This window comes from Hippopotamus amphibius, chromosome 5 (genome assembly GCF_030028045.1).
Source record: "Hippopotamus amphibius kiboko isolate mHipAmp2 chromosome 5, mHipAmp2.hap2, whole genome shotgun sequence".
Classification (NCBI taxonomy): Eukaryota; Metazoa; Chordata; class Mammalia; order Artiodactyla; family Hippopotamidae; genus Hippopotamus; species Hippopotamus amphibius.
In genome coordinates, this window is record NC_080190.1 from 2,747,501 (window position 1) to 2,801,840 (window position 54,340).

General features: G+C 50.8%; 1 protein-coding gene across 1 annotated transcript; it reads left to right on the plus strand.

The window, feature by feature from the left end:
* Positions 1–9,373: 9,373 nt before the first annotated feature.
* LOC130853392 (sal-like protein 4) lies at positions 9,374–26,683 on the plus strand. The gene is made up of 3 exons (XM_057735153.1): positions 9,374–9,767; positions 11,577–11,819; positions 25,923–26,683. The coding sequence occupies exons 1-3, from the start codon at positions 9,374–9,376 to the stop codon at positions 26,681–26,683; spliced, it is 1,398 nt and encodes a 465-aa protein (XP_057591136.1).
* Positions 26,684–54,340: the final 27,657 nt, after the last annotated feature.

Below are 54,340 nucleotides of genomic sequence, written 5' to 3' on the forward strand. Positions count from 1 at the left end.
ACACACACAGACACACACACAGACACACATAGAGACACACACACACAGACACACACTCACACACACAGACACACACACTCACTCTCACATATAGACACACACACACACACAGACACCCATACACAGGCACACAGTCAAAGGCCACCAGGATTTCATCTAAATGTTAGGGGCTGGCTAGATAGGGGAAAGAAGAATAAAAAAGTGAGCACAGCACAGACTCATGTGAACTGCAACATGGAATCTTAGATTGGCTCCTACAGAAAAAGGGTGATGGTGGGAAAACTGGAGGAATCCAGTTTAGTGATTATGATCATGTACGAAAGTTGTTTTCTTAAGTTTGACAAATGGCCACGTAATATCAGCATGTTTGCACTAGGGAAACGGTGTGAAGAGTGTATAGGGATTCTTGGCACGATCTTGGCAACTTTTTTGTAAACCTAAAATGACTCCAAAACAACAAGTATATTTTTTTAAATATAAGTGACGATGACGGGTTAAATCACAATAGATATGAAGTCCTGGTTCCTAATAATACTGAAAGGGATGAGGTTCACAATGATTGCTGGGAAACCAGCGCAGCCGCAGGCACTGTGACTTATAAAAGCAAACAGTAAAGCATCTGTCTTGCCTTTTCGGTAGGGACTGTACTTCAGGTAAATGAGATAATTAATGAGGGCAAATAGTCTTTATTGGCAGTCCAGTTAGTAAGTGCAGAAGAAATGACAGAATTTTAAAATTACCGTGCTGATACTATAACCATTATAGAGGGCATGGGAGGATCGTGATATTTAGATAAATTACACATGCAATTATTCTTCGATACAAAAATTGCATCTGTAGAGCTATACCCTGGCGCATGTTAGACATCTGCCCCAAGCTATTTAGTGAAGTACAATTAGTAATAGAAAAGACTAGAATTCACTCAAATGTTCATTAATGGGGACTGTTTGATTAAATGCTGGTACATTCACAAAACGGGATATCACACAGCTGTAAAATGGAAAGGAATTTCTCTATATACTTATGTGAAATGACCTCCAGGATATGAAGCAGAAAAAAGCAGGGAGGACAAAAATACATAAGGTATGTTCTTTTTTAAAAGGTGGAGACATTTTTTAAAATACGTCTATATATATTTGAACATATGAAGATAAAGCAAGAAATAAATACATTTCTAAATGTATTTCATTAATCAATTAAAAGATTTTTTTAAGGGTTACTTTTTCGGAGGGAGACAGAACAGAGAGGAAGCAACAAGGAGAGAAGCCCAATTTTTGGGCATATACCTTGGTTTGTAGATTTGACTTTGGAAACAGGTAAATATTTTATATATCTATAAACCGAAATGAAATTTAAAATCAGTCCCTAAAATTCAAAGTTGAGCCGTGGAACATAACTGTGTTTTGAGTTAACGGCATAACTTCTTAGAGGGGAATTATTTTAAATAACTTTAAATCATAGCAAGATAACTGCGCATCCTACTGGCATGTAGTCTAAGTTTGAAAGAGCTGCCAGAACTTTTTAAACCAATTTCACGAATCATATTGTTAGCGGTGGCGGCAGTGTAGGTAAGAGTGGTGACAGTGTTCATGGTAGTACTGTTTTGAGACTGTTGTGTGTGTGCGTGTGTTGCCAATGAGCAATCACGCTGGTGTAACAGGGAGACGGAATTTTCAGCATGGGAGGAAGGGAGATAGAGACATAAGACAAATGCAGGTAAGTAAAAATCTATAGCCTTTAATTTTCATTGAAATGACCAGTAGGAATCTTACTTCTTTATCTCTAAAAACGTCTGTGTGTTTCCTAGCCTGACCACTGAAAAAGCCTAAAAACAATGACCACCCCAGTAGCAATAAGCATTCCTACCACCCTATTTCCTAGGTCACACTAAAACGAAACAAGTCTTCTTTTAAAATGTCTGATTCAGTAAGATGGAAAATGTACAAGAGGTGCCTGGAACATTTTGCCTGAGCAGAAAGCAAAGATGCCATCAAAGACGGGGATCAGGTCAAAAGGACTCAGAATCCAGTGTGAAGATGCTCCCCCAGCCCCAAGATGGAACAATTTCAAAATCAAGAAAGATAGCGACTGAGACAGGTTAAATGCACCACATTGTTCAAAGCCACGCGTTCATAATGATCCTTTTTGAAGCCTCGCTGGCCACCTTTGGAGCACACGGGAGAAGCAAGTCATTATTTTGAAAGATAGTAAACAGAGGGAACAGACCAACCATTTACCCTGCCTTTCCCATACGAACTTTCTCCTATCACTAAAAAATTAATGAGAAACTTCTCTCTGTAGAAATAGTACATTTAATAGAGGTAGAATTATAAATAACACCATTTGAAATTCAATCCCTAGTAAATTAATGGATTTGGGCTGATCATCGATGGCTTATCACATCATAAAAAGAGAGAGAATCAGACACGCTTGCCTCTTAATGGACGTGCGTACATCTCCCTCCTGCCAAGAAAAACCCCCAGAACCTTGAATCTGATTGAACGTTGGGATCTAATTACCAGCTTATAGGAAATACAGGGGAACATGTAATGAACACACACACACACACACACACACACACACACACAGCATGCAGACAACAAAACCCAAGCTGTGGGAAACCCCACAGGACCAATAAAATGGTTGTTTTTTCCAACAAATAAATTGCAAGGGGCGTGAGAGAGTGACGGGTGATGGAGAGGAACAGGAAGGAGAAATGTGCAGATTCCACCTGGTTTACACACCACCCCTGGGAAACCTCCTTTCACCAAAGGACAGAAATGAAGCTGGAGCCACGCCGGACGCTGAGTCTAACTTCCAACACACAGCACGGAGGCGTGATACGAGAACTCATTAAACAAAACCACACACTCCCATCGCCGGACCCAGAGCCTGGGAGGGGCTCCAGGACAAGCGTCCCAGCCCCACCACAACTCACCGGCATGAAGGGAGGGGCAGGAAGGAGAGCAGCCGAAGGTTATTAAAAGTCACGGAGCAGACGTTCAAACAACACAACCGTGTGGACCATGTTTGGCTCCTGATTAAAAACAAACCAACTGTAAAAACACATTTTTTAGGAAGTTGGGGAAACTGAACGTGGGTGGGTATAGATTACAGTAAGAAATCGTCGTTAATTCCGCTGAATGTGATAATGGAATTTGGGGTATGTTTTTCTTAAGTCCTTGTCTGCTAGAAATAGATATTAAAGCGTTTACGGGAGAAACCACGTGATGTTTGGAATTTGCTCTAAAATACTCCAAGAGAAAAAGATTTTGAGGGTTTGCGAGGGAGACGAAGGGGACGTCCTGACAGGCTTGATGCCGGTGGCCAGAACTGGGAGGCCCCCCTGCCTTTCTCTCCGTCAGACATACGTGGGTTTCAGAGATTCAGTAAAGTTACCCGCTCTTTTGATTTCTTCACCTGAATCTACCGGTTGCTCGGTTCCAAAGTGACCACCAGAAGAGGCGGAAAACAAAGCTAGGAAGCACCTTGAAAAATGAAAGAATATAACTTAGTTTCATCATAGCATGCTTAATCTATATCCAACAGCTAGAGACAGAAATTCTGCGGATTCCAGGCTTTGGACTAATATGATCCTGGTATTTAGTATTATTTTTATTGTTTGTTTTGTGTTCAGAATTTCATTTGTTTTTAAATACTTACTGACCAAATAAGAAAAACTCATTTTGTGCAAATTGATGGTTCCAAACCTGGTCATAGATCAGAGTCGCCCATGGAGCAGGTAAACATACGTGCCCCAAATCTTCCGATCCAGCTGGGCTGACGTGGGGCCGGGTACTTGTATTTTAACAAGCTCCCCCGGTGTTCTGGGAGCAGGCAGTCCTGCGAGGCATTTGGGAACTGCCTGGCTGAGCAGGCCCCTGTGTTCTGTGGTCCTTGCGGCAGTCACCCTATTGATTAAGTAATCCTGCAACTCTACCTGACGCAAGAGAACATCCGTGGCCATTTACGACAGTATCTACAGTCATCTCAGCTAACGTTCACCGGACACTTACTACACGCCCAGCACTTGGCACGTACCAGCTCACTCAGTCTTCATAACAACCCCCTGGAGGTGTCATTAGTAACCCCTCCTGCTGATGTGCCCACAGAAGCCAGAAAAGATGAGAAGCAATGTGCCCAAGTTCAAACAGCCAGTAAAGGGGGAGGCAGGATACAATCTCAGACCCAGGGAATTCTGGGTTCATGGTCTTATCCAGCTCACAAACTTGACTCTGAGGGTTTCATAAGAGCAATGAAAGCTAACTGTATTTAAGAATCATTTGCTTTTGTACTTAAATTTAGTTCTCAGTTCTGCGCAATTAGCAGACCTTCAAACTACACTGCTGCTGCCACCAGGGCCACCAAACACATTTTCAGGGGAAAACATATTGTTCTCTTCTTCTAAAAACGTAAAACAGGAAAGAGAAAGTAATGTATCCGGAAGCTCCTGTATCTAATACGGCTCTGAATTTGCTACCGCTAGGGCATGTGTGCAGATTCCTGGATACTCACTGAGCATCAAGTAACAGCCTGCGGAACTCAAGGAGGAGCAACACACGGGTCCAAATGCATTGCAACGACAAACGACCACAGCTGTCCAGGGTTTCCAGTTTCCTGCCTCGCTGGGCCCTGAGCCTTCCCCACACCCACATGGATGGGGTCACTTCCAGCTCTGGCAGCTGCCACCTCCCAAGATGACAAGAGAGCACTTCAATAATAAAGGACTCAGAACAGTCTTTCAAAAGTAACCATCAGGGGCTTCCCTGGTGGCGCAGTGGTTAAGAATCCGCCTGCCAATGCAGGGGACATGGGTTCGAGCCCTGGTCCGGGGAGATTTCACATGCCACAGAGCAACTAAGCCCGTGCACCACAAGTGCCAAGCCTGTGCTCTAGAGCCCACGAGCCACAACTACTGAGCCCATGTGCTGCAACTACTGAAGACCATGAGCCTAGAGCCCGTGCTCTGCAACAAGAGAAGCCACCGCACTGAGAAGCCTGAGCACTGCAACAAAGAGTAGCCCCTGCTCGCCGCAACTAGAGGAAGCCTACATGTATCAGTAAAGACACAATACAGCCAATAAATAAAATAAATTTTTTTAAAAAAGTAACCATTAGGAACTTCTGTTACTGGTGATGAAGGATTAACTGCTACCAGAATTGTCCTCCCACCATAAACAACTAGAAAATCTGACAAAATATATAAAACAACTGTTTTCAGAAAAAAAGTTGACAAAAGACAATGCAAGACTGTATCCCTGAGGGAAGAGAAACAAATGGATTGAGCCTTACATTCGCCCCAGCTCTCAGAACATTTGGGGGGAACCCAAACAGGGCTCAGTGATCTCTCTGAGTTGAGGAGATAAGAGTTCATGGAGGTCAAGGCAGCTAGAATTTAGGAGCAGAATTCTAGAGAGAAGAGAGCTTTGCAGAGAGCAATCTCTCTTGAGTCTTTCACTAAGTACCAAGCTACATATGGAGCCAAATGGAGCCCACAGCTGGACAAGACCAACGTTCCAGGGAGAATAATATTGGGGTCCTTTCCAACAAACAATTCCCATCACTCACCCAGGGCTGGAAATTGTCCAACTTTCTCCCATCAGATTGGAGAGACCTAACTAAAGACATGGCAGTCAGCAGAGACCCCAGGAGGACCATTCTTTAAAATGGAGCTAAAATAGCTCTGGAATACACATAGATCTACTCTAAAAGGACTTAAAAATGAACCTCAAAAAGATCACACTAATCCATAAGTAATTTAAATCCCAGCCAGAAAAAGTCCAACACTCTCTAAAGGAATGAAATGAAACTCTGCCCTCAGTGGAAAATGTCCAGCATTCAAGCAAAAATTAATATACACACAAAAAAGCAGGACAGTGTGACTCATAACAAGGAGAGAACTCCATCATAAACACAGAAAAGATGGAATTAGCAGACAAGGACTTTAAAGTGCTTATTATCAATATGCTTTACATGCTCAAGGGAGTAAAGGAAAACAGGAACATGATAAGAGATGTGGAAGGTATTCTTTAAAGACCCAAATAAAACTTCCAGAACTGAAAAATACAACATCTGGAATTTTATAAGTGCACTAGATGAAATGAACAGCAGATGAGACACCAGAGAAGAGATCAATGAACTTGACTACAAAGCAATTAAAACTATACACAAGGAAGCACCCAAAGAAAAAATATGAACAGAGGCTCAGTGACCTTCGGAACAATATCAAGTGGTTTAAAATATGTGTGATTGGAGTCCAATGAGGAGAGAGAAGAGAGACAGAAAATATATTTGAAGAAATCACAATTGAAAGTGATGCAAATTAGGTGACATGCATAAATTCACAGATCCAAGAAGCTGGACAAGCATCGAACAGAGTAAACATAAATCGATAAATAAACTAAGTAATTAATTAATTAAAATAATACAGTACAACATAATCAAATTGCTGTAAACGAGTACTAAAGAGAAAATCTTAAAAGGAGCCGGCAGGGGGCGGTGGGGGGAAGACACACCATGTGCAAAGGAATAAAGATAAGAATGATGGCAGCACTCTTATCAGAAACTATAAAGTCCAGAGCACAATGGATTTTTCTTTCACTAAATTGCTGAAAGAAAAACGTTAGCTTGGAATTCTACACTCAGCAGCAGAAATACATCCAAAAAAGAAAGGCAAAATACAGACTTTTTAAAACAGACAAAAGCTGATGGAATTCATCTCTAGCAGATGTATACTACAAAAAAAGAAAAAAGAAATGTTCTTACACTATATGTAAATCTTAGAGCAATGACTAAAAATAAGAAGAATAAGAAAGAAAGAAAAACTAGTAAGCAAATAGTGGAGATAAAATTAAATATATACAAATATTGAGTCATTATGCTGTGCACCTGAAACAAATGCAATGTTATATGTCAACTATATCTCAATAAAAGGAGAGAAAAACTAAATATTAAAGCTACTCAAATAATCCCAAAGAAATCAGAAAAAGCAGCAGAAAGGGACAAAGAACACAAAGAGATGGTAAATAGAAAACGAGAGTAGATTTAACCCCAAATATATCGATAATTGCATTAAATGTAAATGGCCTAAACACTCTAATAATTAAAGATAAAATGATTTAGTCTTCATTAAACAGAAAGACCCATTCCTTACATATTGTCTACCAGAAGTTCCCATGAAATATAAAGTCCCCAATAAGTTCAAGTGTGTGGCCTCACCTTGACTGCCCTCTGCAGTGGGAGGCAGTGTCGGTTCACAAAGCCTGTTGGAAAGTGTTTCCTTATTTTGTGCTAAAATCACCTCCTGGTTTCTGCCCCAGCTTCCAGCCTTGGTCTTGACTGGTCAATGTGCAGGGAGAGGAAAGTGGGGCAGGAGAGAGGACAGGGACCAAGGGGTGGATGTGGCCAGAAATCAGGTCCCCAAGAGGAGGTCATTCATACAAATCACAGTGTCCAAGAGGACAGGGGCCTGGCTGGCGTCAACCTGGGCACACGCCATGCAAGGGGGAGGGCAGGGGTGATGGAGGGGCCTGTGGCCTCTGTGGGCTCCAGAGTGGCACTGTGCAAGCCCTGTCACCTGTGCCCTCTGGTGTCACTCCCATGGAAAACGGGACTATGCCAATGGAATCAAGGTTACTAATCTGCTGACCTTAAAACTGTAAGAGTGTCCTGGATTATCCAGTCACGTGAGCGCTCCCTTAAAAGCAGAAGAAGAGAAATCCAGAAAGAGCCGAAGGAGGAGAAGCATGTGGCCCATACCCGGGCTTGGAAGAATGGGGGGCAGTGAGTCCTGCCAACAAGCAGCCAGCTCGCAAGGCCTGCAGAGGTCATCACTGACCAGCCCTCAGCCCTCCCACCCTGTCGGCGGACACGGGGAGGAGAAAGGGACTGAGTCCACCCAGGGAGCTCTGTAAACACATCTGCTCACAGACCTCACTGCAGGCTTCTCTGGCCACTCTGGCCAAGAGCAGTTTCCAACTCCTTTCGTCTGTGACCACATCCTGAGTGGCCTTGCTCTGCTCGTGTCTGGGGACCATCAGAGCACATGCGTATCAAGTACGTAGGCTCCTAGCTGCATGCCATACAAGGTCCAGACAGCAGGGACAGTGAGGGCATGGGTGGCCCCTGGGTGGCCTGGGTCAGTGAGGGCAGGGGTGGCCCCTGGGTGGCCTGGGTAATGGTGGGCAGAGGTGGCCCCTGGGTGGCCTGGCCACCGAGTGGCCTGCCTGGACGACTGGACTTTGGGAAAGCAGGATGCTGAGGGGGAAGTAGAGCGATTGTAGCCAGTACAGCTCGCCAGCTGCCCTCCTCCTGGCTTGGTCACAAGAGGAGACTCCGGGCTCTCCCCCAGGCTCTCCTTGTCCTCATGGGGCCCCCTTTTCCCTAAGTGTGTGCTGATTTTAGAAATCCTTAAGAACACAGAAAAACGGCAGCAACCGGTCATTTGCCAGTCTACCATCCAGAGAGAGAGCCACGTTCCTCTTTGGTGGAGAGCCTTCCAGAACTTCATCCCACACATTATTTATATTGCACAACTCGTCTCATACTAATTGAATGTTCTCTTTTTCTACTTAACAGTGCCCTCCACTAACTCTTGTTCTCATCTAGATTCGTCTGGAGCTCCAGCTCGCAAGGTCCTTGTTAAGATTCTAAACCTCAGTCCCACAGGTTTAATTTATGGGGAAGATTCTAGATCTTTCTTCTATAAACCCTCTGTCCTGAAGAAAGTCTGACCCCGCAGAGGAGCACAAAATCTCCTTTACCAGAAGTCCTACCCAACACCCGGCCTGTCCAGAAACCTCTGGGAACGTGCCGGGTCCCACCTGGGGACGCGTGAGCCTCACCTGCAGGCGGAGAGGTGCGCCAGCGGCCAGCACGTCATCCCAAGAAGGAGGCGACCACGGGCCCGGGCGCCGAGGTCCCCAAACGAGCCTCACCACGTGCGCAGTCAAGTCTCCTGGAAACTGCAGTGGAGGAGCTGCCACCCTCTCTGAGTGGCATCACTCTGTGCCCTGGCCCTTTCCAGGCCGACTTGCTGAACATGCGTATTTTACTGTGACCACTACAGTGCACGAGCCGGAATCACTAGAAACGTGGAAAGCGCACGTGTATACACGGTGCCTTCTTCACCTTTGACTTCCATTTGTCTGGAAAGACCTATAACATGAACAGTGCATGTGAAGTCCCAAAACAGCTCACCCTGATGTTCCTGGCGGCGACAAACCCCTGAGAACCTCGTGCCCTGGCACCTGGAGCCGGTGCCCTGTGCACACGCCCACCAAACAGAAGCGATGCACAAACACCTGCACAGACCAAAGGGAAAGAACAGAGCATCGTACATTTTCCCTGAATTTGCATTTTAGACACACACCTCATGGGCTCTGATGACCGGCAGACGGTGGGGCCTGCAAAACCCAGCCAGGCGTCTTCCCGCCGGTCACATCTGTCGGCTGACTCGGCCGCCGGTCACATCTGTCGGCTGACTCGGCCACAACCCCAGCGTGCGCGCGCCTCTGCGCTAACGGCTTCCTTCCGGGGCCCCAGCGTAGGCGGCGACTTTGAGCATCCTCCTTCCTGGACGCGGCCTGACCTGCCGGCCCCACCCACGACCCGCCCTGAGGACCAGCTCCGGCCAGGCGCAGCGGGGATCAGACCTGCCCCACGGGAGATGACGGAGGAAACGCACTTGGAAGAGAGGCGCGTGTGTAACAGGGTCTCAGGAAGTCCTTGCTGCCACCACCACGGCTGCCAGCCCCGCCGTCACCTCCGTGAGGCCCACAGGGGTGCTCGGCCCCTCGGCTCCAAGCCTGCCTCTGCCTCTCCCAGCAAGGCCAGTGCCCCGTCCCCCTGGAAAACAGAACCCCTGTGCCCACCGCCCTGAACTCACGCTGGGGCGAGGGGAGAGGGTCCAAAGTGCCTGGGCTGGGCCTGCACAGCGAAGGTGCTCAAAGGATGCTCAGCAAATCCGGAGCCCGGGCGCTGGTAGGCAGACGGCGCTCCTGAAGAAATTTTACAACACACCGAAGCCTCTGATGTCCTGTTAATCGTAAAAGCTCCTCTGTTTGTATTATGAAGACCCGCCAGCTCAGGGAGAGGGGCCTGCTCCGACACGAGACGCGTGCTGGGAACGACAGGGACACGTGGTTTCCAGCCACTAGGAAAACAAACTACACTCTCCAAACAGGTCGAGGTGCGCTGGCGTTCTGAACGCAGAGCCGAAACAGTTAAACGCAGTGGAAACAGTTAAAAGGGAGCTTATGTGGAAAAGCTGATTATCCCTATTGTGTACTGATAAGACCCCAAAACATGCTGGATCTCGTGCAGGATGAAGACAGCCCCCCACGCCCACCCCTGGCCCGGCAGCACCCCCCACACGGGTGCCAGGAGAAGACACGGACACCGCCCACGACAGTGAAGCTGGCAGCCATACAGGTTTCAGCCCTCACTGTATTTCATTTGTTTCCACCTTAAGTTGCATACGCTCTGGACGTGGGGCCTCGGTGCCCACCTGCAAAACAGGGCATGAGACTTACCCGCTACCTCTTATCTCAATAGCTTAGTAGCTGATAACAGGCTCTGTGCCACCTGGTGGACAGAGAAACCTCATTTAACCCTAAACGACCTTGCACAGTAGGACCACCCATCCCTTTAACAATCAGAAAGCTGAGACATAGATGCTAAGGGGATTGATCTACGTCAGGAAGTCACTGCTTTGCAGAGCAAATCCCAGGGGCCACCGTGATCCATCCCCCGGTGCACAGACCCCTCTCCCCTCCTCCCCCAGGTGAGGGCTGGGCTGGGGGATCCAGAAGGGGAAGCGTGCTCTGCCCAACAACATCTGGACGCAGCATCCGCGCCTGTGGCGGGGCCGGACTCAGGCTGCGGGCCCCCACACAGCGCACCCCCAGACTTCCCGGCTGCTCCACTCGTATGGAAGGTGCCACCCGGCTGTGGCTCAAGGAAGAGGCAGCAACTCACTGCAGATCCGCTGAAGACGCAGCTGGAGATTCTGCTCTAACAACTGCTGCACCCAACTCTTCCGTTTTTGCTTCTGACCACAACCACTTCCCAAATCAGAGCAGCCATGTCTTTCTTCACCCAGCGTTACTTGTTCCAGGTGCTTTCACCAGGAGCACTTCCTTCCATCCCTGGACAGTCCCCGGAGGCTTAGAGACAGAGCCACCAAGCCCAGGCTGGGGGACTTCGGCCTCAGGACTGTCGAGGGGGCAGTTCTGGGCCCCTCCCACCTGCCCACACCCCTTGACAAGGCATTGTCCGGGGTAGAAGGACCAGGGTCTCTCTCTGTGTCTTCCCAAACTGGTGCTGTCATCTCCACAGTCAAAACCAGCTCTGCATCCAACCCTGGGAGGAGCGCCAAGGGGCTCCCATAATAGTCACCCTGTCTTCCACCCCTAAGAGCACCGGGGGGCCTTGGCTCTGCCCTTAAACAACTGACATAATGTGGGGAAGACCCAACGGCAGAAGCTCATCCCCCCAGTGGGGGTGGGGAGCGGGGGTCCCAGCTCCACGTGGCCAATTTCCCCTCTCCAGGCAGCACAGCCCTCGCCTCTGCACAGTCTCCTTCGCCCCAGCGCCCCGAAGCCCCTCAGACTTTGTCCCCCCGGGGTCTCCCACCTTCTCGGCTGCCTCCAGGGAGTGGGGTGGCCATGGCAACAATGGGGGTGGTGCTGCCAGGGTGGGTGGTGGGGACAACTCTGTAGGGAGTCCCCCTAGTGCTGATGTCTGGAGGCTTGCTCTCCCACGGGCTGCGTCCACCAACGCCTCCCAGGACGGCCACACGGTGGCCAGAGCCACCATCCGTGAGACGATGTCATGGAGACGCTGACTTAGGTATCTGCAAGTAAGAGCGGCATCCTTCGGCATTTCGGGCCTGTTAGAAACGCTCAGGGCTCCGGTATCAGAAGGGCCGTCATAGACACCACGCACGGGGCTTACCCTAACCGAGCCCGCGGCTGGAGGCAGACGGCGTCGGCTCCGCGGCTGCGCGCGGTGAGGGTCCGCCTCCCTGTGGGGCCCTCCAGCTGCCTCCTCACCCTGAAGGCAGAGGGAAGCAGGAAGAGAAGACGAGGAAAGTCCCAGTGTCCCCCGGACTCAGGCGGGGAACATCAGGGGCCATCCCAGAAGCCCCGAAATGCCCAACATCTCACTGGCAGCCGGTCCCTGCAGGGGTGTCTGGAGGCCGTAAGGACGGGATGTGGACCCCAGGGGAGCTGTCCACACCCCTGATTTCCCAAACCCCTTTGCACCCGAAGGGGCTGCATTTTCTTCCTTGTGGGCGTAGCTACTTCCTCTGGAAACTGATGATTGCTGGGGGGCTGGGGGGTGGAGACCCACCTGGACCTGCTGACAAGGTGCCTGCGAGGAGGGAGGGGCCTCGGTCTAGGTGGAGCAGCCTCCAATAGGAGTCACGTGCGTGCGCTTTGACTGAGGAGCTGTGGGCCCCAGGTGCAAACCAACTTCAGATAAGTTGAAAGGAAGAACTTAATGAACGCTCATACTTCTCAATCACTAAATAATTGGACCTGACAGTGTCCAGGCCGCAGCCTTAACCTATAAAAACTAGATGGTCAGAAGGACGCAAAGGCACGGGAACAGGAACAAATCAGGAAGGCCTTGGCACGTTCTCTGCATGGGGGAGGGGCGCTGCCCTGACCCGACCCCACCCCCAACCCCAAATCAGCCCAAACTCTGCCTTAAGGGTCAGCTCATCCACGCTCCCGGTGTCTGGATTAAGATGACAAATGTATTTAATTTGAAAACCAGAATCAATGACTCCTGGGAAAAAATTTCAGATTAATTTCTTTCAAGATTAAGAATCGGAGAAGAATCAAGATGGCGGAGTAGGAGGACGTGCGCTCACTCCCTCTTGCAAGAGCACTGGAATTACAACTGCTGAACAACCATCAACAGAAAGACACTGGAACTCACCAAAAAAAACCCACCCCACATCCAGAGACAAAGGAGAAGCCCCAATGAGACGGTAGGAGGGGCACAATCGCGTTAAAATCAAATCCCATAAATGCTGGGTGGGTGACTCACAAGCTGGAGAACAGTTATACCGCAGAAGTCCTGAGGGTTCTGAGCCCCACATCAGGCTTCCTAACCTGGCGGTCCAGCAACAGGAGGAGGAATCCCCATAGAATCAGACTTTGAAAGTCAGCGGGATTTGATTGCAGGACCTCCACAGGACTGGGGGAAATGGAGACTCCACTCTTGGAGGGCACACAAAAAGTGTGCTCACCAAAACCCAGGGGGAAGGAGCAGTGACCCCATAGGAGACTGAGCCAGACCTACCTGCTGGTGTTGGAGGGTTGCCTGCAGAGGTGGGGGGCAGCTGTGGCTCACCGAGGAGACAGAGGCACTGGCAGCAGGGGTTCTGAGAAGTGCTCATTGGCATGAACCCTTCCAGAGTCCACCATTAGCTCCACCAAAGAGACTGTAAGCTCCAGGGCTGGGTCGCCTCAGGCCAAATGACCACCAGGGTGGGAACACAGCCCCACCCATCGGCAGACAAGCAGATTAAAGTGTCACTGAGCTCCACCCACCAAATCAGATTAAAGTTTTACTGAGCTCCACCCACCCAGCCCAACCCACCATCAGTCCCTCCCATCAGGAAGCACCCAAGCCTCCTAGACAGCTTCCTCCACAAGAAGGCAGAGAGCAGTATCAAGCAGTATCAGCACTACTTCATCTTGTGGAACTGAAAAATCACAGCCACAGAAAGACAGAGAAAATGAAAAGGCAACAGACTTTGTACCAGATGAAGGGACAAGATAAAACACCAGAAAAACAACTAAATGAAGAGGAGATATGCACTCTTCCAGAAAAAGAATTCAGAATAATGATGGTGAAGATGATCCAGGACTTTGAAAAAAGATTGGATGCAAAGATCGAAAAGTTGCAAGAAAAGTTTACCAAAGACCTAGAAGAATTAAAGAGCAAACAAACAGCGATATGCAACACAATAACTGAAATGAACAATACACTGGAAGGAACCAATAGCAGATTAACTGAGGCAGAAGGACAAATAAGTGACCTGGAAGACAGAATGGTGATAATCACTGATGTGGAAAAGAATAAAGAAAAAAGAATGAAAAGAACTGAAGACAGCCTAAGAGACCTCTGCGACAATGTTAAATGCACCAACATTCGCATTATAGGGGTCCCAGAAGGAGAAGAGAGAGAGAAAGGACCTGAGAAAATATTGGAAGAGATTCTAGTTGAAAACTTCCCTAACATGGGAAAGGAAATAGCTACCCAAGTCCAGGAAGCACAGAGAGTCCCGGGCAGGATAAACCCAAGGAGAAACACGCCAAGACATATAGTTGTCAAACTGACAAAAATTAAAGACAGAGAAATGTTATTAAAAGCAACAAGGGAAAAACGACAAATAACACACATGGGAACTCCCATAAGGTTAACAGCTGATTTCTCAGCAGAAACTCTACAAGCCAGAAGGGAGTGGCACGATATATTTAAAGTGATGAAAGGGAAGAACCTACAACCAAGAATACTCTACCCAGCAAGGATCTCATTCAGATTCGAGGGAGAAATCAAAAGCTTTACAGACAAGCAACAGCTAAGAGAATTCAGCACCACCAAACCAGCCTTACAACAAATGCTAAAGGAACTTCTCTAAGTGGGAAACAGAAGAGAAGAAAAGGACCTACAAAAACAAACCCAAAACAATTAAGAAAATGGTAATAGGTACATACATATCGATAATCACCTTGAATGTAAATGGACTAAATGCACCAACCAGAAGACACAGACTGGCTGAATGGATACAAAAACAAGACCCATATATATGCTGTCTCCAAGAGACCCACTTCAGACCTACGGACACATACAGACAGAAAGTGAGGGGATGGAAAAAGATATTCCATGCAAATGGAAATCAAAAGAAAGCTGGTATAGCGATACTCATATCAGATAAAATAGACTTTAAAATAAAAAATGTTACAAGAGACAAGAAAGAACACTACATAAAGATTGAGGGATCAATCCAAGAAGAAGAGATAAAAATTATAAATATATATGCACCCAATATAGGAGCACCTTAATACATAAGGCAAATGCTAACAACTATGAAAGAGGAGATCAACAGGAACACAATCATAGTGGGGGACTTTAACACCCCACTTACACCAATGGACAGATCATCCACACAGAAAATTAATAAGGAAACACATGCTTTAAATGACACAATAAATCAGCTGGATTTAATAGGTATCTATAAGACATTACATCCAAAAACAGAAGATTACACATTCTTCTCAAGTGCACATGGGACATTCTCCAGGACAGATCACATTTTGGGTCATAAATCAAGCCTTGGTAAATTTAAGAAAATTGAAATTGTATTAAGCATCTTTTCTGACCACAATGCTATGAGATTAGAAATCAATTACAGGAAAAAAACTGTAAAAAACACAAACACATGGAGGCTAAACAATACGCTACTAAATAACCAACAGATCACTGAAGAAATCAAAGAGGAAATCAAAAAATACCTAGAGACAAATGACAATGAAAACACAATGATCCAAAACCTATGGGATGCAGCAAAGGCAGTTCTAAGAGGGAAGTTTATAGCGATACAATCCTACCTCAAGAAACAAGAAACATCCCAAATAAACAATCTAACCTTACACCTAAAGAAACTAGAGAAAGAAGAGCAAACAAAACCCCAAGTTAGCAGACGGAGAGAAATCATAAAGATCAGAGCAGAAATAAATGAAATAGAGACAAAAAAAACAATAGCAAAAATCAATAAAACTAAAAGCTGCTTCTTTGAGAAAATAAATAAAATCGATAAACCTCTAGCAAGACTCATCAAGAAAAAGAGGGAGAGGACTCAAATCAATAAAATTAGAAATGAAACAGGAGAAGTTACAACAGACACCACAGAAATAAAAGGCACCATAAGAGACTACTACAAGCAACTATATGCCAATAAAGTGGACAACCTGGATGAAATGGACAGATTCTTAGAAAGGTATAACCTTCCAAGACTGAATCAGGAAGAAATAGAAAATATGAACAGACACATCACAAGTAATGAAATTGAAACTGGGATTAAAAATCTCCCAACAAACAAAAGTCCAGGACCAGATGGATTCACAGGCGAACTTTATCAAACATTTAGAGAAGAGCTAACACCCATCCTTCTCAAACTCTTCCAAAACATTGCAGAGGAAGGAACACTCCCAAACTCATTTTATGAAGCCACCATCACCCTGATACCAAAACCAGACAAAGATACTACAAAAAAAGAAAACTACAGACCAATATCACTGATGAATTTAGATGCAAAAATCCTCAACAAAATACTAGCCAACAGAATGCAACAACACATTAAAAGGATCATCCACCGTGATCGAGTGGGGTTTATCCTTGGAATGCAAGGATTCTTCGATATATGCAAATCAATCAATGTGATACACCATATTAACAAACTGAAGGATAAAAACTGTATGATCATCTCAATAGATGCAGAAAAAGCTTTTGACAAAATTCAACACCCATTTATGATAAAAACTCTCCAGAAGGTGGGCACAGAGGGAACCTACCTCAATATAATAAAGGCCATATATGACAAACCCACAGCAAACATCATTCTCAATGGTGAAAAACTGAAAGCATTCCCTCAAAGATCAGGAACAAGACAAGGATGTCCACTCTCACCACTACTATTCCACATAGTTTTGGAAGTCCTTGCCACAGCAATCAGAGAAGAAAAAGAAATCAAAGGAATCCAAATTGGAAAAGAAGAAGTAAAACTGTCACTGTTTGCAGATGACATGATATTATACATAGAAAATCCTAAAGATGCCACTAGAAAACTACTTGAGCTAATCAATGAATTTGGTAAAGTTGCAGGATACAAAATTAACACACAGAAATCTCTTGCATTTCTATACACCAACAATGAAAGATCAGAAAGAGACATTAAGGAAACAATCCCATTCACCATTGCAACAAAAAGAATAAAATACCTAGGAATAAACCTAACCAAGGAGGTAAAAGACCTGTACTCAGAAAACTATAAGACACTAATGAAAGAAATCAAAGAAGACACAAACAATGGAGGGAGGTACCATGTTCTTGGATTGGAAGAATTAATATTGTGAAAATGACTATCCTACCCAAAGCAATTTACAGATTCAATGCAATCCCGATCAAATTACCAATGGCATTTTTCACTGAACTAGAACAAGAAATTTTACGATTTGTATGGAAATGCAAAAAACCCCGAATAGCCAAAGCAATCTTGAGAAGGAAAGATGGAGTTGGGGGAATCAGGCTTCCTGACTTCAGGCTATACTATAAGGCTACAGTGATCAAGACAGTATGGTACTGGCACAAAAACAGAAATATAGATCAATGGAACAGGATAGAAAGCCCAGAGATAAACTATGGTCAACTAATCTATGACAAAGGAGGCAAGGATATACAATGGAGAAAAGGCAGCCTCTTCAATAAGTGGTGCTGGGAAAACTGGACAGCTACATGTAAAAGAATGAAATTAGAACACTTCCTAACACCATACACAAAAATAAACTCCAAATGGATTAAAGACCTAAATGTAAGGCCAGACACTATAAAACTCCTGGAGGAAAACATAGGAAGAACACTCTTCGACGTAAATAACAGCAAGATCTTTTTTAATCCACTCCTAGAATAATGGAAATAAAAACAAAAATAAATAAGTGGGACCTAATGAAACTCCAAAGCTTCTGCACAGCAAAGGAAACTATAAGCAAGACGAAAAGACAGCCCTCAGAATGGGAAAAAATATTTGCAAATGAATCAACAGACAAAGGATTAATCTCCAAAATATATAAACAGTTCATCCAGCTCAATATCAAAAAAATAAACAACCCAATAAAAAAATGGGCAGAAGACCTAAATAAGCATTTCTCCAAAGAAGACATACGGATGGCCAACAGGCACATGAAAAGCTGCTCAACATCACTAATTAGTAGAGAAATGCAAATCAAAACTACAATGAGGTATCACCTCACACCGGTCAGAATGGGCATCCTCAGAAAATCTACAAACAGTAAATGCTGGAGAGGGTGTGGAGAAAAAGGAACGCTCTTGCACTGTTGGTGGGAATGTAAATTGATACAGCCACTATGAAAAACAGTATGGAGGTTCCTTGCAAAACTAAAAATAGAACTACCATATGACCCAGCAATCCCACTACTGGGCATATACCCAGAGAACACCATCATTCAAAAAGACACATGCACTCCAATGTTCACTGCAGCACCATTTACAATAGCCAGGACATGGAAGCCACCTAAATGTCCATCAACAGATGAATGGATAAAGAAGATGTGGTACATACACACAATGGAATATTACTCAGCTGTAAAAAGCAATGAAACTGGGACATTTGTAGAGATATGGCTGGACCTAGAGACTGTCATACAGAGTGAAGTGAGTCAGACAGAGAAAAACAAATATTATATATTAACACATATATGTGGACTACAGAACAATGGTACAAATCAACCGGTTTGCAAGGCAGAAATAGAGACACAGATGTAGAGAACAAACATATGGACACCAAAGGGGAAAGCGGGGAGGGTTGGGGGGGGGATGAATTGGGAGACTAGGATACCAAATTGTACACTCTAAATATATGCAGTTTATTGTAAAAAATAAACAAAAAGTTAAAAAAAAAAGATTAAGAATCAAAAGCTAATGGGTAAATAATGCAAGTGTTTCACTGACACAAAACCAACACGAGAACATCAGAGAAGTATGTTACAGGAGATAGAAAACAGTTCTTCAAGGCGTCCTGTCATATCTAATCAAGCCCTGATGCCTGCCGAAGCTTGTGCAGCCGGGGCTGCGGCTGCCACCGGGGGGCACCCGGGCAGGGCAGGGACACCTGGCCCCACTGGCCCCACGTCCCGACAACCAAACAGCCTCCCAGGGCCTGGACTGTCCTCTCCCCAAAAGGCAGGTGAAAGAGCTGGTGGCATCCGTGTCAAGACATTGAACGATTTCAGCTTCTCCAGCCACAATTCTGCCTCAACCCGCTCCCTGACATCAAGTTAGGGGAGGCTGCCCGTCGGGGGCGGCTCGCAGGCCAGGGATTAGTAGTCTCAGACTGGACCAGGCCGCGACCCTGTGGTGCTGGCACCGCCGGAAGGCACAGGGGCCAGGTCAGGGCTCGGCCACGCGAGGCCCAGCCTGCAAAAGGGCAGGGCAGGGATCCTCACAGGGAGGCGGCCGGCAGCACCCTGGCGTCGGGGCTCACGCGGCACCAGGGGAGGCCGAAAGTGTAGAGAAGGCCTGGGGTGAACCGGGCAGAGAGGCGGACGTGTCACAGGGTGAGGTGCACGTGAGTTACGTGCTCGGCAGAATCACGGCCCTGGGGGAGGCCCACGCCCTGATCCCGGGAACTTGTGTCTGTGTGGCCTCACCTGGCAGGAGGGACGTCACAGAGGGGATGAACACAATGTCCTTGAGATGGGGAGATGACCTTGGATCACCCAGGTGGCCCTGTTTTCATCCAGGGTCCTTGTAAGGGGGAGGCAGGGGTGAGATCTGAGAATGAGATGTGATGGAGACAGACAGAGGTTGGAATATTATGGGGTGTTGGCCGAGGAACGCCAGCACCTCCAGAAGCTGGAAAAGGCAGGGAGCAGGTAGTCTCCAGCAGGCACAGCCCTGCTCACCCTCTTCCCACTTCGGCCCCATCTGGGACTGGAGAGTAGCAATCTGTGCTGTGTGGCTCCTCTCAGCTAGTGGTAATTTGTTCCTGCAGCCACCAGAGACGAGTGTAAGTAACACAATAACCTCTCGTGCTGCTCGCTCAGTCCAGGGATGGACGGCCGAGCCTCTCCTCACCCTCTGAGGGTCTCCCAATGTTGGCATTCCCAGCCCATCGCGGGGGACAGAACCCGAGCTTCCCTGGGATGGAGCAGTAGAGGCTCCTGGTTCCCGACCTAGAGGGGCTGTGGCCCTCCCTGCAGAGACTCCCTGGCTGGGAAGATGGGGCCCCTGGTGGACCTCCGGGCAGGGCAGGGATGCAGGACCAAGGATAGGTCCACACACGTCAGCACGGGGTCACGGAGGAGGGAGCAGGGGTACCTCCAAAGGGGCCTCGCTCGGACCTGCGAGCCTGGACGCGGAGCAGGCCTGGATCTCGGAGGGGAATGAGGAAGAGAGGGGCTTGCCGGAGCCCAGGTCATGGTAAGATCCCAGGGGTGGGGGGAGGAGTCTCCAGAATTCCACTCCACCCCCACCTACCAGCCAGGTCATTAGGAGCTAAACCAGATTTAATTTAATTTAGAGAAACAACAAAATACGACGTCACGTCTGCAAGGGTCCTGGGAAACTGTCACACACGTGCAGAGCACACAGAAAATTATAGCTCATCCACAGACTTTTTCAAACTGAGCTGACAGTTTCTGGAAACTTCTTTAGGGTCCACTGTGGAGGGAGAGGGGGCCAGGAAGGCACGAACCCGGCACCCCCAGGTCGCCCAACACCAGAAGGGACGCAGTTTTAATTGCCTCATTGGTTTATGCTTCCAAGCAAAGTTTCCTTGAAGTGGTTTCCCCGGGAAGATCAGCTTTGAGCACAGCTGGAAGGCAGACTTGTCTGAGCACGTGAGCAGGTGGCCCGGACCAGCGGGCAGCGAGTCCAGAGGAGGGAGGTCTGCGGGCTGGAGGACACGGGCATGGGGAGGACCGAGGACCGTCTGCCCAGCCACCCAGCCGGCCCCAACTCAGACCCGAAAGTACCTGACGTGGGGTTTTAGGGAGGCTGGGGTGGGGAGGATCTGGGGGGTTGGGTCAGAACAGAGCACCATGGGCCCCTCCCTAGCCAGATGCCCCCACCCCACCTGGGGACAGATGAGGCAGGTGCAGGCGTGGGCCTCTGACCCCGGGCGAGCCTGCCGTGCTCTGTCCCAGCACAAGCACGGCTGCCCCCTCCTCCGCACGCTCCCTCCAGGACCCCAGACTCCTAGGCCACCCTCTTCTCTCCCCACTCCAGGTCCAGGGAATTTAATGACACCAGCACACACGCTTCTGAGGATAATCTGCATTTTTTAAAAGCTGGGGGAAGGTGTTGGCCAAACCCCAAGAATGAATCTCCTGTGGGGTCAGGTCAAGTGCTGGTGCCTGACCCAGAGGAGCTGTGGCCGGGGAGGGGGGGGGCCTCCTTTACACCTGGATCTGCCCTCCCCCTCCCCCAGAGCTGATCCCCCTGGAGGACCCAAAGTGCCCTTGACGGAGTGCCCCCATCCCTAACCCTGCCCCAGGGTGAGCTGACATGCCAGCAAGGCAACCCCAGCGTGGGATTCCTAGAGCCAAGACCTTGAGAGTATTATCACGGCCTTCAAGAACAGAGACAGCCAACGGTAATTTGCTTTGGAGGTTTCTATCAAAACAGAAAGAATGAAATTAACTTTTTAGTGGGCCAATATTAGTTCAGCATCAAACAAACAGAAAATCACCACCAGCCTTTAAATGAATGTTTTCATCCTGTGGCTGCCTTCCTGTCTGGATCTAAACAAGTAACAAGGGCATTAATAGAAAACACAGCTATTTACCTTAAAGAATAGAATTTCAAATCCCACAAAATAGTTGCTGGTGTTTCAAGCTTTGCTGAGAAAAGAATAGGTTTACACCAAATTGTATATTCAATACGTTAATTAAACCAATAAAGAGTAACCGTATTTGAGTTTCCTGATCTAATGACAAAAAAAGATATGTTTGGCTGACTATTTAAAGTGCTTGATGGAATATTTTACACGGTTTATTTGCATACTGAATAAATGCCACACTAACATTCTGCGCTTTCATAAACTGCTCAGAATTCCGTGGATGAGGATTTCTGTGCAAGTGCAAACACCCCGCTGTAATTAACTTTTGTTGTTTAGAAAACCAGGGCTATAAAAGACTATTTAATCAAACTTCTCTCCATGCGCCTTTTTTGTTTTAAATTACACTTAGACATCTATGCACTGAAGGTCTCATTCTAACCATAGATGGAGAGATCATTTGACCGACTTCCATAGAAGAATCACAAATTAAAAAGAAGGCAATTAGCCAAACTGAATTCTGAGACTCACAGAAAAACATCAGAGACCATTAGGTTTGGTTAACGAGCGGTACTTTTTAAAACTCTGCCATCTCTGAACTCGGGTTGGCGCTGGCTCCACGCTCGACTTTGTCCGTAAATTGACAGGAGTGTGACGAGCACGAGCCTCACGCCCACGCCCGTATCTCACTGCTCCTGCGTCTCAGCCTAACTAAGCCTAAAGCACCGCACAATACATCTTACTTCACTCCGTGAAGCTGGAGAGAAAACAGCGGCTCCAGTCACCCCTGCTGCTTACCCCCAAAAGGCAGGGGCTCAGGCCAGCAGCAGGGACGTATCTTCCCCTCCCGAGGTCTGCAGCCGGACGGCCCTGACGCACTTGCTGGGCACAGCTCCCCACGCGTGCTCTGCCTCCGTGGCAGGATGGCGGGGCGCCGAGAGCATCTCCCCCAGAGAGCCGGGTGCTGGGGGTGCCGCTGCAGGGGACACAGCCCCCAAGTCGCAGGTGTCACTTCCTCTGGATCCCGGTCCCGTCCAGGGTCGGGGAGAGAGAACGTCTCGATGGGAGGGTCCCCTCGTATCGTGGGGGATGGCAGGGCTTGTGGCCACGTTGGAAAACAGCATCTGCTGGCAGGTCCTATCCCTCTGCGTGTAATCTGCCCACTCCCAAGTCGCCAGCCCCCACCTCTGTCCTCAACTTCAGGCCTGAAAAGCCACGGTCACTTGATCTCATGTGTGTCCCACGGGCCCCTCAAACCCCACTCCTAAGTGCTAGGGGCTGCACAGCATCCCCCCTAATCCGTACGCCGAAGCCCCTGCCCCAGAACCTCAGGGCGGGACTGTGTTTGGAGACACAGTCTTTAAAGAGGTCAAGGTAAACCAAGGTCGTGAGGGTGGCCCTAATCCTTTATGACTGGAGTCCTTGCAAGAGGAGATGAGGACACAGACGGACACAGACACACACAGGGACAACCACGTGAGGACACAGGGAGGAGGCGGCCACCTGCCAGCCAAGGACAGAGGCCTCAGGAGGAACCAGCCCTGCCCACACCCTGACCTCCAACTAACAGCCTCCAGAATTGCGAGAAAATCCATTTCTGTGGTTTACGCCCCCGCCCCACCCAGTCCCTGGTTTTGTTACCAGCCGCGCTGGCCGATACACCAGGTCAGCTCAAGTCCTCATACCTGTGATCTTAGGAAACAGACGCATCTCTCAGCCAGAAGCCCAGAGGGATTCACAGTGACCCCCAGCCCCCACGCCCATCCACCACCCAGTCCCAAGAGAGGCTGCCCGCACCGCCCCTGAGCCCCACCCGCCCTCACCCCTGCCGCCACGGCCCTGAGGCCATGGGGATGACCATGGCAGCCGTGCGCTGGCCCCTCCGCCTGCACCTCCTCCTGTCCACCCAGCAGCCAACGCAGCCTTCCGCAAAGACAGCCGCGCTCCTCCTCTGATGAAAGCGTATCCCCACTGCCTTTGGGGAACGTCCAGAGCCCCCGGTCCACACCAAGCCCTCCAGAGGAGGCGCGATGTGGTGGGGAGGGCGGAACCCTGGCGCCAAGCCGTCTGGCTCAGTCCCAGCCCCACCATCACCAGCCGCAAACCTGGAGGGAGTGACCAAACTCTGTGCCTCGGTTTCCCCAGCAGGAAAAGAGGGCGCCGGATGACTCGATGACACCCATCACACCACATCACTCAGTCACCCCCACAGCCCCCCTGTGCCCATTCCCACGCCTCCAGAGTGCTCACAGCAGTTTCACTCATAACCACCAAAAACTGGCAGCAACCACAATGTCCTTGCACAGACGACTGGATAAACGAACTCTGGTACATCCCTACCATGGGAGGCCGCTCAGGGGTGAAAAGGAATGAGCTACTGAGTCACGCAGCCACACGCACCGACCCAAGTGAAAGGAGCCAGATGGAAGGCGCCGTATGTAGGACTCCTACACGCGGCGTCTGGAAAAGGCGTGTTGGGGACAGCAAGCAGCTGGGTGTTGCCAGGCGCTGGGAAAGGAGGGATGCAGGAAGGGCGGCTGCCAGGGCATGGAACTCGTCTGGGTGGACAGTGAGCTTTAACAAGTGCAAATTTTAAAAAATCAACCAAGAGGATGGAGGCTCCAGGAGGGAACACAAACTGCGACAGAAGAATCAAACTATGACGAATACAGGACACGCTGACCGATGGGGAGGATGGAGCTGATCGTGGAGCTTGGAAAACGGCGCTTTCGCTGGAAAATATGAAGCTTAAGACAAAGAACCTTACACAGACACTGTGCTCTACCTGGCAAAGTTGCTTCCCACAGGAGTTGGGAAACAGTCCCGAAAGGGCTTTTCATGTACCCTGGAGTGAAACAAGCAGGTAAGTGGGTGGGAGATGACGTTGCTCTCTGCCAGGGTCCTCGCAGGCGGGGAGGAAAGTCACGGGTGAGCAGTGTGTGCAGAAGGGGCCACGTGCTCCCAGACTCGAGTCTGAAACATCGGCACAGACTCGTGTCTAGGTTAACACAGACATGGAGGATACAGACATAATCACAGGCGTTTGCGTAATCGGGGGTTAGTACACACACACGCGTGTCCTCCCTAGAGCAACAACACCTGGCAGCTGCAAGCACACTCAGTGCCAGGTCCTGGCTTCTAAACACCATTCCCCAATAAAAGGAACTAGGACCACCTAGAGAGACGTCTCGTTCTAGGGGCAGGGCAGGGAAAATGTAAGATGAGCGTGAGTGCCTTATAGTGCCAGAAAGCAAGGAAGTGCTCAGAAAACAAAAGGACAGGAAGGCGTTAAAGCACTCCCCATGGCCAAAGCTGGAAAAATTGGAGCAAAAAAAGTAATCGTGTAAGACGGATCTAGAACCAAATCTATACGATAAATATGCATGAGTCCCTACTGATACAAATAAATGTTTGAATAAACAAGTGGGGAGAAAAGATAAGTGTTTCTTACAGAAGAAGGTCCCCTCTCCAGGAAGCAGAGCTTAATTCTGAGCGAGGCTGGACTTGGCCACATACTTCCACAGAATAGAGTGTGGATGGAGGGGAAGGGATTCGATAGTGGGAGACGTGGCAAACACAACCTTACACACGTATTTGGTTAACATCACCGATGGGAAGCCGTGTTGAAAGTGTGTACCCTCTGACCTGATGTGACATGATATGATGAGACGGGCACTTCACATGTGCAGTGTTCATCCCCCAAAACCAAAGCGCCTCATGAAAAACTACAGAACACATGACCAATATCCTCAGAACCGTTGAGATCATTAAAAGCAAGGTCAAGTACAAGAAACCATGCAAGACCGGAGGAGTCTAAGGAGATACAACCACCACATGCAGTATCACCCTTTGGAAGAGAAAAAGAACTAGCGGGGGAGTTAGTAAACTCCAGACGAAGCCTGGGGTTGAGTTACTGGTAATGTGCCAGTGCTGGTGTCTTTGTTGTGATAAAAAAAAACCATGTGATACAAGGTGCTGACATGAGGGGAAACTGGGTGCGGGGTACGTGGGAACGCTTTGTGCTATCTTTGCAACGTTTCTGTAAATCTAAAATTATTCCAAAATGAAAACTTTATTAAAAAAAAAAAGCAGAGGGTGTGGGCATCCTTGGGACTTTGCCAAGGCTAGTTTTGCTAAGAACCATTCCTCCTCCCTCCCTCACAATAACCGAAGCACAGCTCACAGACTTGCCATGCAGCCCCTCCTCCAGGTGTTGTGTGTCAATCAGGCAGCGTTCACAGCCGGCACTGGGCTCTGCTTCCACCAGAATCCAATTAAGCCACCACCAGAACATTTTTTTTAAATATATTCAAATAATTAAATCCACTAGCAAAAAAACTCTCCCCGGTGGATGTCAGACCCAAGGACGAGGTCCTCTACAAGCACAAGTGTCGGAGCAGTGGCCCACAGACATTTATCCGAGCCCAGCCAACCTATGTCAAAGTTGAAGTTCCTGGTGCATTTGTTGGTCCCGCGACCATGTCCCCAGGTATGACACCTTTGTTAGCTTCCCAGCCCCGACGACAGGCAAAGCAGCATGGCTGCACAAGGTGTGGGAAGAACTTCTCATCTGCGAGCGCGCTTCAGATTCACGAGCGGACTCACACCGGGGAGAAGCCTTTTGTGTGTAACATACGTGGGCGAGCTTTTACCACCAAAGGTAACTTGAAGGTCCATTATATGACACACGGGGCCAACAATAGCTCGGCGCGCCGTGGCAGGAAGCTGGCCATCGAGAACACCATGGCTCTATTAGGAACGGATGGGAAGAGGGTCCCCGAGATGTTTCCCAAGGAAATCCTGGCCCCTTCAGTGAACGTGGACCCTGTTGTGTGGAACCAGTACACCGCCATGCTCAACGGTGGTCTGGCAATGAAGACCAATGAAATCTCCGTGATCCAGGGTGGTGGCATTCCCACCCTCCCAGTGTCGCTGGGGGCCAGCTCTGTGGTGAATAACACCACTACCTCCAAGATGGATGGCTCCCAGTCGGCCATCAGTGCCGAGGTGGAGAAGCCAGGAGCTGCCGACAGCGTCCCCAAACACCAGTTCCCTCACTTCCTGGAGGAAAACAAGATCGCCGTCAGCTGAGCTACAGGAGATCGCACATCGAAGGAGCAATGCAGACAGTGACCTCTTTAGAACTGTAGCTTTTTTTTTTATTTTTAAAGACCCCATCTCCTCCTGTTTTCTTCCTGATGTGCAAATAATGTTTACAGTTGTGACCACAACCTCAGGCACGTCCTACAATCACAATGTTGCTATGCTGCTTTGCAAAAACAAAAACAAAAAAGAAAAATCAAAAAAAAAAAAACATACTAAAACAAATACAGACTAGTATTTTTTTTAATTTTGGAAAGAAGCGGGTCTTGCAAAGTAGTTTTGTTACTTGCAACAAACTATATACATAAAACCTTTGTACAACCTAGAGTAACTGTTTCCAAAGACTGTCACCTCTTTCAGGTTGGAAGGTATTGAATCACCATGGAGAAGATAACTGTTTGGGGGGAGGGATGGGAGGGTACTGTATACTTAACTTCTGCGGTGACTGTATGCGGGTAAATGGACAAGGTCTGTCGTCTATTTAGGACCTATTTTATATTCTCCCAACCCTGCACCCATTTTTCTTTTCCTTTTTTGAATGTAATTTTGTTTTTTAAACCAAGGTCGTAGAATTCCAAAATTTTTTTCAACCTTGGAACCTTAAGTAGGATGCCCTCAAGTGGACTGATTTTAGTCCTTAGAGAGTCAGTGTGTGTGTTGCTGCTTATTTAAATACAGTTCAGTTGGAGCCCCAAGAGTGCCAAGGTCCTCCCTATGCTTTCCAGATGCCTTCTTCCTGAAACCGGGAGAGGCGAGCACCTGAGCAGGGAATCTCAGGTGACTTAATATAGTTCACCAGTGCCTACTCTCTTGAAGAGCTGGGTGTCCGTTCTTGAAGAAACAAACTCATGGAAGGGCGTGTTTTCTTATTATATATTAATAACCTACTAATTTGTACCAAATTTTCCTTGATTGTGACTTCTGCCAAGTAATTAAGAAGATTTTTTTTTTCTGAGTATTGCATGAAGGCTACCAAGTTGGAACAGGCAAGTCCTGGATGTGAAAGCTTTAATTTATCTACCTCATTCATGTGTTATTTTTGTAGCTATAGTCTCTATTTTCCTATTTGATGACCGCTGAAGTGTTCCTAGGCCCTGTTGTAAACCGAAGAGTTGATGTATTGGTGGGAGCAGCTGGAAGTTCAAGATGTTGTTGTGATTCTCTTTTTCTTAATCCCCCCTTTGTATATGTGATATTAAGCAGACGATGAAGCATTACTCTTGAGGATTTAACAAGGAAGGAGAAAGAAAGACCCACAGTTCTGGGTGAAGAAGTCTTTGCCCCTCTATGTGGAAGAGTGCATTGTGACTGTTCTCAAGTCTGTCTCTCGGTAACTGCACCTGAATTTAGGATCCAAAAACATTTTTTGTGTTGCCAAGTTGTGCCTTTCCTCCTGGAATTGTAAGTGAACACAATAATAGTACCTGTTTACACTGTGAAGTGGATATTGTTACAGAAAATACACCAGAGGCTTTCTCACTTGTTAAGCTAATAATGCCTTGTGAATGTATGATCTACGGAGAAACCCCTGTAGTTTTTACCTGCTGATGCTGTCTGTCTGTTGGAGAATAAATTTTGGATGTTCTTTTTTTTTCACCACAAAAAAAAAAAAAAAAAAAAACTCGCTAGTAAAGACTGGTAGGTTCTGACGGCCTATTGCACTAACCCATTCCTCTGGACCTTTACAGAAGGATGACCAAGGCCTGGTTCCCTGGGAAGACGGGTGTCAGTCCACTCAAGCTACAATAACCAAAGGTCACAGACCAGGTGGCTTGTAAGTGACAGGCAGTTATTTCTGACCCACCTGGAGGCTGAAGTCTGGGATCAGGGATGCAGCACAGTGGGGCAGGCGGTACCTTCTCCCTGTGTCCTCACAGAGCCAGCTCTCCAGAGCCTCTTTTTCTTAATATTTATTTTTTATATTTATAATATTTTTAATATTTATTTTTATGTGTTTATTTTGGCTGCACCAGGTCTTTGTGGCGGCACGCGGGATCTCTAGTTGCGTCATGCAAACTTCTTAGTCGCGGCTCGCATGTGGAATCTAGTCCCCCGACCGGGGATCGAGCCCAGGCCCCCTGCAGTGGGAGCACGGAGTCTTACCCACTGGACCACCAGGGAAGTCCCTGGAGCCTCTCATTCCCTAGGCCTCCACCCGCATGACCTAATCACCTCCCAAAGGCCCCCCCACCTCCTAGCGCCCCTACCTTGGGGGTTAGGAATTTGGAGGGCGGGGGGGCGACGCAAACGTCCAGACCACGCACAGGGACAGGTAAAGCAGATGCTACACGTGAGATCCGTGGGGATTCTGCACTCACATCAGCTACAGACCCAGGGGACAGGCAGAGTGAGAGCAAGCTGAAGACAATTACGCTGTCGGCCTCCAGAGTATTTTTTAAAAGACATAAAATATAAATTGCCTGGTTGCAAATCACATTCTGATTATTTATAAAACGTGTGACTTTGAGCAAGTCACTTTAAGTCTCTGAGCATCCGTTTCCTCATTTATGAAATGAGAACATCAGCACCGGATTGCAGGCAGGTCCCTCTGGGTTTACAGAGAGCGGCCGGGATAGTCCCCCTTGGGTGGGCGTGGTCCCAGCCCGTTGTGTACACACCCCTTCCGCACGACACACGGCTGTCAGCCGCCTAAGCGCCCGGCCTCTCGGAGGTCGCCAGCCCACGCAGACGCTTCCAGGCCTCTGTGCCCCACGCTGCGGCCTTGGCTTTCAGCCAGAACAGACCACCTGCCCTGTGTCCCCGGGCAGCGATGATGGCTGAATGAGCTGGTGTCTGCAACAGGGCCGTATCACTCATGACCGTGTTAATCAGGGCTTATCAATCGGGAAGGAGAATTCACCCCAGAGGGTCCAGATGAAGAGTCTTTGATGTAACTACTACTTAGAGGGCCACGTGGAGGATGGTGACGCACCCAGAGGCGAGCCACTGCCACCGCTCAGCACGAATTATCACCTGCAGGCGACGGGAGGGGCCGAGAAAAATCTAGACGTGAGAAGGGCAGGCGGCTCGGGGGAGACTCTGCCAGAGAACTGGCCCCAAAGCAAAGAGAAAGTGGGAAGAAACACTGGACCACTCTCTCCTTCCACCCTCCCGTCTGCTGCTGGCCTCTCATTGGCCGAACCCAACTGAAAACCAGCCAGTAAGGGAAGGGGGCCCAGGAGATGCTGCCCCCAGAGGTGGGCCTGCCAGGGCACCAAGGAGGGCAGAGAAAGGAGGAGAGGGGATGGGGGAGGGGAAGAAGATGCGGGGGTGGAGAACTACCAGTGCCCTGGGGGTGGGGAGAACCGTGGGCTGCCAGGGATTTACAAGCTGTGGTTACTGAAGGACCCCACCGCAATATTATATGAATAAGTGAGTACAAAACACACAGATCAGAAGACAAGAGGGGGCTATCACAGCGTGCTGAGGGCTCGAGGAACATTTATTTGCTTCTTTAAACCTTTCTTTGCTTTCCACATTCTCACAATAGTTTCTTCACATTTTATAGTCAGAGAACACATGTTTCTGAAATGTAATTTAAAATACACACACATTCACATAAATGTATTAGATTGAACCCCATGAAACTGCTGTTTTTGCAGGTCAACCTGGTTGAATGTTCAACGTAACACGCACACAAACACAGACATACACATAACTACACATGCACTCACACATAAACACACATTAGACACGCATGCCTCTCGAGCACTCTGAAGTCACGGCTACTACACAGCGACCACCACCTGGTGTCTGCAGCTTGGGGAGACAGCTAGGACAGCCGGGCTGCTGCGGACGAGCTCTGCTTAACTAAGATGTACCGGCTGTTCTGCAGACCACCCGCGCCCACAGGTGAAGCACGAAGCCTGGACTCCACCTCCCTCACCCGGCTCACGAGCTTCTTCCACATTTCAACATCCCTGAGGACTCATGAAATGAGACCTAAGGAAAACCCTCCTCCTCTTCTTCAGTGGAAATGTTTTGCGTCCCCTGTGATCACTGGCCAAAGGTCAGTGTTTTGCCCAAACGCGCATCTTGTTGACACCAGTGTGAGCCGCCTGGGCTGCATTTGGGGCTGCGGGTGGGAAGCCCTGTGCCCTGTGCGCTCCAGCCCTTAGGGGAGTCCGCCCCGACCCGGGCAGGCACTGCGGACCAGGGCCGACAGCCAAGTCAGAGAATCACCGAAACATCACATTATTACAAAGATATACCTTGTGACGGTAAGTTTATAACGTCCCCAGGATTTTGCAGGAAGTTTATGGCATGAATACCTTCTAAGCCCTGAACAAATGTCTCCCTGGTTACACACTGTCGGGGAGCCCAGAGCCGCTCTTCCTGAAGACAGATTTTCACCGCAGACGGTTCTCTGCAGAGGTGATGGATGGCCGCATCGCTGGCAGGCCCGCTACAGGAAGGATTCGAAACCAAAGCCCTCAGCTCGGCCGGCCCGTCCACTCCCACCCCAGCCCCAGCCCACCAGATGGGCTCTCAAAGACCCTAAACCTGCCCCGTGAGCCCACGACGCTCACCAATCCCAACCACCGCGGAAAACACTTTGTCCTCCTGCCCGCGGTCAGCCCTGCACTGACCCGCAGAGGAAGCTCCCGTCCGTCTCCCTGGATGCCGAGGTGCCACTGACGGCCCCTGGGGCCCCGGCCGGCAGGGCCAGTGGCTGAGAGTGTTTCCAGCCGACACCTGCCCCTCCAGTCTGGGCTCTCTTTACCCTCCAAACTCAGCTGTGACACGGCCGTCCTCTGCAAGCACACTCTTAGGGATGCAGACTGACACGAGGGGCCCAAAGTGGCTCACAGGCGTGTTTCAAGCCGTCAACTTGATTCTGGAGTCTAGAGTCCATCGGCCAAAACAGATTCATCACCTCCCAGCTGTGTGACCCCCCGCAAGTGGCTGCACCTCTCTGTGCCTCAGTGTCCTCTCTGTAAAAAGCAGCTCATATCAGTGCCCACCTCACAGCCTCAGAAGAGTGCCCGGCACAGAGCGGGGCCCGGGAGAGGCCCAGCCATCTCTGCTGCTCCTTCCTCCCTTAGGATCCCTTCGGGCAGGAGCTGCGTGAGCTCACCCGCGAGGCAGGCCGGTGCCTGGGGTGCTACGGCCTCGTGTGGGCTGCCCTGGCCTGTTAACAGCCACTGTGTGACCCCAGACAAGTCACCTGCCCCATATGGGCCATCAGGAAAATAGGGGCTGGGGGCCATCGTTTCTGAGGCTCCCGTCGGCTTTCACACTTCTGCTAGTCAGAGCTAGAAGGGGATTCTGTTCTTGTCTCTACCTCCACCTTGTCGAAGAAAAAAATAAAACGACTTTATGCAAAAATGGGCAAAATCCAGACACCACAGTTCATCTGGGAGTCAGTCAAGGGCCCAGGCTCAGAAGGAAGACACCAGCGGGTCAGGGCTGGCCACAGCGTCCCGGGCCCGGGAGGGGCGCCGGTCGCACAGGAGTCCTGGTGTGGCCTTCCCGGGGGGCACGGTTTCAGCCAAGCCCTAAAAACTCCACAGCAGTGCTTACCCGAGGGACACCCTCCAAGGAAGCTTCCAGAGCAAAGGAACCCCACGTCTGAGACCGTCCTCTTGGCCATCTGACCCTGAGCAGGCATCCGGCAGGCGGGGGCGCCGGGCGGGCGGGGGCCACAGGGCGCTACACCCCAGCACGGACAGCGGGGGCCTCCTGCCCGTTCTCAGAAGGAGCCGGCAAGCAGGGCCGCGGCCCCGGGGAGCTCCGGGCAGCAGGGGCGCACATCGGGACCCCCGGCCTGGCCTCGGGACCCCCTCTTGCAGAGACCAGTGGTCCTGGGGATGGGGAAGGGGCTGCCTGTGGAACCAGAGGCTCCAAGTGACCTGAAACAACTGGGCCCAGCAGAGGCGCCCTCGCCTGTGACGCGAGTGCCCTGGTAGCCAGGTGCCCCCTAGGCCCTGGTGCCGGATGCACGCGGGCAGACCTCAGGGGCCTGACCAGAGGGCGACACGCCGGTCAGCACAGGGAGCCCTCGAGGAGCAGCAGGAAACGTCCCCGCTTCTCCCTACACTTACAGCTCACACTGCACAGGAAAGCCAGCAGGGCCCTGTGGGGACACACGTCTTTCCACGTCCCCCGTTTCTCAATTGTAGGAAAAAGGCTTCAGCCTCCGAGACCTCCCCTGAGCTCCAAAGGGCAGATTCAAGTAGTTACTGATCAGGGCGGCCACGCAGACATCAACGAAAAGCAGTCAAGATACAGTAAACTGGGAGACTGGGGTGGACACACACACATGTGGGAAGACATTCAGGAGCCTTTCTGAAACTTTGAAAATGTTAAAGTATGTGGGCCGAGCAATGGGATTCAGAATGTCCTGCTTGAGCAGTGGAGGAGCTGAGGGTGCGGGGCATGGAGACTAATATCACCGTGTTTGGCCCTGAAGGATGGCTGGTTAGCCAGAGACGGGTACGATTCCTCAAGGGAGGAACAACCTAAGACAGGCACAGTCGCAGAGGGGCCAGCAGGGGTGGGGCACAGACCCCCAATGTCTGAGAGAGGTCTCCTGCCCCCAGGGCTGTTTTGCTCTCCAGGCCCAGCTCAGATCCACACCTGCTCAACTCCGACCCAGGAAGCAAACAAAGATAATTGCCTCAGTCATGTGAGGCCTTTGATTGTTAATGGGTGTAACCTGAGAATGTTAGCCCACGAACTCAATAAAAGCAACCTGGGATGAGTCAGCAGGGCTCTGGATCCGAGAGGTCTTGAGCCCACCGGTCCCACTTTTCTCTTCAGTCTGTGTCTGTCTTCTTCAAGCTTGCGGCACCCGTCACTCACCTCGAGTCGCCGAGCTGGTCTCAGCACACACACACTACTGTGTATAAAACAGATAACTAACAAGGACCTGCTGTCAGCACGGGGACCTCTGTTCAGTACTCTGTAACCACCTATTCGGGAATAGAATCTAACAGAGTGGACACATGTATATGCACAGCTGATTCACTGTGCTGTACACCTGAAAGCAACACAACATTGTACATCAACTATACTCCAATGAAATTTTTTAAAAAAAAAGAAAAAGAAGAAACAGTAGTGCAGGGATGAAAGGCCCGGGTCCCCCCTTAGGGGATGAACACAGCAACCTGACACAAGTCTCTGGAGCCAAGATCCCCACCCCAGGGGAGGACGGCAGCTGCAGCTGAGACCCCAGACTGGCTGGAAGGAGAAGGCTGATGAATGGGGCTCCTGGCACCCTGCCCCATTACCTCCCCACCAACCAATCAGGAGAAAGTCACCACCCCGCAGCCCTCCCCGCAGAATGCTGCCTTGAAAAACCCTTCCCTCATGGAAGCAGCCTAAATGCCCATCAACAGGCAGATGGATAGAGAAGATGTGGCACATACACAGAATGGAATATTACGCAGCCGTAAAAAGGAATGAAATGGAACTATATGTAATGAGGTGGATGGACCTAGAGACTGTCATACAGAGTGAAGGAAGCCAGAAAGAGAGAAACAAATACCGTATGTGAACTCATATATATGGAATCTAAAAAAAACAAAAACAAAACTAAAGAAAAAAACCCGGTACTGATGAACCTAGGGGCAGGACAAGAATGGAGATGCAGATGTAGAGAACGGACTTGAGGACACAGAGAAAGGGGGTGGGGGAGGCTGGGACGAAGTGAGAGAGAAGCACGGACATATACACACGACCAAATGTAAAACAGATGGCTAGCGGGAAGCTCCTGCATAACACGGGGAGATCAGCTCGACGATGGGTGGTGACCTAGAGGGCCAGGATAGGGAGGGTGGGAGGGAGGCCCAAGAGGATATGGGGATATATATATAAATACAGCTGATTCACTTTGTTGTACAGCAAAAACTGGTACAACAGTGTAAAGCAGTTACACTCCAGTAAGGATCTGAGGGCAAAAAAGTAACAAATGGGGGACAAGCAATAAGTTATGGTCCATTTATATAATGAAGTGCCGTGCAGCCACGGAAAACAAAAAGCAAAAAAATAATAATAAAAAAATAAAAACCCTTCCCTGAAAACCCTCAGGGAGCTCAGGTCTTGTGAGAGCCGGAGGTCCGTTCTCCTAGCACAGCCCCGCGATAACCCTTCTCTGCCACAAACTCCACATTTCGGCTTGTCTGGCCTCACTGGACGTCAGGCACCCGAACTGGGGTTCGACAACAAACTCTGCTGGCACCAGATGCATGTGTGTTTCCCACGCCAAGCAACTCTCGGACAGCCGCTGGGGGTCCTGCGATTTAACTCCGTCCTGACACTGTCCACCTGGAGACGGTGTCAGAGGCCACGGGTTCAAGGTCCAGCCCCGCGAGACTGCTGCCACCCACTGTGGACTCCAGGAGAAGGTCCAGGGCGTCACCTGTGCTTCTGACCACCCAGCTATAAATCAGAGGTTCCCCGGACCCCTTCTCAGGCTCCTTAATTTGCTAGAATGACTCACAGAGCTCAGGAAAACAGCACTAGGTCATGGTTTATTACAAAAGTACAACCTGGGAACAGCCAGTTGGAAGACACGCACAGGGTGAGGCCGAGGCAGGGGTGGGGGCGCCCAGGCCTCCCCCAGGCCACCCTCCCAGCACCTCCTCGTGTTCACCAACCCAGAAGCTCTTTGAACTCATCCTTTTGGCTTTTCAGAGGCTTCATCACATCAGCAGGATTGATTAAATCACAGGCTGTCGGTGCCTAATCCAACTCCCAGACCTTTCCCCTCCCCTGGAGCTGGGACGGGGGAGACTGAAATTTTCCTCTAATCCCAGGGTTGGTTCCCCTGGCAACCAGCCCCCAGCCTGAGGTTATCTGGGGGGCCTTCCAAAAGTCAGCTCACTAACAGAAACCCAGGTGTGGCTGAAGGGGTCTGTTGTGAATAACAAGACCCCCGTTTCACCCTGAGATCTCTATTGCTCTAGAGCTATTTCAGGAACCAGGGATAAAAACCAAATACAACAAAAGATGCCCCTGTGGCTCTAATCACTAAGGAGCTTACAGGGCTTTGGGAGCTGTGAGCCAGAGCAGGACATGGAGGAAGCCAACACACGTGCATCTTGTTATATCACGGCATCCCCGGGGGAAGGCGGCAGAGCCTCGGGGGCACCTGGGAGCCGGCTCTGCGGCCTCCACCTCGGCACCTGGGCAGGTTCCTTCCTGGGGGGCACGTCAGGCCGCGGGGGCTAACCAGGCGTCGCAGCTGTGCCCGGCGCTGCTCCCCTGCAGAGGGCACACGGTCCCACCTGCCGCCCCACCCAGGGCTCCAGCTCCTCCTGTGGGGGCTGTCCTGGCCGGGAAACGCCGGATCCAAGAATGTGACAGCATCTTGGGTCCCAGAAATGGAGGGTGTTGGTGCTCAGGGCAGTGCCCCGCAAAACACGCCACAAAGGCATACTGATTATACTGAATTAAAGTTACTTCAGAAACGCTCAGTGCAAGGGGGACACCCTGACCCTCCCCTCCGCCTCCCTGAGCAGGAAGTGAGTCTCTCCCGTGAAAGGTGCACCCCCTGCATCTGGAGGTAGAAGGACACCCTCATCGCCAGAGACAGGGAACCACTGACCGCCCCCCCAGGTCCAGACTCGGTTTAGAGTCACTAAATGGGCACCCGGCACTGAAGTGTCTTTGTGCTGTCAGTTCCTCACCGATGTCTCGGTGCTCTGTCTAGAGAGCAGAAAAGCTGCCGCGGTGGCCACGTCTAAGGTCCCATTTCTACGAGACCTCGGCACGCACGAGTAAAACTTGTTTCTTTTTTCTCCTATTCATCTGTCTTGGGTCAATTTTATTACTAGTCCAGCTGTGAGAACTCAAGAGGGGCAGGGGGCACATTTCCCCTCCCCAACCACGCTGTGCCTGTTATGAGGCTCCGGGTGTAAATAATAATTAAGAAATCCTTTTCCTGTTACTTCAAAAGGTAAGGAAGAAACCTAATGGTGGCTGTAAATTCTTGAGGCAAACTATGTTTTTTAAGGGAAAATGTCACCAATGATGTTTTTAAATCGCACTCAAGTTCAGTGGCAACCAGCAACCAGGTACAGGGCAAGGAACTGCTTTACAGTGGCTCCGTGTGGCTGGTGATTTTTTAAAATACATCCTAAGCTTCTAGGCCCCTGGGCTACATACAGGTCCATCCTGTTTGGAGCATGGGGGCGGGAGAAGAACTCACTGTTGTGTCCAGGACGGAAAGCTTGCTGTGAGAGTTGGGGCCAAAAGTGGTAACATGCGCCTATTTACAGACAGGCACGCGCACACACGCACACACACGCCTGCACACACTCTTGGCCGGTTCAGCTTCCGTACGCCCCGCCTTCCAAGCATGCTCCTACCTGCCTCGGTTTCCGTGTTTTGTAAGATGAGCAAGCAGAACCTTGTGGGACCCTCCCAGTGCAAAGGCCCCTCCGGGTCCCCTGCCTCTTGCCGGTAGAGGAGCTGAAGCCTCCCGGGCCTCCCTGAGCCATCAAGGAGCAGGCTCAGAAGTTCACGGTGAGGACAGCAGACTTCCAGACTCTTTCAGAGTCTGACACGCATCCCTGAATTGTTTCACAGATTCTGTCACTGCCACTGGAGGAAGAAGCTGCCTGCATGATGACCATGGCACGGAGCTCCCAGACTGACAACGTTAACCCCTGTGACCTCACCACCAACCAGTCAGAGCGCCGTGCTTGAGCCGAGCGCACACTCCGCACCCTGAGACGCTCTCCCTCACCTGGCCTTTGAAAGCACTTCCCTGAAACCCTGCAGGGAGCTGGGTCTTTAGAGCACAGGCTGCCGCCTTCTCCTTGCTGGGCTCTGCAGCAAACCATTCTCTGCTCCAAATGCCCGTTTGGGCTTGTTTGGCCTCCCTGTGCACATGAACTTGAGTTTGACCGCAGTAAGGCAGAATTTGAGAGTGCCTGAGACAGGCCCACAGCAGCAGACACAGATGATTTGTTTGTGACGGGGCAGCGATGCAGCGCTGAGACAGAAGATTAGAGAGGAGGGGAGGGGAGAGGACACTTTGGGGGGCTCGTGTGGGAGCTGGACGGGAAGGGAAATGCTGCTGCTCGGGTGAACGATAGATGGCAAATGGCTGGAGGACTGGAAGTATTTGCTTTGCACTGAAAATGGACTTCCTTCCTCTCGATGCTGATGGCGACTTAAAATTAAAGAGCCGCGCTGTCGTGCGGCCCCTCGTGAGGAGGCAGACTCCAGCCCCCCCACTCGCATGCGGGCTGGCTCGGGGCCCACCTGGGCTAACACCAGGGGCCATGATGGTAAGCCCTGGAACGCGAGCCTCAGAGACCTTCCACCTTTGCTGTTTTGGGAGAACCACGTCCCGGACAGCCTGTGCCAGCTTCCCTGAGGACAGGGACATCGTAAGGATAGAGGCCGCAGTGAGACAGTGGCCCGGCCATCCCCCCGTTCCGGCCACGTCCACTCAGGCCCCAGACATAAGAGACGAGGTTGCACGGGGCCCACAGACCAGCCCAGCCTCCCGGGGACCCAGCAGGTAAATGCGGCCACATGACTGACCCCAGGGAGGCCACAGAGCGTGAGGAAGACTAAGTCACTGCTTCCTGAGCAAATGAATGGGGGTCAGGCATGGTGGGGGGGGGGGTGCCTGCACCCCCCCCTGCCCCCCACCAGCTGGTGAGGCCGGGAGCACAGTCAGACCTACTAAGTGGCCCGGGGGTATCCTTTACGAAGCACCCCGCAGCGTCTGTGGTTTACCCGCGTGCCATCTACGGCGTCAGGGCAGGTCACGAGCTGCGACCTGCACGGTCACTTGGGGCCCAAGACCAGAAGGGGCCCCACTGGGTTGAGCTCAATCTTGAAACTGTTCGCTATTTCTGGAAAAGGGGCCCCACATTTTCACTTCGCACTGTCCCCCACCCCCCATCTAAGGAGCCAATCCTGATGTGAAAGTGACCCTCCGAGCTGGGAAGGGCGGCAGCCCCCTGGGGAGGCACAGACAGGCCCCTGCAGGTTTCTGCTCGCTTTCTGGTGCCTGAGGTCAAAGAGCACCTGAATCCTGTCTGTCCCTGGGCCACGTCCCAGCTCAGGCCTGAGCAGAGCTCTGCGCTTTAAGTCCCACAAAGCAAACAAAACATATAAACGTGCAATCATTTTGACATGTTGGGGCAGACTTGTTTCACACTAGTTGAGCTGGTGAAGGCAAGTACTCCCTCCCCAAAATCGTCAGGCACCGCTGGGGGCATGGAAAGTGGTGCAGCCTCGGCGGAAAACGGTGCGGCAGCCCCTCAAAAAATTAAACACAGAATTACCACACGCTCCAGCAATCCTGCTCCTGGGTGTACACCCTGAAGAACTGAAAGCAGGCACGCAAACAAGCGTTCGCACCCATGTTCATCACAGCATGGTTCACAGTAGCCAAAAGGCAGAGGCGACCCAAACGTCCACCGACAGGTGAGCAGATGAAGAGACTGGGGTCCATCCACGCAACGGGATGTCATCACCCAGCCTTAAAAAGCAATGAAACGCTGCACCGGCCACAACAGGGACGAACCTTGAGGACATGACGCTTGGTGAAATAAGCCAGTCGTGAAAGGACAAATACTGTCTGATTCCACTTATTTGGGGTGTGCAGAAGAGGCAGGTTCATAGAGACAGAAGGTGGGTGGTGGGTGCCAGGGCCGGGGAGAGGGGGGAATGGGGACTTGGGGTTTAATGGGGGCAGAGGGTCTGTCTGATGAGAAGCGTTCTGGAGGTGATGGTGGTGATGGCTGCACAGTAACATGAACGCTCTAATGCCACCGAATGGTACACTTAAAGTAGTTAAAACTATTAAATGGGTAAATTTTATGTCATACATATTTTACCACAATTTTTTAAAAGGAAAGAAAAAGAAAAGGCAGGTGGGGAGACAGGAGAGGAAGAGGAGGAAGAGGAGGAGACAACAGGAGGCCTGCCAGAGAGAAGCAGCAGATTCAGCTGGGGGCGGGGGAGTAAAAGGGAGAGCTCAGTCATGGGGGCCTGGGAGGACCCCAAGGCGCCCCCAGGAGCAGGGCTGCCGCAGGGCAACAGCCGCCCAGAGACAGCTCAAGGCCAGGTGCGCCCAGCGCGGTCCAGCCCACGTCTTCCCTCCGCCAGGCCCACCGCACTGCGGGCGCGGAGGGGGCGCGTGGGACACTCCGTCCAGGCAGGGCCGCCGGCCCCCGCCCTCCACCGGCACCGAACACCTCCTGCGGAAGAGCCTAGCGCGGCTCCCCAGCCCCGAGGGGCGCAACCCTCCGGAACAGAACGGGTTAACCCGCCTACTAGCGGTTATGTTTGTATTACGATGTTTTAAACCTGCACTTTTATTATAGAATTTTAAAACACAAAGAAATTGAAGTTATTAGTAACCCTGCCACCCAGAAATGACCCCTCTCACGTTCTGGTGTACGACACGTATTTGCAGACTGGAGGGCAGCACAAGTGTCACCTCCAAATACGCCGCTGTGCCACACTGCGCCCTGGGCAAGAAGGACACTGACCCCCGCCTCTTCCTGAAAGCGGGGACAAAGCTCCTGCCGGGCGCCCTCCCCACGCCACGAAGAGGGGAACCGGGGCCGAGAGGTCTGTACACACAAACCTTGCTAAACGAACGCTTCCCTCCTAGCTACATCCTCACCATCATGACCCACACCCAGCGCAGACCCCTCTGTCCTGCCACTCTTCACAAACGTCCTGTGCCTTTGCTGAGAGGTGTGAGGGCTTCCTCTGGTCACGCCTCCACATCTTCACTCTCTCCTGAAGGCTCGTGTGCGTGCACAAATCCACGAACACTTTCTCCCGTTAATCTGTCTTCTGTCTGTTTAACTCTTAGGTCCAGCCAGAGACTCAGAGAGGGTAGAGGAGAATTTTTCCTCCCCTGCAACACACACACACACACACACACACACACACACACACATCCCGAGAGCCACCCACCCGTGTGCACAGACACACACTCAGGTACATTGCTCCTACTCCTCGTCTTCAACCAAAACAAGATGTCCTTCATCTACTGCTTTAGTGCCTTTTAAATGTGCCCTATTACAGCATCCTCGTATGATTAACTCTGCTTTTTAATGCTGTCTTTTAATGACGGTACAACATGCCATTATATGGCCCGACCATAACTCCCGTGAACTCGTCATAACAGAGAACATGTAGGCTGCCTGCGTGCTTCTCATATCACGGCACGGCAGGTATGTGTAGCACTTGGACTCAATTAAATTTGCTAAACAAATGCACATGAAACAAGGGCACGAAACGGAGGCAACTCGGACGGGACGGGACAGCTCGGGACCTTCAGGGATTCCAAGGTTGTCTGCCCAAAAGCTGGTTGGCCTTTGCTGCAAACATGGAGCTGATGTTCAGTGCAGACACGCTGCCCCAGACCAGGGAACCAAGCTCCCGGGGAGGTGCCTCGAGGTCTGCAGAGACACCCCCCGACCCGGCCCGGGCCGAGCCGGAGAGGACACGCAGGGCACAGCCCCTCTGGGCCCACACAGGAGCCGGAGCTGGTCTGCACAGAGCTCTGATGAGCAGGCAGGCCACGTGGCCCGGCCCCCGGGGGCACATCCAAGCCCCCTGCCCAGGCTGCTCCTGCTGATGTTCACGGCATTGATTTTGTGTCAGAAGTTAGCAGGATGCTGTTTTCATTGACGGTCTTGCCGCTGACCCCTGGACTGCGTTATTAATGAAGGCCACGTCACCACTGTCCGTTCCCAGCCCCCGCAGAGGGGTGCGCATCTCGTGGGCCACAGGGTGGACGCCCAGGAGCCTGGCAGGACCCAGGAGGTGGGGGAGGCAGGCTCCACCTGGGGCTCTTCGCCCCATCCTGCCCACACTGAAAGGGCCCCGGCAGCTAGACCTGTACGTACGCTTAGGGAAAACACTTAGGGCCTGCCCCACACGGGCCCTTCACAGCTACTGTGGCCCGATGTGAGCGCCATCATCCCTGGGCGAGTGTCAAAGATGCACATTCTAGGCCCCACCCTACTCCGGGCCAGTTCAGTAGTTCCAGGGTGGGGCCCTGGAACCTGCATTTTCAATAAGTGCTCCGGTGAGCCCTAAGTTGAATAATGTCATTGCTCAAAGAGGGAGGCTCCTGGTGTCTCCACTGCTTCTCTTTTCCTTTCTTCTTTTCTCAATTCAGCTGGCCAAAAAACTGCCCTGATTTTTTTTTTTTTTGCCCCAATTTTTTAGATATAGGTACGGGGGGAACCAAGGGTGACAGGACTGCTACACGTCAGATTCCCAGACCCCTCAGAGCCTCTGGGGACGGGCCCAGAGAAGTGCATGTTTAAGCTCTTCCGGTGATTCTGATCCTTGCCTATCTGGGAACCTATCTACTACATGGCAAACTGGGTTTAGAAGGAAAACGTGCTGAAACACAGGCTCATAAAGCACGGCTCCCAAGAGCCGGCTCAGCGCAGCCAGGCCTTAGGACGCTAAATGCAGCGATGGCATCGGCTCAGGATTCACAGGGCAAGGCTGATCACGGAGCTCTCCATTGAGAATGGCCTCCTTCCTACACCAAGACGTCAGGCTCCACCAGTCCTGAGGTCAGGCTCCAGTCGGACAGGACTGGATCAGGCGTTAGGGCTCATGACTGCACACTGCCTCCCAGACCCTTCCTGACCTGCCCAGGAAAATGACCTTGAAGGTGAACGTCCAGGCCCAGGTGGGCCACCCGGTCAGCCGCAGACTCAATCTGGTTCACCTCCTTCTCTCCTCACAACTCCAAACAGAAGGATCTACAACGTGAAACAGGGCATTCCCTCTGCAGGTCCCTGGGGGAAACAGCTGTTCTTGGAGGGACTGGACACTGGGCTGGGCCCCCATCCTGGGGCCCCACGAGGACCCTGCAGGAGACAGCGCTTCCGGAGCTCTGCCCAGTGGGAGGCCCTGTGAGTGCTCAGAGCGTGAACCAAGAAAACCACGGCGAATAGGTCCTTGTGGTGTTGTCTGATTTTGTTCAAACCCTCGTGATATCCCTTCCACTTGGGGTCAATTCAGAATTCTCAAGGGGACACGGACTTGGGAAGGATCCCTGAGAGCACCCTGTAACCCCGCCTGCCATCCAGGACAACCATCAACCCGACGAGGGTCCGTGTGCCGGGGAGGCCGCTCCGTGCACCTGGCTCTGCCCCTGCCGACACACAGCCCCTAGCGCGGCGGGAGGCCCCGTCGGTTTCCCTTGGCCATCACCCCTCCCTTACATCCTCACCAGGATGTCAGTGGTGGTCGGTTTCGTTTTTCCAAGCCTAGGCTGTCGTACCTGTGCCCAGTGACAGAGAGCGGCTCTAGACTACGTGTAGTGCCCTCCCCTCTTTCCTGCTTTCACGGACCCAAATTCCACTCACCCTGACCACCCTTTCCCGAGAGTCATCACCTCTCAGCACCAAAGAAAGTCCAGTCCAGGAACGCAGCTCCCCTGCAGCTTCCTCCAACGCTGGGATAAATCTTCAGGCAGGAGAGCTGTGACCGTGCCAGACGCCCAGCAGGACTGGCCTATATTAATCCGTCAGTGAATACTTACTCTACATTCTTAACTATGTGTCCTTAATTTTGCCAATTAAGTTCCCAACTGCTACGGTAATGGGCAATGTAAAATCCCAGACTAATAAAAATCATTAGACTTACGAGCACGGCGAAACCCCAGTGGGCGCTTGAACCACCAGGGTCAGGAGTCATTCTGACATTTGTTTATTCAAAAGTGCAGTGTGTTCTTAGATCAGTCTCCCAAGGCAAAAGAAATAAAAGCAAAAACAAACAAATGGGACCTAATCAAACTTAAAAGCTTTTGCACAGCAAAGGAAACCGTCAATAAGACAAAAAGACAACCTACAGAATGGGAGAGAATATTTGCAAACAATGTGACTGACAGAGGGGTAATATCCAAAATATACAACAGCTCATACAACTCAATATCAAACAAACAAATGAACAAAAACCCAATAGAAAACAGTGGGCTGAAGACCTACACAGACATTTCTCCAAAGAAGACATACAGATGGCCAACAGGCACATGAAAAGATGCTCAACATCACTAATCATCAGAGAAATGCAAGTCAAAACGACAATGAGGTGTCACCTCACATCAGTCTGAATGACCATCATTAAAAAGTCTACAAATAGTAAATGCTAAAGAGGGTGTGGAGAAAGGGACCCCTCATACACTGTTGGTGGGAATGCAAATTGGTACAGCCACTCTGGAGAAGAGTATGAATGTTCCTCAAAAAACTAAAAATAGAGTTACCAAATGATCCCGCCATTCCACTCCTGGGCACATATCCAGAGAAAACTCTAATTTGAAGATACATGCACCCTTATGGTCATAGCAGCACTATTCACAAGAGCCAAGATACAGATGCAACCTTAATGTCCATCGACAGACGAATGGATAAAGAAGGTGTGGTGCATACATACAATGGAATATTACTCGGCCACAAAAAAGAATGAAATGATGCCATTTGCAGCAACATGGATGGACCTAGAGATTGTCAGACTGAGTGAAGTAAGTCAGACTGAGAAAGACAAATCTTATATGGTATCACTTATATGTGGAATCTAAAAAATGAAACAAATCTATATACAAAACAGAAACAGACTCACAGACATAGAAAACAAACTCACGGTTACCAAAGGGGGAAGGGGAGGAGGAGGGATAAATGAGGAGTATGGGATTAACAGATACAAACTACTACACATAAGGGCACAGCAACAAGGATTCACTGTACAGCAGAGAATTATATTCAGTACCTTGTAATAACCTATAATGGAAAATAATTTGAAATATATATATAACTGAATCACTTTGTTGTACACCTGAAACCAATGCAATATCATAGATCAACTACACTTCAATCTAAAAAAAAATGTGCAGTTTTTGCTGGGTCCCGTCCACGCGGGGGTGTGGGGGGGGCAGGGACAGTGAATGTGAGCGCGTCCCGTCCCTGAAGGAGAGCCGAGCAGGGCTGTGAGAGTCACGGCAGGAGCAGAAACTGCCCACCCGACCTCGGCCACGGCAGGCTCAGGCCAGGGCCCACGGGAACATCTCATTTCTTCCAATAAGCAAGATTCCCAACTTTTGCATTCTATTCACCTTTATGCCAACATAGTCACAAAATATAATTTTAGTATGTTTTTATGGAGGAAGGGGGCCCAGGACCCGGGGACATCCTAACACAGCCCTTGCAGAAGCAACAGCACGGGTGAGGGCAGGGGAGGGGCCTCAGTACAGAGGGAGGGGGAATGAGCCCACCCCCCCCAACCAGATGCCACCCTAGGGTGGCAGGAGGCACCGGGTGAGAGGGAATGAGGCCCCCCCGCCTGGGGCTGGAGAGCCGGCTCGCAGGGAGGGTGGGGGGCAGACAGAGTGGCCCCCAACAGGGGCACCTGGGAGGGTCCGGGGAGGAGCACACCCTCCTACCGTCTCACCCTGGGTCTCCAGGGACCCTGACACAGCAAGAACATGGACCTCGTTCTCACCATCCACAGCCCTCACCCCATCCTCGTGCCACCAGACCCCCACGTTGGTTCATCAGCCCCCCAGAAACCACAGAAGAGCCCCTCCAGCGTGGCGACTCGAGGCTACAGGCTGGAAGTAAAGGGAGGGAATTATCCACACAAATACCTCTGTGGACAGCACCCCCTCACCCCCAACATCCAGCTAAGCCCAAGCGGGGGCAGGGTTAGAGCCAGCCCTAGCAGCACCACGCTCTGGAAGGCAGGGCCCGCCCCCGTCCGCTGCCCAGGCCCCCCAGCTCGCCCGGCTGAGGCCGTGGCATCTGACTAAAGGACAGAGCCGCCCAAGCACCACAGCCGTGGTGGACGTCCGAGTCCTGACCACCCGTCTCCCTCAAACACCTCCACGGGCTTCCCTGGCCTGTGCAGCAAGCCCTCTCGGCGCCCCCGCCGTCACACGCTCGGCCCAGCGATCCTCCCAGCCTAAGAAAGCCCATCGCGTTCTCGTCCTTCGACCACGAAACCACCGACAGCGCCCAGACTCAGGGGGTGCCCTCGAGTCCACACTTCATGCGCCTCTTGGGTGATGTGGTGGTGACACAGTGGCCTCAAAAATGTGTCCACGTCCTAACCCCCAGCACCTGTGGATTCAACCTTATTTGGAAACAGAGTCTTTGCAGATGTAATTAACTTAAGGATCTCGAGATGAGACCACCGTGGATTATCCTGCTGGGCTCTAACCCAGTGACAAGTGTCCTTCTAAGAGACAGAAGAAGAAAGACTCACGGAAGACAGCCTTGTGAGGACAGAGGCAGAGACAGGAGCGATCTGGCCACAGACCAAGGCACACCTGCAGCTGCCGGACTCGGAAGAGGCAAGAAAAGACGCCCTCCCACCCCACACTCCCAGCCTCTGGAGGGAGCACAGCCCTGCCAACACCTTGATTTCAGACTTCCAGCCTCCGGACTGTGAGAGAATGAACTTCTGGTGTTTTAAGCCGCTCAGTCTGCGGTCATGTGTTACAGCAGCCCCGGGAAACTCACACAGTTGACAAACATCCAGTGTGGCCAGCAGGAAAACAAATGGCGGCTGTTATGTTCCCGCCCTGACCAGCACACCTAGGAAAAGGACTACACCGAAGGAGAGAGAGTATAAAGACCTGTCTCGATTGAGCCACTGGGGGAAATATTACGGATCCTGGAGGAACACTCGAGCAGGTCAGGGAAAGGAAGGAGTCCTGGCCAAAGCAGAGGCATCCAAAAACTCAGACTGTAACCAAGCAGGACCCTGGCGGGGGGGTCTTCCCAGGACAGAAGTGCCCTCCCATGTCCTCCGCCTGCCTCTTGTCTGTAGAAAAACGTTAGCCTCCTAGGCCTTCCCCGAATTCCAAAGAATAAATTTCATCAGAGAAGTGAGAAAATGCAGAAATAAAGGAGAACAGTCAAGCAAGACAAAATACTAATAGTTTAGCTGTTAAACAAAGTCAAGGACCGTTAGTTCCTCCTCAAGGGCTATAGATGATATTCTGAGCCAAGGTCCTTTGAGCTGTTTTGCAGAGACTGAAGCCCCACCAGGTGGAAGAAGTTAACTGTATGCTGCCAACAAGCACGCAGACCCCAGACCAGTCGGAACAAGAAGATTGGTGATGTTGACTCCCGATGACCTCACCACCCACCAATCAGAAGAATGTCCACGAGCTGACCACACACCCCACACCACCCTCCCTCACCCTGTCTTTAAAAACCTTTTCCTGAAAGCCTTCAGGGAGTTCAGGTCTTTTGAGCACTAGCTGCCGGGACTCCTTGCTTGGACCTGCAATAAACGCTGTACTTTCTTTCCTCACGATCTGGGGTCAGTATATTGGCTTTACTGCAGGAGGGCGAGAGGACCCAGGTTTGGTTTAGTAACAAGACCGCTGTGGGTCAGGACTTCCCTGGTGGTCCCGTGGTAAAGAATCCATCCTACAATGCAGGGGACACAGGTTTGATCCCTGGTAGGGGAACCAAGATCCCACATGCCGCAGGGCTACGAAGCCCGTGTGCCACAACTACAGAGCCCATGCATCCTGGAGTCCGTGCACCACAGCTAGAGAGGAGAAAACCTGCATGCCACAGCTGGAGAGGAGCCCACGCACCACAGCGAAGAGCCCAAGTGCCATGAAGACCCAATCCAGCCAAAAATAAAATAAAAATAAATAAATAAAATTAAGATAAGTATTTTTTTTTAAAAGACCCCTGTGGGTAAAATGCTAGAGCCTCTTCTCAGTGCTGACACTGAACATTCAGAATTGCTTATTGTAAGTAAGTGTTTCCACATCCACAGGACAGGAATATCATAGCCACCGAATTACAGACCAGCAAGCAAGTAAGATAACCCGAAATCACAAGATGTGCACAGAGCCTCTGGAATCTGGAACCTGCAAGGGGAGGAGGGAGGAGAGGCAGGGGTCACACGGCGTGTTGGCCCTGCCCCCTGCCATGCCTCCTGCCGGCCAGAGACCACCAGGCCAGCTCAACATCAGCAACAGTCCGGCAAGCACCTCCACCTGCAATCCTCTCTGTGAAACACACACGGTCTTCCACAATTCCACCGGTTTCAGGCTCTATTGCCTTTTCACGGCAACAAATTTCTGGGTTTTTTTTAACTGTGAATGACTTCAAACAACAGCCATGATGAAATATACATGAACATCATTGTGCACGGCTTTTTAGCTAGAAAAATCTCCTCGTCGTTAGAATAACTGCTTCAAAGTGTTGTATAGCTGGGAGCCATTTGATTAGGTTATAACACAAGAGAAACAACATTTGCAGGAAGCACAAATCTGATCACCACTTCTGGACCAGGAAAAGCATCATATTAATCAACAAAGAAATGACACACCTGGGTCCTAGACACCTACCTGCAGCCACGAAAGTGTCCACACAACGAAGAGGCAGCATCACTGCGCCAAAATGAGCCCCCAGCCTGGCTGAATACAGTTGCCCTGCCCAGGAGTACGGATGTCCCCTGCCTCCCTGGGGACGATTCTGAGAGCCATCGGAGCTCCAGACCTCCCTGTGGGCTTGTCTGTGGCCTCTGTTGTGGCTGCATCCGCGTCAAGCTCCTCCCTCTGCCCCATCTTCCCTCCTGCCCTTACAGGCATCGCTCTGAGCGCCTCCCCACCCCGAGGTAAACACCCTACACAGAAGTCCTCATCTCAAGGGCTTCCCTGGTGGCACAGTGGATTAGACTCCATGCTCCCAATGCAGGGGGCCTGGGTTTGATCCCTGGTCAGGGAATTAATCCCACATGCATGCTGTAACTCAGAGTCCTCATGCCAAAAGTAAGGAGCCTGCCTGCTGCAATTAAGCCCTGCTGCAACCAAATAAATAAATTTCTTTAAATAAATAAAAATGCTTTTTTAAAAAAAGTCTTCATCTCAAGAGTCTGCTTCCGGGGAACTGGACGGGACCTGGCTCAATACTCTCCTGTTCCCATTTCAAGGATCCTGTTCCCTCCCCAGTCTCCTTGAGAATTCTGAACCCTCCCACTTTAAAGTTGTTCTCAGACAGTTGTTATTTCTATTTCCCTCGGTATGCATTCTCCCATGTGTGTTATCTCCTGTTGTTTCTTGCGTTTCATCCTGTGATTTATAATTTTGTTTGCAACTTGTGCCATGGACATTTTCCCTCTTACCTGATTTGCAGCTACCTCAGCCTGGCCTGCAGGCTGTATGGTTAAAAGCAGATCTTTCAATAAGTATTTGGGGCTTGAAAAGCCTTGGTCCCACTGCTAAATCTGGCCCCCACCATCATTAAACCTGTGGTTCCAATCTCTGCTCACCCTGGGCCTTCTCTCCTCTCCCGGGCCCAGGCACTTTCTTCCTCCTTTTGAACATGGCTTCTTTTGTTTACTTTTTAATGATTTATCACACACTTGAGTCAGAAACAGAGAACAGAGGATTATGCCTGAATCCACCACCAGCCTCTGCCCCATCTTGGCTTGGAAGTCCAGTTCAGTTCCTGATTAGACAAATCTGCATGTTCAAAGGTCCTTCTGCATCTTGAGTCTAAATCAGCCTCCTCTAAGTCATATTCATTAATCTTACCTCCACCTGCTGAAGCTACACAGAAAAGGTTTCACTCCTCTTCTGTGTGATGTCCTTCCAAAAGGCGGTCCCTGGTGGTGGTCCTGATGATGGTCTCTGATGATGGTCCCTGACAGTGGTACCTGATGGGGGCCCCAGAAGGTGGTCCCTGATGTTTGTGTCAGATGGTCCCTGACGGTGGTCCCCATTGGTGGTGCCAGATGGTCCCTGATGGTGATCCCTGATGGTGGTCCCTGATGGTGGTGCTTGATGGAGGCCCCTGATGGTGGTCCCAGGTGGTGATTCCTGATGGTTGTGCCTGATGGTGGTCCCTGATGGTGGGTCTGATGGTGGTGCCTGATGGTGGTTCCATGCTTTTTCACGCTGAACATCCCTGCTGTCTAAAACACCGTTTTGAAATCTTCTGCCAGCCTGGAAGTCTTTCCCTGGATACACTCCCATTTGTCAATTAATGTTTAATTCTCTTAATATAGTGTTCTTAATTCTCACCGTTTTGTTTTGCCATTGACAAGTCTATTTAGACTCCTAATTTCACTGCCAAAATTCTTTCAAGAGCAAATAATTACGCACCCACAGCCCAGCAATCCCTCTAGCACGTCCCTAACAGATGGCCAGCCTGCCCCATTGCAACATCTCAGAGATGGCACACCGACTCGCCCGGGCAGACTCTCAGACCACTGGGCAGACACTGAACATGTTGTGCTTCTTTCATTGAATCCCAATCGTCCTCCAAACGAAAGATGAATGTATAGAGACATCTGATGCAACATTCTTCCTAATTGAAAAGTGGGGATGGGGAGGATGCAGGCCAGATACCTAAATGTCCATTAAGTAAGGGAGTGATTTAAAAACTGAGGTCACTTATGCCATGGGCAAGACAAAATTTGTAAATGTCAACGTTGTATGTTGAATGACACATGCATGGCCAGGATACGCTGCTATGTACGCAGTACGATGAGCACTGGGGGATTTCAATGATGGAAATGCAATGATGGACCCATATGTGTAAATGCCTAGGAAAAAGATCCAGGAAGCTACCTGCCAACAGCTGACCATGGTTTCTCCTGCAGAAGGTTCAGGCAAAGCATGAAGCAGGTTTGCCCTGTGCTTTATAATTAAACACTTATACATTGTTGGAACTTATAAGTATGTATTACTTTTGTAATTTATGAAGAAAAGGGAAACATATTCTCCAAAACCATGTGCAGAAGAATAAGGGTTCTAACAGCCCAAACTGACATCTGCTAAGAGGCCACGTGCCAGCACTTACTGAGCCTCAAAGCAGCCGCTGTCACCACCTCCTGCAACAGATGGGAAGGCAGAAGCACAGGGAGGTCAAGTAAGTTGTGCAGGGCACACAGCAAGAACAGTACTGGGCCAGAATGCCCACCCAGGTCCAACCCAGAGCTCACTCACCCAACGCCTGCCCCGCCCAGAGCTTCTGCAGCCTGAACTTGAGCTGACGACTTCTCGGTACAAGGAGCTGTCGAGTGTCCAGCGCAGCTGGCCCCAGCCCCCGGCACGGGCGTCCCCAGTGCCCCAGCTGGCACACGTCTACCCTCATCCTACAGGGGCCCGAGGGCCGGGAGGACCGGCCTCATTCACCTTTGCTCCTGAAGCCGCCACAGTGTCTGACAGTAGAAAACACTCAATAAACTCACATTCTAGAATGTTCTAAAATGCATTCCACGTATTCACTGATACACATTTTATGTTAAGCCCAGCATTCAGAATTTCTGTGGTTCCCGAATTTTCGGTTTATTATGTATGTGTCTTGGATCAAGATTCTAAATTCTTTAAGTGTCAGTTTTCTGATCTTTCCAACGAGAACAATACCTCACAGGCTTGTTCTGAGGATCAAATGAGAATTAAATGCAAGAGGAGTCTGTGGACGGTGCTGCCGCACAGAAGCATTTGAACATGCAGCCTAGGTGCTTATGTATTTAGTGCAGCTACACCTCTGTTGCCTGGATTGGGGTGTCAGGTGCCAGTACCCCTGGAAGAATCGCTGACATTTAGTGACAAACCAGGACCTGAAGCCCCCTCCCCCGAAGCCGCCCCGGACGCACGAGGGGAGGGCCGAGCACGGCCCCCATCCGTGCTGTTACACCAGAACTTCTTGGGCCCAGGGACGTTCCCCCTAGAAGCTTCCACGTGTTGGGAAACATCTGTCCTAACTGCTCTGCCCACCCTGACACAAGAGGAGGGCGTCCCTGCCTGGAAACCCCGGCTACGCCTGCCGGGCTCGGGACCCCGCCAGGCGAGGGCAGGCATGTGGGCCGCCACGACCTCCTCGCCACCAGAAAATTCCACACACCCCGCGCAGAGCAACGCGCCTTCTCAGGTGAGCGTGGCTCCCGCACAGGATATTCAGGACGCCTTTTATAAATGCCGCATCTGGTTGGCTGAGTTAATTAACAGAATGAAAATAATGGGAAAGACAAAATGCGCTAAGCCACTCACCATGGCAGCGGCAAGAGGAAAATAAAGCCCCTCAAAATTCTGCATCAGACTCGAGCAGGCCTGTTTATCAGCATCTGATTAAATACCCGGCTCCTCTGGAAAATAAATTCCCATCATTCTTTCCTCAACTAGACCAATAAACTGTTACTTAAGTGTTTTTCCTTTAAAATTCTCCTAATTCCTCACTCTCAGCTCTTGAAACCACATGTCTACCTTCAGCAGCTCGACTAGGCAGGCAGAGGCTTTAAAGGCCTTGTCCTCCCTTCCAGCTCCCTCTCCCCGGCCCCCCCCCACTCTGTCCATGGTGCTGGAGGGGACCTGCCGGAAGGAGGCCTGGTGCGCCGCCAAGGTCCTCCCCTGACCCGCTCGGGGACCAGAGGCAGCCGTGGACCCGTGAGCCCCCAACGGGGAAAGTAGGACAAACAAATGCTCAAACACCCCTGGCCTCCTGATTGTTCCTGGGGCCCACATGCCCCTCGGGCTCAGGGAGGCCTGTGATTGAAGGGACACAGGTGGGGTTTGGGCTCAGACCCCCGCCCTCTGCCTATGCCTCTCTTGCCTCTCTGAACCCGTTCCCCGTCTGCAGAACAGAGTCAGGGTCAGGACTCGGTTTTGCGGGAAGGGTGAGAGCATGTAAAGTGCCTGGCTCCAAGCCCCTACCAAGCCTATGCATCCCGAGAAGCGGACACATCTCAGCCGAGAGTGCGGAAGACGCCGTGTGCCGGGTGCAGACTCGAGCCGTGTCCTACCTACCCTTGGCTGTCGACACGGAAGATCGTGTGAACCCGTGTTGGATGAGGATGCTTCCTTAATTGCCAGCTTTGATGTATCTTTCCAATATGCTAAAGCCCCTAATGAAGACATGCACGAGATTAACACACGCAATTAGAAATAGAGTCTTTTTGTTTCTTTCAATACAGAATCAGCTTTTTATTGCACAATTTATAACACCTTCACATTTTCAAAGTCAAGGAACACAGAAAGGGGAACTCAGCATGCCAGAGTGTATCACACGTAATTATCTTTGCAGGAAAATGAGAACAAAAGTATGAGATAAATCTCATCACCTGTTGAATAGTGAAAACCCACAGGAAACAGAAAAATGTCCATAAGTTTGTGTTCATCACAAGAGCCTTTCCAAATTGGCTTCATAAAACTTTTGTGACCTTCAAGACTCTGGTTAAGTCTCCCAGCCAGCATTTTTGACATGAAATAACAGTATTCAAGGAATTTTTAATATAAGGGTTTTCGTAGTGTTGGCCACCAAGGTCAGAAAGACAAGAGCATCTTCATCCGACGGCGGGCTGGGACAGGACCCGTGCATGCCCAGTCAGGGGCCTGCAGGCACACGGAACGCGGCCAGGGGCCCAGACCTGTCAACAGGCTGCACCCATGACTGTGAGGACACCTCCTGCCCTGGCCATCACCCACTGTGGCCAGAGGCACGGAGGACCCTGCTTCCACGAATGAGGCAACGGTCCAGAAAACCACCTGCACCCCAGGCCGGACTAAGGATGCTGGGCTTCCGGCCCCTGAGGCTGGATAGACATCCTTTACCAGACGCCAACTCTGAGACCGCTGGGCAGGCCCAAGCCAGTCACGGCGGTGGAGAGCTGCTATGCAAGCACAGGTCTGCCCCTGGGCCTCATGGTGAGCACCCACCAACCAACGCCTGGACCACAGCGGGCACTGAATGACCTCTGCTGCTCAGAGCACCGGGCGTGAGACACAGGGCGGCACGTGGAGAGCTGTGTGCTAGCCTGACATCTGCAAGCCTCTGAGCCACCAGACAGGGAAGGGAGGAGAGAGGGAGCAGAAGGAGGGGAAGAGGAGAGGAAGTGGGGGGAGGGCAGGGGGAGGGGGGGGCGGCGGGCGGGCAGGGCTCTCCAGGGCTGGCACAACCTCGGAGCTTAAAGGAGAAAAACTGCATCCAATGCTGACTATTCCTTGTGCGATTCCTATAACAAGAGCATTAAAAACAAGCAGTGGGAATTATGTTGACTTTCAGGAAGCCCTCGAAAACGCTGAGCGCTTCCTCAGGGGAGGGTCACAGTAAGATTCCTTCATGTATTAAAAACCGATTAAGACCTCGGAACAAATCACCATGCTCAGTCTCGACTGCCAAGAGGTTAATCGTGGAGACTTGGAGAAGCTGGGAGGAGGCCAGGTGCTTTCTCTGCAACCATCGGGGCTGGGCCAAAGCCGCCAGCAAAGGGGGACAGTTAATCTCTAACAGCGAGGCTGGGGGCTCTTGAAGGACCTTGGGACCTTGAAGATCTGGGGGCAAAGGGTGCCCAGTGTAAGCACACTGACCACCACGGAACGGTCAAGAAGGTAGAATTTATGTTGTGTGCCTGTTACATGACTTAAGTATTTCAATTTTTTTGAAAGATTTGAGAGCAGGCAGAGGTCAAGCTAAACCTTGTCATTTCCTCAATGTGGCCCCCGCCTCCTCAGCCCCCGCCTCACCTCCTCAGATCCCCCCCACCTCCTCAGGGCCCCCCCACCTCCTCAGGGCACCCCCACCTCCTCAGTTCTCCCACCTCCTCAGGGCCCCCGCGCCTCCTCAGGGCCACCATCTCCCTCCCTCACTGGCAGGTGGTCATTCATCCTGGCTGACCCAGTACGTTCCTGGGCCACTGCCTGTGGGCTCATGTCCAAGCCCCCCA

Coding starts and splice junctions, on each gene's coding strand:
- LOC130853392 (XM_057735153.1), top strand. CDS start 9,374: ATGGGCTCTGATGACCGGCAGACGGTGGGGCCTGCAAAACCCAGCCAG. Junction 9,768..11,576: donor CCAGCCCCGCCGTCACCTCC/GTGAGGCCCACA, acceptor GCCTCTGCACAG/TCTCCTTCGCCCCAGCGCCC. Junction 11,820..25,922: donor GGTGGCCAGAGCCACCATCC/GTGAGACGATGT, acceptor TAAATCCACTAG/CAAAAAAACTCTCCCCGGTG.